Source organism: Gossypium hirsutum, chromosome A11 (assembly GCF_007990345.1).
Source record: "Gossypium hirsutum isolate 1008001.06 chromosome A11, Gossypium_hirsutum_v2.1, whole genome shotgun sequence".
Classification (NCBI taxonomy): domain Eukaryota; kingdom Viridiplantae; phylum Streptophyta; class Magnoliopsida; order Malvales; family Malvaceae; genus Gossypium; species Gossypium hirsutum.
The window spans coordinates 89,060,772-89,132,860 of record NC_053434.1 but is presented as its reverse complement, the minus strand read 5'-3'; the positions used below and the strand labels follow the sequence as shown (position 1 = coordinate 89,132,860).

Here is a 72,089-nt window from a genome sequence, read left to right as displayed (position 1 = left end):
GTTACACTGCTCACACAAGCTGTCAGTCAAGACGTAGGTACACGGTGCTACTCACACAAGCTGTCAAGTAACCGCAACATATGCCGGTATACTCAGCCATCGATAGGACGTATAGGACCAGCACCCGGAATCACACAACATAAAACCCTAGTGGCATGTCACTAATAACCTAATCTATTCCTAAGGTTCGATTGGGATTTCTCGCTTGTCAAAACGTCGTCAAATGTGTCCGTAAGGTTATAACACCCCAAACCCAGCCCAAACGTTATGGCCAAATCTAGCGAGGTCACATTGAAGTGTTTTTCGTAAAATATAATATCGTTGAAAAAAAAACGTTCTATATTTAACCTCTTTATGATCTTAACGAAGATTTTAGAATGTCTCGTCCTTTGTTAAAATTCAAGTCGTTTAAAAAAATGTTAATCATATTAAATTGTTATTAATTTTTTAAATATTGTTTGTTGCGAAAGCTTTTAAAATATGTTGCGTAAACGTGGTGTTTTGAAAAACATTTATCTTTTTGAAAACCCGCCTCCTACTGTTAGCACATATAAATCAAAATAAATAAAATCCCAAATTAAAGATTAAAAATTTAAAGAGGTCTTATTAAATCAAAATACCCAAATTAAATTACTTATTAATTAAAGGTCGAATACGGAGGCATGTGCGGTTGTGTGGCCATCTCCGAGTCTTTCGCAGCACCGATCAGTCTAAGATTAGGGATTACCTGCGCAGACAAATAGAAGGGTGAGTTTACGAGAACTCAATGTGTAATCCTTTAATAATCAAACAGTCAGTCATGCAGTAAGCAAATACATCTGAGCCTAAGACCGTATCAGTAACAGTTCAGTTTTAGTTAGGGCCTTAGCCCATTACAGTATCAGTATCAGTGTGGGCCTTAGCCCATTTCAGTGTCGATAACAGTACAAATATGCAATTAGAAATCCTGCCCAACCAGCCTCTACACTTCGCTCTGTCCAACCCTACGCTCCATGTGGGGATAAAATCAACCCACCCATCCCTACACTCCAAAATAGCATCGGTTGCGGCACTAAACAGTATTTGCAGCAGAGCTGCTAGTACAATACACTTCCTCTAATCATAATAAACCCATCCCCATGCAACATATCATAGTATCATATATGTATGCAATATGTATAAAATGGCATGCTCAATCAGCCATATATCTCATAAGAGCATAATATTCATTTTAGCACATAAGGGCATAACTATCATTTTATCAATTTTGGGGGTCTAGGAATACTTACCGACCCAATTGTAGGTCCACAGTCGTATCGAACGACCCGTAAAACCTTAATAGTCAAACAGTGAAAATGGACCCAAAGCCCAAAATACAGGCCAATGTGGGCCCACACGCCCGTGTGGCCCACATAGCCCAGAAATTGCCTTGGCCGTTACACAACCTGGCCCGACGTTCTCCACACGTCCGTATGGTTTACCCGTGTGGGGCCCACATGCCCATAGGGCTCACACAGCCCATTTAGGCTCACCATGGCCCAATTCGGCCTCAGGCCATGAGTTCGCTCATGGCCGGCCTTAACTATCTTACACCCACGTTTAGGCATTCGGATTACAACATGAGCAAGCGCATGCTTGTGTAGCGTCAACAGGCACCTATTTTGACTTTTGTCAATTTACGATTATGGCAGTTTTGTTACACACCTGATTGCAAAAGTGCGCAACTAGCCTACGAGCACTCCAACCTATCCTTCGCCTAGATCTATCGATTAAGGCTTGCACAAGAGATTGGTTGCAACCCCTTAAAGATTACTGAAGGCGTAGAACTAAGAATGAGAGATAGAAGTATTCGGCCAACACCCAAAAGCACACCGTTAAACAGAGGCACGAGATGGAACAATTGTACCTCTATCAATAATAGGCAAAGAAAAGAAGTTGTTATATGATGGACAATTACAACAGAGAGAGGGAGATAGAGAAAAAAACTGTACAGATTGATCAAAGAACACTTACCTAGTCAAAACAACAATAGAGAGATATGAAGAATTTGGCCAAAGTAATCAAATGAGAAGAGAAGGAATCCATTAGCACAAGAGAATTGAAAGAGGGGAGAAGATGTACTCGGTTAAGAGGAAATCAATTGAGGAAGGAAGAATAAAGATAGAGTCGACCAAAACCCAAGGCTAAAAACTCAAAGAGTTTGAGATAGAAGAAAGAAATAGGTATTCAACCAAAGAGAGAATTGTTTGAGAGGAAGAAGAGTAGAAGAGGAAAAAATGACAATTGAGGGACCTGAAGAGGAGTGAAAATTCGAAATTAGAAAAGGCAAAAAGGTACTACCAAATTTTCCTAGCTCTATTCGGCCTCTAGAGAACAAAACAAAAGAAAAGAAAAGAACCAGAATGTTCATCAAACCTGAAATAGAGTACTCAACTCACCAAAGCTGAAATTTCTGAGTGCCTACTGTTCAAAATCAGCACATTACTCCCTCTCACCACAACTTTCCTTGATTTTCTCCTGAAATCCCTCCTCAAATCCCTTAAACCGATCACACCTCCCTCAACTACTCAATTTGAATTCCCTTCAACCACTTTAGTGTTTTAGTCAACCAAGGACACTTCTACAGCACTTGCAACAAAAAAAAACTCCACTGCCCCCACCAGGATTCGAACCTCAGTTCTCTGGCATAGGTAACACGCCACTTATTCCCTAGACCAGTAGGCTCTTTATGGTCATAAAATACCGATATTTATTTAAGTAGCCTACTGCCTAGAGACAATGTTAATTCAAATAAGAAACAAAATTTTTGCACGAGTCAAGGCTTGAACCCAAGACTTCTCAGACACTTTCAAGAACACTTAACCACTGAAGCAGATACACAGTTGTGTCACAACCATACAAAAATAATTATTTAAGATTTGGGGCGTTACAACTCTACCCCCTAAAAGAAAATTTCGGCCTTGAAATTTACCTGATCAAAACAGATGAGGGTATTGTTGTTGCATTGCCTCTTCGGGTTCCCACGTGGCCTCCTCTGAGCTGTGATTACGCCAAAGTACCATAACCAGTGGGATAGATTTTTTCTCAAAACTTTCACATCACGGTCTAAAATCTGAACAGACTCCTCCTCGAAAGTCAAATCCAGCCTAACCTCAACCTCCTCAATCGAAATAACATGCGTAGGATCAGAGCAGTAGCGCCTCAACATAGAGATGTGGAACACATCATGAATCCGGTCTAATTCTGGAGGTAACTCAAATTGGTAGGTAACTGGTCCCACACGTTTAAATATGCGGTAAGGCCCAATAAACCTAGGGCTTAACTTGCCTTCCAATCCAAATCTCAACACTTTCTTCCATGACGAGACCTTGAGGAAACGAAGTCCCCCATAGAATATTCAATCTCTTTACGTTTCAGTTCTGCATACGACTTCTGTCTGTCTAATGCCGCCTTCAGTCGATCCCAAATTAGTCTAACTTTATCCTCGGTATCAGAAACCAATTCAGGGCCCAGGACACGTTGCTCGCCCAACTTAGTCCAACATGATGGAGTACGACACCTACGACCATACAATTCCTCATAAGGTGCCATCTGTATGCTAGATTGGTAGCTATTGTTATACACAAACTCTGCTAGTGGCAAGTAATCCTCCCAACTACCTCGGAAGTCTATCACATAACTCCTCAACGTGTCCTCCAGTATCTAAATCACCCTCTCTGACTAACCATCTGTCTGAGGATGGAATGCAGTACTGAAGTCTAACCTTGTACCCAGAGCCTCGTGTAACTTCTTCCAGAACAGAGATGTGAATCGAGGATCTCTATCAAATATTATGAAAATCGGTACCCTATGCAATCTCACAATCTCAGACACATACAGCTTAGCCAGCTTCTGCAACGACTAATTAATACGAACTGGTATGAAATGAGCAGATTTGTTTAATTGATTCACGACAACCCATACTGAATCCTTTTCAGAAGGCGTTAGGGGTAGCCCACTAACAAAGTCCATGGTCACCTTTTCTCACTTCCAAAGTGGAATCTTAACTGGCTGAAGCAAACCTAAAGGTAACTAATGTTCAGCTTTAATCTACTGGCAGGTTAGATATTTAGTCACAAAGTTGATAACCTCATGCTTAAGTCCCAACCACCAATATAACTCACGAAGGTCTCAGTACATCTTATTTCCACCAAGATGCATAGCATCCGAGCTACTATGCACCTCTCGTAGTATAGACTGCCTCAAATTAGTATCCTTCTGTACATAGATTCTCCCATGAAAACAGAGTACCCTTTCGCTATTCAGTCTAAAATTTGATGTGATACCACTTTCAATCTGTCGGAATCTAGAAGCCAGTGACTCATCCTCCAACTGTTTACCCCTAATCTGTTCAATCCACGTTAGTTTAACTTGAAGCTCAGCCAACAAGCTACCATCATCAAATATACTGAGGCGAGCAAACATCACTCTTAGATCAGTTATAGCCCTACGGCTCAGTGCGTCAGCCACCACTTTGGTCTTACTAAGATGGTATTTGATCATACAGTCATAGTCGTTTACCAGCTCAATCCATCTACGCTACCTAAGATTTAGCTCCTTCTGAGTGAAGAGATACTCTCTTGTGATTCGTGTAAATGATACACTTCTCACCATATATGTAATGCCTCCAAATTTTCAGTGTGAATACCACTGCAGCCAACTCTAAATCATGCATCAGATAATTCACCTCATGAGCCTTAAGTTGACAAGACGCATATGCAACCACCTTACCCTCTTACATCAATACACATCCTAACCCAACATGTGACACATTGTTGTAAACAGTGAACTCTTTCCCAGACTCTGGCTATATCAAGATAGGGGCCTCAGTCAGAACTTTCTTGAACTTTTCAAAGCTCTCTTGCTACATATCAGTCTAGTTAAATGGCACACCCTTATGCAACCACTTAGTTAGAGGTGTAACAATCAATGAAAAGCCCTCAACAAATCATCTATAATACCCTACCAGTCCCAGAAAACTACAAATCTTAGATACCGTCTTATGTGGCTTCCAGTCCAAAACAAATTCGATTTTTTGAGGATCAACCTAATCCCTACGGCAAATACCATATGACCCAGAAATGTTACCTCTCGCAACTAAAATTCACACTTACTGAACTTGGCGTACAGTTTTTTCTCCCTCAGAATCTACAGAACCACTCAAAGATGTGCATCATGTTCATCTTCAGTTCTCGAATACACCAGAATGTCATCAATAAAAACTACTATGAACCGATCCAGATAAGGCTAGAACACTCGATTCATCAGATCTATAAAAGTCACTAGTGTATTCTTCAATCCAAACGGCATCACTAGGAACTCGTAATGACCATAACCAGTCCTAAACACTATCTTATACACATCAGTCTCTTAAACTCTCAATTGATGGTACCCTGATCAGAGATCAATCTTAGAGAAAAATGAAGCTCCACGAAACTGATCGAATAGATCACCATTTCTCAGTAGGGGGTTCTTATTCTTAATAGTCAATTTATTCAATTGCCAGTAATCGATGCATATACGCATGGATCCATCATTCTTTTTCACCAACAAAATTGGTGCTCCCCACGAGACACATTAGGTCGGATGAACCCTCGATCTAATAATTCTTGAATCTGAGCCTTAAGCTCCAAAAGCTCCTCTGGTGCCATTCTATAACAGGCGATGGACACCGGAGCTATACCAAGCAGGAGTTCAATCCCAAACTCAACTTCACAGTTTGGAGGTAACCCCGATAGCTCATTAAGAAAAACGTCTAAAAAGTCTTTAACTATTCTAATATCCCCAACAGAAGAAATCTCAGAATCTGAAACATCGATATAGGCAAGATACACCTCACAACCCTTACGAGCCAATTTCTCGGCCCTTAATACAGATATCATAGTTGAAAAATAGTTTCGATGCTCCCCAATTACAATTACCTCCTCATCTTTCGTAGTTCTCAATTCCATCTATTTAGTAGTACAGTCTAAGTTTCCTCGATGTTTCACTAGCCAATCCATTCCCAGAATTAAGTCGAATTCTCCAAAAGGAAGTTCTATTAAATCTGCCAAGAAGATCACTCCTTGAACCTCCAAAGGTATATCTCTAAACAATTTATTTACCCTAACTAACTGCCCTAGTAGACTCAACATAGTAACCTTACTCGTGGTGCTTTCAACCATTATACCCAATGTCTCAGACACAGTGCATGCTATATAGGAATGAGTAGATCCAACATCAATCAGTGTAGTATAAGATACATTACGGATAAAAAATATACCCGTGATAACATCTGGGGCATCTCCATCCTCTCGGTGAGGTACAGCATAAACCAAAGCTACCTGCCTCGCCTTAGTATGACCAGGACCTCTACCCGGTGCCCTCTGACCATGGCCCAATCCATTGCCACCTCTAGCCTGACCACGACCTCTCAGCGGTTGCTAACCACTCCTCGGCGGTTGTACATTACCCAAACCTGTAGCTTGCATCTTCTCTAGCCTCCGTGGACAATCCCTAATACGGTGGTCCAATAATTCACATCTCAAACATGCCTTAATCCTTTTCCAACACTCGCCTTGATGACGTTTCCCACAATCTGCACAGGGTTGTGATCCCGTAGCAGCAACATGGCCTCCAACTCTGACTAGCCCATCAACTCTGGCCTTTTTCTTAGGCCTCAGAAATGAACCTGAGGGCTCTAAATCCCTCTTGTTCCTACCTCTGTCCTTCTCATGGTTTTTTCGTTCTACGCTTCACTTCTTCGGCGATTTTTGCCTTATGTACTAAAGCAGAAAAATCTCACTCCCTCTTTGGAGCTATCAAAACCCGTAGACTATCTCTGAGGCTGTCCTCGAAATAAACACAGTGCTTATATTTAGTTGCCATCATCCCATGCGCATAGCGGCTTAATCGTAAAAATTCAGCCTCATATTCAGCTACTGATCTATCCCCCTAAGTCAAATTCAGAAACTCTCTCTTCCAGGCGTCCACATAACTAGCGCCTATATATTTTCCTTGGAAAATAGTCTTGAAAAATTCCCAGGTCAACCGATCGGGCTAAGTTCCCTCCTTAACTTTAAGCCACCACTGATAGGCTTTATCTCGCAGCAATGACACTGCACCTTTTAGTTTATGCTCGGGGGTGCAGTCGAGGTCGCCCATGATCCTCCTTGTGGCCTCAACCCAATATTCTACCACATTAGGGGCAACTCTAGTGAAACCCTTAAAAATCTCAGCCCCATTAGACCGGAGTTATTCTATAATCGACCCACGGCCCACAATACCAATATTGGGCCCAGCGACCTCTCTAAAATTCTTAACATGGCTTGGGAAAATGCGTCATCCCCAGCCGCACTATCATGAGACCCAGTCTTAGTCACAGGGGAAGCCGGTGCCTCCCTAGCTTCAACATTAGGCATGTGACCAGATGACGAAGACCCAGGCCGAGCACCTCCACGGCCTCCACCACGACCTCTTATACCCCTTCCACGAGTACCTTTAGTGCTTATTATCAATTTTTGTTTTATCTATATTAAGAATTTTATGCATCAGTTTAAAGTTCTAGTGTTTATTAACGAATATTTTATGAAAAGCAGTATCAGTATTTAAGAGTTCGTTTTCGTAGATCGCAGTCTTACTACAGTTTACCCTGTATAGAGTATTTCAGTACAGTCTACTACCTACAGTAGTCTCAGTATTTCAATTTTAAACAAGCAATAGTTTTTAGAAGACTTATAGAATCGGCGTTGGAGACTCGGTGTACCACACATTCAGTAAAAACATTTCAAAATACTTTCAAATCATTTAAAACAATTCTTCTTGAAATTTCAAGTTTTAAAAGAACCCCAAATTCACAGCCGAGTTTGGCAACTTGGCTCTGATACTACTAAATGTAACACCCCAAACCTGGCCGAAACATTATAGTCGAATCTGGCAATGTCACATTGAAGTGTTTTTCGTAAAATATAATATCGTTGAAAAAAACCGTTCTATATATAACCTCTTTATGATCTTAACGAAGATTTTAGAATGTCTCGTCCTCTATTAAAATTCAAGTCGTTTAACAAAATGTTAATCATATTAAATTGTTATTAATTTTTAAAACATTGTTTGTTGCGGAAGCTTTTAAAATATATTGTGTAAACGTGGTGTTTTGAAAAACATTTATCTTTTTGAAAACCTGCCTCCTACTATTAGAAGATATAAATCAAAATAAATAAAATCCCAAATTAAAAATTAAAAATTTAAAGAGGCCTTCTTACATCAAAATACCCAAATTAAATTACTTATAAATTAAAGGTCGAATACAGAGGCATGTGCGGTTGTGTGGCCTCCTCCAAGTCCCTCACAGCACCGATCCGTTTAAGATTAGGGATTACCTGCGTAGACAAACAGAAGGGTGAGTTTATGAAAAAATCAATGTGTAATCCCTTAATAAACAAACAGTCAGTCATACAGTAAGCAAATACAGTCTGGGTCTAAGCCCGTATCAGTAATAGTTCAGTTTCAGTTAGGGCCTTAGCCTATTACAATATCAGTATCAGTGTGGACCTTAGCCCGCTTCAATGTCGGTAACAGTAAAGAGATGCAATCAAAAATCCTACCCAACCAACCTCTACACTCCACTCCGTCTAGCCCTCCACTCTATGTGCAGATAAAATCAACCCACCAATCCCTACACTCCAAAATAGTACCGGTTGTGGGATTAAAAAGTATTTGCAGCAGAGTTGCTAGTATAATACACTTCCTCCAATCATAATAAACCCATCCCCGTGCAATATTTATCATAATATCATATATGTATGCAATATATATAAAATGTCATGTTCAATCAATCATACATCTCATAAGGACATAATAGTCATTTTAGCACATAAGGGCATAATTTCATTTTATCAATTTTGGGGGTCTAGGTATACTTACCGACCCAACAGTATGTCCACAGTTGTCTTGGGCAACCCGTGCAACCTTAACAGTCAAACAGTGAAAATGGGCCCAAAGCCCATAATACGGGCCCTTGTGGCCACATAGCTTAGAAATGGCCTTGGCCGTGTGGATTACACAACCTGGCCCAACGTTCTCCACGTGTTATGTAGTTTACCATTGTAGGGCCTACACGGCCCATTTCGGCCCACCATGGCCCAATTCAGCCTCAGACCATGAGATCGCTTATGGCCGGCCTTAATGACTTTATGCCTACGTTTAGGCATTCAGATTACCACACAAGCGAGCACACGCTCGTGTTTCGACTTTTACCGATTTACGATTATGGCAGTGTTGTTACACAACTGATTGCGAAAGTTCATGTACGCCCTAAATTTGGGCCTAGAAGGAATGGGCCTTGAGTCTGGGGATGCATAAAAGTTTAGGTGTGCGAAAAATATCACAAATTATGTGTAGCTTTAGTGGCTATGTATTTGGGCATATTTGGGGGTGCTTGAGAAGCCTAGATTCAAGTCTGGGTGTTTGCAAAATTTTAATTTTTGGGATCTTAAGTGAACCTGAATGTTAGCTTATAGGACTTATAATAATTATTGTTTGTTTTTGGGATCTAGTGGCAAGGTGGCGCTACATGTGTGGCAAGGAGTTTGAGATTTGACGCATAGCGTGTGCAATTGTATATTTATATTGCTACTTTAGCTGGCGAGGTGTTGGAACTAGACTGGAACTCTGTTGTTGAATTGGTAATAAGAATTTGAATTGAATTTGAATGGGGAGTTGGAGTAAATCAAGGAAAAAATTCGGTGGAGGGATTGAAGGATTTTGAAATGGGAGTAGTTAAAGCCGATTAGGGGAGTTTGTTTAGGCAAATTCAGCTATAGGTCCATTATGGTGCATTTTTCAAAAATTTGGGGGTGTTGGACCCTAAAATAACCCGTATAGTAACACTTATAATGCAAGTTGGAGGAACCATCCCAATTTCTCGTGGGGCAGTCAAGGAAATCAAAGGCCACAACTTCCTCTGGGTTTTCAACAATCACCTTACCAGTAGGAAAAGAAGTCGAACCTTGAGGAGATGTTAACAAAATTCATCTCAATGTCAGAAACTCATTTCCAGAATACCGAGACAGCCCTTAAGAATCAACAAGCGTCAATCCAAGGGCTCAAAACTCAGATAGGCCAACTCGCCAAACTGATTTCTGAACGACCACAAGGTAGTTTGCTGAGTAACACGGAATCTAACCCAAGGGAACAACTCAATGCGATTACCACTCATGACAAGGAAGGGTTAGTTGAGCCTGCACCAGAACCGAGGCAAGGCATTGTGGTAAGTCAAGATAAAGGTGAGGTAGTCCACAATAACCAGAAACTGGTAAGTAAAGAATACAAACCACGGGTGCCATACCCCAATACGACAAGGAAAGATCGTACAGATGAACAATTCGGTAAATTCCTTAAATTATTAAAAAAGTTACATATTAATTTACCGTTTATTGAAGCTCTTTCGCAGATGCCAAACGCAGTTAAATTCTTAAATGAGCTTTTAACAAATAAATGAAAGTTGGATGAGGCAACGCATGTGGAGTTGAATGCAGTTTTCTCAGCCATTCTACAGAATAAGCTACCCAACAAATTGAAAGATCCAAAGAGTTTTACGTTTCCTTGTTTAATTGGTAGTTTAGATGTTTATAATGCATTGGCTGACTTAGGGGCAAGCATTAATGTTATGCCTTATAAAATGTTTAAACAGCAAGGTCTTGGGAAACCCAAACAAACTAGGATGAGCATTCAATTGGCTGATAAAACCATTAGATTTCCTAGGGGTATCATTGAAGATGTTCTTATTAAGATTGATAAATTTATATACCCAGTAGACTTTGTTGTTCTAGACATGGAAGAGGATAGTAATGCACCTTTGATTTTAGGACGACCCTTTTTAGCGACTGCTAGAACCATTATTGATGTTGGTACAAGTGAACTCACACTTCATGTGGGAGACGAAACAATCACCCCTCAAGCTCGTGATATGAGTAACACATGAAAAATCAAGGGCGATTGCATAAATCATACTACTGGTACTGATCATGTGGTGAAACCCTCTGTGCAGAAAACAGTTTTGAAGAACGCATATAAGTCGTGTTCAAACAACAACAATGGACCTATCTATGAAGAACGAAGGCTACAAATCGAGGAACTAGATGAATGGTAGACACATATACTGAGGACACATGATAAACCAAAACCACACCATAACGAGCTCACTGAAGCACCAAATCAACTTAAGGTTGGAGACAAAGTACTACTAGATGGAGCAGACCCTCGCATTGCCACTTCTGCACCTAACGGAGTAGTCCATCTTACGGTACTCAATATTTTCCCATATGGTATAGTCGAGGTAATTCATCCCAAATTTGACACTTTTAAGGTAAATAGTACTCGTCTTAAACCTTATTTTGATAAAATTGATAGTAGGGATGAGGAGTGTAAACTCCTTACACCACCATAACCATGCACCAGAAAGGTAAGTCGAACTTAGACTATAAATAACCGCTTCTCGGGAGGCAACCCGAGCACTAACAGTAATGATTTATTTAGATTCTAGTTTTTCACATCTAACCTACTAACTAAGTCTTGAAACACAGGGTTTTCCCATCCACACGGCTAGGCACACAGGCGTGCCTTAGGCCGTGCTCACACCACAGGAGGAGACAAGGCCGTACGATACGGCTGTGCGACATGGCCGTGGGCGAAACTGCCAAAGCAACATGGGCATAGGACACGTTCGTGTCTTGAAACCGTAGTTGAACACGGACGTGCGACACACCTGTGCCATTCACCCGTCGTTGACACTATCCAACTAACACGGGAGTGGAAGAAGCGAACAAAGCAAGACACAGCAGTGCGACACGACCGTGTGCACCCACACGCCTAAGTAACATGGGTGTGGGGCAAATGTCAGATGCGCTTAAATTTAAAAATCGTGAAACACACGGGCAAAAATCAGGGCACACGGGCGTGCCCCACATCGTGTTCCCTAAAATCTATATAAACCCCTCACTATTCATCATCCCCTCCCCAAAAATCCCTAACCCTAGCCGTTGTAACTCCACACGCCCTACCTGCCACGCCCGTGCGCCGCCTATAACACTATTTTTGACGACCCAAGCTTCTCCTTTTTGCATTTTTTTACTCTTTTCTCTCTATTTTCTTTAAATATTTTGCCTATTTCATGTTTTCTCTAGTCCATTTGACTATTTTAAGTGAATATTCATAGTAGAATAAAACTAATACTCATGCTTGTCATTAAAGAATATTGCCATTTTTCATTCACATTTATCCATTTTTCTCGTTTCCATGGATTTTATGCTTACCCACATGCACTCATGCATTAGATATTTCTCGTAGCATTATTCTCGTAGTCCTATTTTAATAATTTGATGTATTTGCTTTAGTTGTTCTAGTTTTGTTTACTTCATCTAGTACGTGAGTCACATGAATTATTCCTATTTAGTTTTGTTTTTCCATGCTATTTTTGGGGCGTATTGGTTGAACTTCGACTTCTCAATGCAGGTATACATGTCATTCTCATGTGGTAAGAAGACCGCTATCCCCGCCTCGAAGAAGAGGAAAGGACCAGCGTCATCCTCGGGTCCTACCGCTGAGATCCGTCACCCTTTCCTCGAGTTCTCCTTGGGACCCCAAGAGGAATTATATCAGATATTACGGGCCCGACCCCTAGGTGTGGGCTGCTGCATTCCCTAAAAAGTTCCTGATTCTATCACAATTATAAAGAGCTCCAAAGCTCATCATCGCATAAGAACCAAAAACTCCACTGGCAAAGGTTCTCCACGACTACCATGTCCTGCTCGACCACGACCATAGCTACCACCAGATATAATATTCTTTTGGTGCAGGACTTATGGACTAATGAACCTCTACCACCACCGGAGTATCCTCCTCCACTCTTATCATTGCATTGGCCGATTATTCTCCATACCTCCAATTCAAGGAATTCATTCATCATTCAGGAAGTTTCACTCCTCTCCATATCTTATGATCATTTATATATCTTTCAATATATCTATCTTTGTACATTGAGGGCAATGTACATCTTAAGTGTGGGGGATCTTTTATATCATCATTAGAAATCCCTGAATTTTACCTTAGTCTCATGTGAATTACTCATATCACTATTAGAATGAATTTTAATTAATTTATGATTTTTATTGATATGTCTTGAATTAAAACATAGGAAATTATGCATTGATTGTTTAAACTTTAAGACATTAGGGAATCAAGCATGATAAGTTGATTTTTGAAGAATTAAAAACTTTTCGGTTGTTTCCCTAAGTTTAGGTATTATCTTGAGCTGAAATTCCCAAGTTTAAAATCAAAAAGCCATAATTTTTGTGAGATCTTGAGCCTTTAGAGCATATTTCATTTCTTTCATGCTCACTTTCATTATGAGTGTGTCAGTATTGATTTGTTATTCTAGAACTTGCTTGATTATGCATGTCAAGACCACGCCATTTGTGTTGATATGTCAAGATGATAAAGGCATTTAGGTTTAACCCACTCACTCCACAAAAGCTACCTTCATAATTAACCCTTAGTGAACCCATTTGAGCCTAACAAGCCATTAATTGATTTGCCCTCAATATTAACCCATAACTCATTATTGCTGAAATCCCCTAATTTGATCCCTATTTTTATTGAGATTTCATTTGGACTAATTGCTTAGCTATGTGTTATTCTTCGTTGCAACAATTAAGTTCCATGTATTTGACTTGTTCTTAAAAAAAAATACTTACATACATATTAGTAGTAATTCGCCATTTTTTGAGCTTAAGTGTTAATTCCATATTCTAAAAAGAAGCTCACTTGTATTCAACTGATGACTAGTTATTTTTCTAGCTAGGTAATTTTTCAATTCAATCTCGATTCTAACCTTTTCCTTCAGCTTGTGACCACACCCCCTAACCAAAGCCACGTTACAACCCTCTAAAAGACCTTTTTGATTGATGTATCAGCTCAATATGTAGTGGTGGAGATTTGATTTTCAAGCAAGCCTATGGTAATAACATTTCATATTGACTAATGAGTGCTTTAATTGATGTCCTTAAACGCCTTGAGTGATTTGAGTGAATCTTTAGTGAGGATGTTAAACTTTGCGATATTTTGATCAAAGGTAATCACTTAGATGAGGGGAGACACATATGTTTTCGTGATAAAATGCTCAACTTGGAATGTTTGAAACTTTGATGTACTTTTAGTTGAATTTTCAATGTATGAATACTTATGGATTATTTTCAGATATTATTGATAGGGATTATAAATTTAGAAGAATTTATTTTGATTATGAGTTGAGGATTTTGCTTGAGGACAAGCAAACGCTTAAGTGTGGGGGTATTTGATAAACTGTGATTTATACATATTTTTATCCCATGCTTAGCACATTTACGAATGATTTCTCCTTAGATTTGGTGAATTTGATGCTCCTAATCCTTTAATTTCATGTTTTATACTTAGGTGAGCATAGGAGAGTAAAAAGAGCGAGAAATGGGCCGAAAACGGAGAAAATGGACCCACATGGGAAATCAACACAGCCTGGACGTCCTCACACGGGCATGTCACATGGCTATTCCCATTTGGAAATATCGAAGCACGACTTACACAGGTAGACTACACGGCCGTGCCTATTTAACAACCTTGACCACGGGCTGGTGTAATCGCACACGGGCATGTCCCTTCTGAGCCCAAGTTTAGTCCTATTCAGAAAAGGCCAATTTTTAGGGCTCTTAGGCATTCAAAATATTATTTAAACACCTGAGGAGGCACTTAGAAGGGGGATGCAGAGTAGGAAGCAAGGAATTACTCAAGGAAAGCCGATTCATCATCAAGACTGAAGAACTCCTTTCATGTTCCTTCAGGAGCTTTGGGTTTTCTTATGTTTTGTTATCTTTATGCTTTTGGGATGTTTTCTTTCATAAGTATGAACTAAACCCCCTAAATGCCTAAGGGAAATGAAACCTAAGATAGATCTTGTTATTATTATCTGAATTGTATGATAAATATTTGACTTGTTCTTAATTATGTGTTCTTAATTCTTCTTTTAATATTCTAGGATATTGATTCAAGTTAATGCTCTTATTCAGAGGAGGAATAGACCCTGTCTAAGAGTAAAATTATCGTAATTAAGCGGATTTGATTGAGCGCCTAGAGATAGGGTGACAAGATTTTGTCAGATTAGGGTGAAACCTAATAAGGGAATCAATAGATCGAGTTAATGCAATTCTAGGGTGTTAATTAGAAAGAGATTTCAATTATTCAACCTAGGGTTAGACGTTATTAGTCTCGAGAGAGATAATAGGGATTTCTACGGATCAAGTCAAATGAATAAATTGTCAAATGCAGAGTCAAATAACAAGTGAAGTCTCGGTGGATTTTTCCTTAGGTATTGTCTTAATCAATCAAATTTTCCCAAAAGTATTTTCCCAAATTTTCTTTCTGTGCATTCTTAGTTTAGTAATTAGTTTAGATAACCAAACCTCTTAATTTTTAGGCTAGATAATAAAAAGGAAGTAAATACTAGTACTCGTGGTTCCTTTGGGTTCTACAATTCGGTCTTGCTAAACTAACTACTGTTCGATAGGTACACTTGCCTTAATCGTGATAATAAGTTAGTCTCAAGAACGATTCATTCATAAATCTTTAAAACCTATCGCAAATATCATGTACAACTTAGTATTTCAATTAATCAAACAATAGTTTCTGAAGACTTACAGAATTGGCGCTGGAGACTCGGTGTACCACACATTCAGTAAAACTTTTCAAAATACTTCAAACCATTTTGAAATAATTCTTTTTGAAATTTAAGTTTTATAAGAAACCCAAATCTACAATCGAATTTTGCAACCTGGCTCTGATACCATAAAATGTAACACCCAAAACTCGGCCTGGAAGTTATGCCCGAATTTGGCGATGTCACATTAAAGTATTTTTTGAAAAATGTGCTTTCATTGAAAAACCCATTCTTTATTTAACCTCTTTGTGTGACTTAAGATTTATTTAAATACGTTTGTTCAAAAAGTTAATCATATTAAGTTGTTATTAAACTTAAAATATTATTTCTTACGAAAGCTTTTAAAACATGTTGTGTAAACGCGGTGTTTTGAAAAACATTTATCTTTCTGAAATCATGTGTCCTACTGCTAGCAGATATAAATCAAAATAAATAGAACCCCAAATTAGAGATTAAAAAGTTAAAAAGGCCTTTCTTACATTAAAAATGCCCAAAATAAAACTAATTATTTTAAATCCAACAAGAAAGTCCATGAGGTTGTGTGGCCACCCTTGAGTCCCTCGCAGCACCGATCCTCCTAAGCCTAGGGATTATCTGTACATATAAACAGATGGGTGAGTTATGAAAACTCAGTGTGTAATCCCATATTAAATAACCAAACAATGCATATACAGCCTGGGCCTAAGCCCATTTCAGTGACAGTACAGTACAGATATGCAAACAACAGATCCTACCCAACCAGCCTCTACACTCCATCTTCGTCTAACCCTATACTCTATGTGGGCATAAAATCAACCCACCCATCCCTAAACTCCAAGTAGTACCGGTTGTGGCACTTAAAAGTATTTGCAGTAGAGCTGCCAGTAAAGTACAATTCCTCCAATCATAACAAACCCATCCCCATGCATCATGTCATAATATCATACGTGTGATCAATATATATATATAAGATGGGATACTCAAACCTAGTCATACGTCTCATAAGGGCATATCAGTCATTTTACCATGTAGGGGCATTTCGCTCATTTCATTAATTAGGGGGTCTAGATGCAATTACAGACCCAACAATAGGTCCACAATCATCTCGGGTGACCCGTGCAACCTCAACAGTCAAATAGTTAAATTGGGCCCACGGCCTAGATTACGGGCCTATGTGGGCCCACGTGCCTGTGTGGCCCACATAGCCTAGAAATGGCCTTGGCTATGTTGATTACATAGCCTGGTCCACTATTCTCCATACCTCTATGTGACAAACCCGTGTGGAAACCACACGCCCGTAGGGCCCACACGGTCAATTTCGGCCTAACACGGCCCAAAATAGCCTAAGCCCATGAAATCACTCATGGTGGCCTCTACTATCAAATGCCCATGTTTATACGTTTAGATTACCACACGAGCGAGCGCACACCCGTGTAGCATCGACGGTCACTTTTGCGGCTTTTAGTAATTTACGATTAGGGCAATGTTTTTAAACACCTTGATACAAAAGTGTACAAATAGACCACTAGCGCTCCAACCCTAGATCCAAACACAATACACCATTAGTCCCTTTAAAAACAGGATTAAACAATCATTTTCCGTAAAACTTATTAAAATAGCTTCTTATCACTTGCCTTGGTCGATAGACTGAGGATCACTCCCTTAATCCGCTGCAAAAGACGGTTCAAACCCTTTTAGAAGCATCCTACAATCCAACCAAGACTTAACAATCTAAACCATATATTGATCATACCAAAAGATTGTACTAACTGCATAACACTTACCGAAAGTGCCACACTAAGAAAAAGAAAGGAAGCAATCGGCCTATACCCCCAATGCATGCTGAAACACACGTCACTATAGAAGCAAAGAATAGCACCAACACGTCCCTAGCCATAAATGGTTGCAAAGGAAAATGTTAGAAGAGTATTACCACACAGAGAAAAAGGGAGAACGGAGTAGAACCCTGCACCCATGAATTAGTTAAAGTGCAATTGCAAAAATTGAAAACAAAATAAAGAGAGGGAGAGATGAGGTATTCGGTCAAAATGGCAAGATTACAAGAGAGGAAATCTGTGAACCCAAAAAGAATCGAATGAGAGGGAGGAAGGTGTGTTCGGAGTAACAAGAAGGTGAAGGAAAAGGAAAGAATTGAGAGAGGAATGAATAAGGAGTATTCGACCAAGATTTAAGAGAGGAAAAGAATGAAGCAATCGGTTTTAAGGAAGAACAAACCCGAAATAGACCAAATTGAGAACAACCCTAAATGATCTCTAGTAACAATCCGTCCCAAAAGAGAAATACGAAAGATGGAGAAGTACTAAAAACCAAAAGAAAAAATTTGGCTTCAGGGAGTTAAAGTGCGCTACTGATCGATTTTGACAAAATAGGAGTCCCACATTCGGCACAACACTCCTAGTCTTTCCCAAAATCTTTTAATTCCCTCCTCAAATCATTCAAACTGATCACACCTCCCAAAATTCGGCTAGACAATCCCCACACCCCACAACTACTCCAATTGCCCACCAAAATCAGAGTTCCACTGACATTCAACCACTTACACGGCACAGCAGCAAAATAAAACACTCCACTGCCCCCACTAGGATTCGAACCTCAGTCCTCTAGCATAGATAACACGCCTCTTACCCCCAAGACCAGCAGACCCTTTCTGTCATAAAATACCCACATTTATTTAAAAGCCTACTGACTAAAGACAAGAGTTTAACCAATTATAACAAAATTTTTGTATAAGCCAAGGCTAGAACCCAAGACTTCTCAGACACTCCAAAAACACTTAACCACTGAAGTAGACAAATTTTTTTCACAACAAACAAAAAAAAGTACTTAGATTTTAGGGCATTACAAATGGACTGATAAATATCAGTAAAGTTTTGACTAGTTGAATACCCTGTTGACTGAAGTATTAGTTCTGGATCAACCTAAATTGGGTAAGGAACTTATGATTTACAATGATGCATCATTGAATGGGTTAGACTGTGTTTTGATGTAGTGAGGCAAAGTAATAGCTTAGTTTCCAGACAGTTAAAACCACACGAAAAGAATTACTCGATACATGAATTAGAATTTGTAACTATTGTATTTGCACTGAAAACTAGCTACATATCTGCTTGGTGAAAAACACCATATATTTATTGATCATAAAAGTTTAAATTATCTGATGTCGAAAAATGAATTGCTGAAAGATTATGATTTAGCAATTGACTTTTATCTAGGAAAAGCAAAGGTCGTTGTGGATACTTTAAACAGAAAGTCTCTGTTTGCCTTATGAGTATAAATATATGATTATCATTGTCTGGTAATGGTTCAATTTTAGCTGAGCTTAAGGCTAAATCAATGTTTCTACAATAGATTTGTGAAGCTTACAAAAGTGATATTGAGTTGCATGTTAGACGAATACAAAGTAAGTCAACTTCTAATTTAGAATTTCAGAATGGATCTGGTAATTGTCTGTTATTCAGAGGCAGAGCTGTATGTTAAACGATTCAGAGCTTCTACAGAAAATTTTATACGAGTGCTCATAGTGGTATTATGTCTGTTCATTCGAGAAATAATAAAATACATAATGATTTTTAAAAAAAAAAAGAAAGAAAGAAAGATGAATTAGTAGCTAGAATGAAATGTGGTATTTCTAAATTTGTATTTAAATGTTTGATATATCAGCAAGTTAAAGATGATACTTTCAGGATGGTTACAACTAGTGACGATACCGAAATGGAAATGGGATAAAGTTACTATAAATTTTATATCAGGATTACCTCTACCTATGAAAAAGAAAGATACTACTTGAATAATTGTCGATTGTTTGATGAAGCTTGTATATTTTATCCTGGTATGAATGGATTTCTATTACGTGATGTACCAGTTTCTATTATTTCTGACAGAGATCTACAGTTCATATTTTGACTCTAAAATAAGTTGCAAGAAGCTCTATATGGTCGTAGATGTAAAACCCCCATTGTATTAGATTGAGCTCAGTGAGAAAAGATACATGGAGTTGATCTGATTCATAAAATTGAAGAAAGGTTAAAGTGATCTGAGACAGTTTAAAAGCAGTATCTGGTCGTCAGAAATCTTATGTAGATGTAAAATGAAAAGAAATAGAGTTTGAAATTGATGATAAAATATTCTTGAAAGTTTCACTATGGAAGAAAGTTCTTCAGTTTGGCCATAAAAGCAAATTAAGTCAATAGTTTATTGAGCCATATGATATCATTGAAAAGAATCAGATTTGTTATTCATGTATATATGCTAAAACAGTATTAATCAGATCTGTCACATGATATTTCTCTGATAGATATTGAAATTTAGTTTGGCAGGGCTTACAGTGAGAGACTGATTGAAATTTTGGCATGTGAATTGAAATAAATGAAAAAAATATAAAGGTAGCTCTAGTAAAATTTTCTGGTAATAACATGATATAGAAGACGCTACTTGGGAACCGAAGGAAACTATGAGAAAGTAATATTTGAATCTCTTTACTGGTAAAATTTTCGAGGACAAAAATTCTTTAAGGGGGAGAGTTGTAACAGCCTATTTTCGATAAACTCAGAACAATGGCTTTGGGACCACAGATCTGAGTCTGAAAAAAAATATTTTAACACTATTTTTTTATCTATAGTATATAATAATTGTAACAGCCCGTTTTTAGTCAAATCGAAACAGCGGTTTTAGGATCACAAACCTGAAGTCAAAATATTTATTTTATTAATATTTTAATGTTTACAGCATGATTGAATGATTGTGTAAAAGTTTCGTTAAGAAATTTTATCGTTTGGTTAGCCAATTTGATAAAAAGGACTAAATCGCGTAAATTACAAAAGTGTTGTTCCAATAGCTAAAAGTGACTATTAGCTATGGTTTATTAAATTTAAGGTCCTTATATTGTAATTAGAATAATATTAGTATGATTGGACTTATATGGACACATTATTAAGTGTTTAAATGGTTTATTAGTAAGATTTTGAATAATGCCATTGACGAATACATGAGTATTTTGATGTTTGATGATAGATTATAATATTTGATGTTAGATAAACAAGTTTTGTTTAGTGATTTTTGGTGAAACTGAAAATTAGGGGCTAAATTGAGAAATGTTGAAAATGTGTGGTTGAAATGTGAAATAAATGAAAATTATGAGTTGCTAAGGGCATTATGGTAATTCGGCTAGCATGGGTTTATTGTGAATTTATGTAATAAAGACTAAATTTTAAAAATGTGAAAGTTTAGGGGCAGATGTGTAAAATAGCCCTAATATGTATTTTGGATTGAATTGAATAAAAAGAAGAATAAATAAGTTGATTTTGATTACTTATAGATCAAGAAAAGAGGAATTCAGACATAGATCGGGGAAAAAGCAAAGTAATTAAATAGTCAGTCCGTTCTATTATTTCAGTACACGAGGTAAGTTTGTATAATTGAACTTAAATGTGTATCTATTTATTTGATGGATGAAATTGAGATAGTATTTATTATAATAGATAAATGTGGAGATATTAAATTTAATGTACGGCTAAATTAAACGAGATGTTGAATAAGACCGTAGCTGGGCTATGACAAATCGAATAATAAGACCATAACTGGGTTATGGCATGTGAATGTAAGACCACAGCAGGGCCTTGGCAATGTATGTGTAAAACCATAGTTGCACTATGGCATCGGAAAATTGAAGTATTTGTATCGTAAGCATTTATAAGCTCAAAGTGATTTTGCAAGAGAGAGTTGGTGATAAATAGATAAGTATCGGTACAGGTATGTACTAAAAACTATACATGTAACGAGATAGAAGAAGTTGAGGATTCATGAGTTACAATATGGTTAAACTTTATGTTAGCTCATTGATTGATGTTTTAAATATTAATTATGTTATCCATTTTGAAATGTTAGTGAATGTTAGTGAATGTTGTGATTATTTCATATTTACATACGAACTTTCTAAGTTTTATAGCTTACTTGTTTCATTTTTGATGTTTTATAGTTTTACGAAGCTAGCTCAGATCCGTGGATCATCAGAAACTTCATCGCACTGTCAGACATCTATTTTGGTACTTTCGAAGTGTGTAGATATGGTATATGGCATGTATAGGCCTGTGTCATTTTGGTATGCCTGATGGATATGTATTTTGGCCATTTGAGTTGGCATAAGATGATGAACTTGATGATGTTTATATATGTGCAAATGGTTCTAATTTGAGTTTGGTAGTTGACCTATAATGAGTACTAGAAGTTGAATAACTAATGCATGTTTAGAATGGTTTAGTTAATTGAATGGTATATGTGAATTAGGTATGAAATTATATGGCAAATTTTGGTATATTTGTGATTTGTATTAATGGTAAAGAATTGGTATGATTTAAACTTTTGTTGATGACTTTTGGCTGCTTATTTGTGTATTGAAATGGAACTATTTGAATTTGGTTAGGTATGTGCAAAATGGGTGGCAAGATGGCTTGGTAAATAGCCTATCTTTGTCCACACGGATGTGTGTCTCAGTCGTGTGTGACAAACGGTCATGTTACACAACCGTGTGCCCCCTGGTATTGAATTTGAAAACAAGTCAGTATGCTCCACACGGCCTCACACACGGGCGTGTGACTTGGCCGTGTGGCATAAGTCAGTATACCCTACAGAATTGGAATGGCCTAGTAAATTTTAGGGCACACGGGCTAGCCACATGGACGTGTGTGTTGGCCGTGTGACCCAAGTCAGAGAGTTACACGGGGTCAGACACGGACTGGGACACAGCCATGTGCTTCCATTTCGAACGTCCACACGGCCTGTGACACAGGCGTGTCTGGTGGCTGTGTGAGACACACGGCCTGGCCACACTGGCGTGTGTCCCTTATTTTATGAATTTTTTTCAAAGTTTCGTGAAAATTTCATAAGTTATTGGTTTAGACCCGAACCACTCCCAAAGTATGGTTAGGGCCTCACATGCTCGTATAATAGATAAATAGACTGAATTTAAATGATGATTGTATGAAATGATGGAATGTATGAGCAAAGAATGTTTATATGTTTTGTAAGTCCTGTAATGCTCCGTAACCCTATTCCAGTTTCAATATGGGTGAGGGGTGTTACAATAATATTGTGTGAAAATTTTGTAAAAAAATTTTATCGATTACATGTTTAATTTGATAAAGGACCAAATTGCACAAACTAAAAAACTTGAGTTATAATAGCTAAAGGGATAAAATAGCTATAGAAATTTAAAATGGAGGTCCTTATATGGTAATTAGACCATTAAAATTGCTAAGTTGTTAAGGATAATGATTCATTCATGGAAAATAAAATAAAGAAAATGATGAAATTGGAAAGATGAAAAATAAAAGGTGATAAATTAATTAAATAACAAAATATCATCATTTTATGTCATCTTCTTTCCCAAAATACATGGAAAACCTAGGAAAGAGAAAGTAAGCTTTATTCGCTTAATTAGGTAAGTAATCTTGTCTCGTTTTTAGTAATTTTTATATTTTCCAGATCGGGATAACTAAATCTATCTATTTTGGGGGTTAATTTGTAAAATTATCAAAGTATAGAAATTTTTCCATGGATGAATATGATGAAATTTTGAAATTAATGGTAGAATATGAAAGGTTGTTGATAGATAAACAACTTTTACAAAGTGAATTTTGATAATAACATGATTTAGGGACTAAATTGAAAAGTTACAAAATTCATGGAAAAATTCTAAATTTTATATGCTTGAATTAAATATGGTGTATGTGTATTGTATAAATAATATATGTATATATGACATTGGAAACATATATATACATTGGAAACATATCCGACAAAGCCTAGTAAACGATAATGCCTGCAATAAATGATATTGCCAGATAAATGATAAATGATAAAAATGTTACTTTTATGCTTGAAATGAATGTGGAATGTGTTTATTTGAATTATATGAATATTATAAATGTAAGAAATAATAACATGTCTGATAATGCTTGAAAAATGTAAAATCCCATTTGAATAATTGAAAGTCGATGGATATGTGATTTCCCGTAATGAGTATAGTCCTGCATATGTTATGACGAGATTTAGCTCGAATGAGCAATCCTGAAAAAATCCCTCTCAAGCATTCTGTTATATAGTTCCTGGGAGCATCCTGATCAGTAATGATTCTACATGTGTTACACACTACCGCAACTCTATGTGAGCGTCCTGTTATACGATCGGTTATGATCTGGCATATGTTGCAGACACAAACGCAGCTCTTTGTGAGTGTCCTGACATGGCTCACTTGAACTAACTGAGATATGGCTATCCAATGCTCCTGTTACATGACTCTTCGTGAGTAATCCTGTAGGCTCCTCGTGAGTTTCCTGATTAAAAGTTCTTTGTGAACTCCCTGATTGTGGCTCTTATGAGCACTTCTGATTTAACCTAGATAAGCTTCCTGTTACATGGCTCATCTGAGCATCCTAATATGTGGCTCGAGAGTGTGCTCTCTGGTTATATGCCCTAACGGCTACCCCTGAATATGAGTTGATGAATCCTGATTTGTACACCTCAAGTGTACTACCTAAGTATCCATCGATATTTTAGATAAATTCAGCGGCAAAAAAATTCTGATATGAGAAGCTATGTATAACAAATGAGTTATCACACGTATCTGCCTGAAATACATGAAAATAATGACACATGATATATGGAAATATGAGATTATAATATATGTACATGGAATTTATTTGATGAATACGTTCATCTATGATTATTTATTTGTAAACTTTGAGTGTACTAAGCATGTAACATTTGTATTTCGAATGATTTAATGGGTAAAGTTCCGACATGAAATAATTTGAGCTCGAGATAAATCATTACGAATATGTACTTATAATACAAATATATGATTTATACATGTTATATGAATACATGATATGGAAAGTATATGTACTTTGATTGTACTTGTAATACACTGAGTGTACTACGTGTGTGACATTTGTATTTCGGGTGTGTGGCAGGCTGTGTGGCACAACTAAAGAGTTACATGGGGTTGGACACGGCCTATAGCATGAGCGTGTCCTATGGTCACAAGGGCATGTGTGCCCTGCATCTAGGAAAAAATTTGAAATTTCACGAAAAATCTCTAAACACCCGGTTTAATCCCGACCTGACCCTAATGCATGATTTAGGCCTCTAGGGCTCATATATGGGACTATATGATTAAATTTGATTGAAATCGGATTTGAATATTAAATGCTTCTAGAATGTTTGTTATTTGACTCGTAAACTCTGGTAGCACTCTTTAACCCTGCTCCGGCGATGGATTCGGGTTAGGGGTGTTACATGCTGCTCGCGCAAGGATTCGCACATTGCCGCTACCTCCATCGCGCTAAGCCATGCCTAGTGCACTGCTGCTCCTTAGCATGCCACTGCCACCTTGCTACTCACTCTTGCCTATCGCACCACACCATCAAGACACCCTACAACCATCCCTAAACCAACCTCTTTTGCTTTATATTTATTTTCTTTGAGTTCTTAACTTCTATCAAAAAAGTCGTAAGACAAATTTTTCTCCTAAATTTTAGTTTTATTTAATTTTTTAATTTTTCAAATTATTGAATTTTTAATATTTTATACTAATTAATTTTTTTTTTTAAATATTTGTTCTATCTTATGATCAGTTTAATCATGCCCCGCTAAAGAACTCGTGCCTTTACTCAAATTGACGAATCACAAAACAAATTCCACTGTGAATAAGCCAAAGTGAGATACGAAAGCATTTTTAAGAATCAACAGATGCACCCCAAAAAAAGGCTTTACGCTGAAAGAAAGCAACTATATTGATTTCATGGTACGCATTCTACCAAGGGAGTTAATTTGTGAGAAAATAGCTAGTGCAGATGAGGAGTTAGTTCGTGAATTTTAAGCAAATTTGACCTTAAGCAAATTGACGAAAGTTTCTGTTCACGGAATCAAGGTACCAATAACCTTAAACGCTATTAATGAATTCTTTGAATTACCTGATTCCGAAAACAACGAATACTCTTCCTTGATGAGCAATATTGAGTCTGAAAGTCTACAAGAAATTCTCAAGGAACTTATAGTTCCAGGTTCTAAGTGGACTGTGCCAAAGTAAGGAATTCACAGTTGTCGGAAAGAATATTTAACACCACTAGTGAATGTATGGTTCTATTTCATTCGATTCAGCCTTATGCCTATTTCACATGGGACTACAATTTCATTAGAGCAAAGGTCTTATTATACTTGATTTTAACTAGAAAGACCATTGATGTGGGAAAAATCATCCTAAGAGAAATGCGAAATTATGCCGCTAAACGTTCTGGCCCAGTTTACTTTCCTTTTGTGATAATAATTTTGTGCTTGAAAGCTAAAATTCTTGCAAGCGTAAAGAAGACAGGTTATAGCCAAGGCACAATTACAGATTGGGACCTTTTCTGAATAACCGGAGACTTTATTTTGTAGCAATGAGTTGAAGAAAGTGAAGATCCCGAAAAAGAAGAAGAAGAAGACGAAGATCCCATAGAGATCGAACCAATGCGGCCAGCTAAAATCCCTAATAAGGCAGAACCAATGGAACCAGTAACTGAACCTGATGTCACAACATCAATGTTCAGGACTCAATCACCTCGCCTAGATCTTCAAGATGAACTGTCAAAGTTGACGGACATAATGCAACATATGCGGTGGCAGCAACAAGCTTACTAGAGATATTCAAAAATACGGGATGACTCAATGAGAAGCGCTCTTACGAAAATATACAATGACCCATTTATTTTTGTACCTGAGTTTCCAAATTTCATATTTGAACCATGGAGTCCACTATAAAAAAGAGAGCGAAACGATTCATGCAAAAACAAAGACGATAGAGCAAAAGATGAGTCAAACTCTGTAACGCCCCAAAATTCTTATTTCTGCTTTTGTGAAAATGTGACACATCTGTGTATCAGCTTCAGTGGTTAAGTGTTCTGGAAGTGTTTGAGAGGTCCCAAGTTCAAGCCTTGCCTTTGGAAAATTTTGATATTTTTCTGATTTAAGCCTTACGTTTGGAGAGTGGGCTTATATTAAATTATTTGTAAAACCATATTAAAATGAGCGTACTGGTTCGAGTGGTAAGGGAATTTATGTGTGGTGTGGAGGTCCTGTGTTCGAATCCCTGTGTAAGTGTGGGCATTATTTTTGCTTGGTATTGTGTTAAGAGTTTCGGTGGTTTTTAAATTCTGAGGAAGTTGAGATCATGTAGTTAGTAGAGAGTTAGTTGTTATCCTTATTAATTATTTTACTTTATTTTTAGTATTTTCTTTCCCTAAAAATTTGAGAGTTCTCATGTTCTTCTTCTTCTAGAATAGAAATTTCTCTTTCAATATTTGATTCCTTTTTCTTCTTTTGCCTTTGGCGTAATAGTAGTAAAACCTTTTCTTCTTCGTTTTTTGATTCTGTCGTTCACCTTACTTATGGACGTTCGTATCATTGATTCTTGTGGTGTCAGTACGTGAGATTACTTATATTCGTTTGGTCTCTACTTGCTGGAGGTTGAGATTTTGTGTAATTGTTGCGTAGGAGACAGCAGAGAAGCAGTAGCTCCACTTCAACGTTCTGATTTGTACTAGTGACGGGGGTGGTTGCGGTAAGTGAGTGGGTTTAGCTCGATTTAGTTTTGAGGAATTCACAATTTGATTGCTAAAATCAATTATAGGTACTCTATTTTTAGGTTTTAAATAGCTCGGGGCCGTTCTAGCATCAAAAACAAACCAGATGTGTACCCGAAACGAAAAAAATAGGATTCAGCTAAAGCCAAAAAACCTCTCTGTCCCATATGTGACGACACGACCGTGTGAACGACGAAGGCCAGGTCATGTGCAAGACACAATCGTGTGATGGCTAGATTGTGGCCGTATGAGCCACATGGGCTAGGCCAGATTGGGCGTGTGGCCCAACACGGGCATGTGTAACTGGGCCAAGCCATGTGATCCACACGGGCAAACCAATCTGGGCGTATGGGCCCACACGGGTATATGGGCCCATGTATCTATATTTTTTGCACAAGTCATCTCAAACGACTGTGGGCCTACTGTAGGGTCGGTAAGGGCTAACGAAACACCTAATATGTATGATCTGTTTGACTGATATTCTATATTGAGCATGATAGTATATGCATGTCATATCTGTATGTAAGCATGTGACCATGGTTAATCTGTATGTATGAAACTGAATATTTTGTATTTGATATTGGGGTTGGGATGATATAGATAGATGGAGGAAGTGTTCTGAAAGGCGTTTATCATCTATATTCTGGCATCTTTGCTGCACTTAATCTGTTATGTACTGCGTCAGTACAATATGGTGTGTAGGGCTGGGTGGTTGTTTTTAAACCCCACAAGGTGTGAAGGGATGGTTGGAGATGGTGTGTAGATGACGGGGGTAGGACATTTGATTCTGATTCTGATCTGTATATCTGTGTCTGTATCTGAGATAGGTTTACGCCTGAATCTATATCTGCCTGATTCTAATTTTCTGTTATGTGCATGCTTAATTCTGTGGGCTTACGCACTCAGTTTACTTAAACTCACTCTTTTCTGTTTAATCTGTATAGGTAATCCACAAAGTTAGGCAGATCGGTGCAGTGGAGGACTCGATAGTGACTACACATTAACTGGTTTATTTTGTATTTTGGTTTCCTTTAAGTTGTATTTTCTAGGACTGTATGGACTTTTTAACTGCTTGGTTTTTGTTTAGGGTTTTCACTTTAACATACTTTTTACTTCGTCGGTTTTACCTAAAGACATGTTTTCTAAAACCTTGAACGGTTTTCTAAACACAACGATATTACCAGCTTCCACTAAAAATACGTTTTATCCCTAAATGATTTAATGGAAGAAAGCTTTGAAATTAATAATAACGATAAATGATAATGAATTAAAAAGGGTTTTATCTTAACGACAACGATTTTTCAACCCATTTCATGTGACACTTCTGGATACGGCCATAATGTCTAGGTCGGGTTTGGGGTGTTACGAATTCGGAAGGATCTACAAATAAATAAAAAATGGGGATCTTGACTTTATTTTATTTCCGTTCTTAGTTATCTAATAGGATTAGGTTTTATTAGGAATTTTTACTTTCGCATAATAAAACAAGAGGTGGAAATCATAAATAAAAATGAACAAGTTGCAAAGTACAAAATGTGGCAATAGATATATACATGTCTAGGATTGGATCTAGAGAGAGCTTGGTACTTAAGCAGTGAAAATTGACTCACCTCCTCTTTTCTAGAATCCTACCTGGTGTATAGTACCTATTCATTTTTAACAATGAGGACATTGTTCATCTTAAGTAGCGGGACCAAAAAATTAAAATTATTTCCACTCAGAATAAATTTTTCAGTTATGATCAGGTTATATTTTGTTCAAAAATTTGAAATTTTGTTAAGTATGCTAAACTTCAGTATGAAAAATGTTTGTTTATTTCAATAATTGTTATGTTAACTGAAATATGACAAAAATGTATTTTTAATAAAGCATGCAAATCATACCATAAAATTTTTAGTTCCTTCAGAAAGTTAGGCATGTATGAAAGTTTAAGTCTCTAGAGTTGACTTAGTAGTTTCTTAAGGCAAAATCCTAAGAAGCATGGAATATTGAAAATGATTTAGGCAACTATTATTTGGATCATTTGAGCCTTTCAAGCCAATCTTGATGAAATTTTATCCCTTGAAACCCAACTTTGAGACTATATGGCCAAATTTTATTTGAACCCTTGCAATATTTAGCCATCACTTTTCTCTCAATTATCTTTAAACTGTCTCAAACACTGGACACAGTACTATTCAGAATGTTATTTGAAAATAAGTTTAGGGGAGTTGAAAAGGAGTATCAAATGCTTAAAAAAATTATAGTACATACAACAAAATGCTCGTGAGAAAAAAACAAAAAAAGAGAAGAGCATATGAAAGCAAAAGAAGTTGGTGTATTGAAGGTAATTATTCTGAAGGTCCAATTCAAGCTGAGCCTAGGGTTTTTAGCCTAAATTTATCTATCTTTTACCTACCCCTAGCCTATTCACGTTACAACCTTTTTAAAGACATATTGATTCAAGCTTCTCTACTACGTACATTAGTGGAGAGAAATTGCTAGTTCAACATATGAAGGCATAAGTTAATCTTAATGATTGCAGCTTAATCTTGAATAAGGGAATAAATTAAATTCGTAGAGATTTAACATGTCTTTATTTGGAAGCATTTAGTCTATTTTTTCTATCATAAGCATAATTGAGTTTAATTTGAATGATACGTATACTAAAGTAGCATAAATCTCAAAATTCTTGTTCTTAAGCATAAGTATACTAAAATCATAATTTTGGGAAGAATGTTGTTCTGGAGGAACTTTTCAAAGGTTTTTTGGAGAAATTCTTTTCAAATTTGTGCATTACTCAGGATGAGCAATGAATTAAGTTTGCGGGTGTGGAAAACACAAAAATATACACATTTTTTCATGCCATTTTTAACTCAAATTCATGCAGTTTCGGTAAAATTCTTGTCAAAAACTATATAATAATTATAAAATAATTAAATTTCACTAAAATTATGAACATTTTGAATTTTAATTAATTTTATATCAAATTTTTATTAATTTTTATTATTTTCAACAAATTTGCACAAATGGCGAAAAATGGCTCTGCAGACACTACTAGAAACGAAAACTGAGACGCAATTTTGAAGCATCAAGGTGAATTAATATTTCAGCCTAAGAAGGTCAAAATTATGTGTATTAATTCATAATATAATTAATTATAATCTTTAATCCTATTTAATTTAAGTTAAATAAATTATTATTAATTATTTATTAAAAGGGGCCCAGTGGAGTTGAACTGAGAAAACCCAATCCAACCAAGCACTGGGAATCCCAAAACCGTCCCACATGCTGACCCGATCAGCTTGTTTGGCTGATTATTTGACTTGCAAAATGGCACTTTAAGACTCCTTCAATTTGCATTCAAACCCCTCCACTCTTCATGTCTTTCAAGATTTGTCCTTACCTAAAAATAGCATGTTTGAAATCTTCAAACATGCCACATGTGTGGCCAGCCATGGGGGAAGTCATTGGCTTCTGATTTTGGCTATTTTTAGCAGCCTTCTCAACCTATAAATACCCCCCTTGGCTTCTCACTTCAAACACATCTCAAACCCATTCATTTCTTCACTTCTCTCTCACTTTTCTCTCTTCATTCCCTTCCATTATTTTTTATTTTCTTCCCCTATTCCTTTTTCGATTTAACCTCTTCAAAAAGATTCATTCAACCACCATTTGAAGCAGAATTCAAGTGTTCATGGAAGCCTCAGTTCAACAAGAACAAGTGAAGAAGGAGGAGCAGAGCAAACTAGTCAAACCTTGGAGAAACACTGGATTTGATTCTTGTTCCCTATCATTTTAATTTTGTTGTTATGATGAACATGTCTATGAATATTTGTGATGTTGAAATGTTCGTCTACTTGAGTTATTAAAATTGTGTTTGTGTTGTTATAGGTCTTGGTAAGATGTTTGATTAAGTAAAACCATGACTAAGTTATTCTTGCATTACAATTGTAAGGTAACTAATTGTAATTAATTGACACAATACTTAATCAGTGCATTTTTAATCATCTAAGGTAGCTAAGGGTTAAATTAGCAACGGTATCAAGTGATACATTAGCCTTGCATAACTTACAAGATTATTGTGATTAAACTATTTCAAAGTAGAAATACATTGTTACCTCACGTAATCTTTTATGTGCTTATGAGATTGAATTAATTGTTTGAATTGACATAGAGATATGTACAAGAGATTATTTTAATTTCATAGGTATGTATATGCATTAGCACATTTTCTTATTAAAATTTGTTTAATTGATTGAATTGACATAGAGATATAGTCAAGAGATAAATGGATTTTGGTAGGTAAGTATGTTCATAATTTAGAAAATTACCGAGTTGCCGGGAATTTATTCGTAACAACATAAACATGAGTTTAATAATTCTAAGTTAAGAAATGTAATTAATCTAGCACAATTATGTCATCTTGATTGAAATCATCTTTTGAAATCGTGCATTGGAACTTTTATTTTATTTTTATTTATTTTACTTAGTTAAAATCTTTAGTTTTTAATCACCTCCTCAAATTAAAATATTTTTCTTCACCAAAGTGTTTTTAAAATTGCATTCATACATAATTCTTTTCACAATCCCTATGGGTATGATAACTCAACATTTATTTGCCACTTTATTACTTGTTTTGATTGTGTACACTTGCACATTTTCATCATTCCAATACTTAGTATTCATTTTATTGTTGATAGTGTTGTTTTAGAAAAATTGTTTGCTTGTCGCTCTTCTTTAAAAAAACAACTCTATGTCAAACTAATGTAGTGGAAAAACCATTTTTCAAGTCATTTTGGAAACATAGTTGCCTTATCGATTTATTTTTCAAAAATGGTTCCTTTGCGATGCAGCGGAAACTAGGGAACAATATCAAATTTTATTTAAGCCCGATATCATGCATTATCCGATTATATGCTTGAGTAATTCATGCATGCAAAAAATCCCAAAAGAAAAGTTACCAAGCCACAGACCAAAAGTCATTATAAACCAACAGAGACTGATTAATACTTATTAAAAATAGTCTGAGGTCCAAGGTGATTCTTAAAATGCCGAGTCCGATCATAATTTTGAGGTTTACCTGAAAAGTTAAACATTATTTGGAGATGAGCTTATTAAAATTTTTGTGTGAGTTGAATAATTATTTAAACAAACATAAATATCAAATACAGTGAAATAGATTAGCTTTAACAGAAGAAAATACAACCATCATCAGAATTTCATATCGTTACATACCCATTATCAAATTGAAGTCAAATGGTGTATGAGAATGGGAAATCATTCATACGAGTAACAATCATTAATTTTGATACCATTCAATATAACACATATCATAAATCAATAACATTTGAATATTTCGTGAGCATGATACAATGCAAAAAGGCTCCTACCCACACCATCCGCTACACACCACAAGTTCCCCATAACCAGTCATCCGAACTCCAAAATATTATGGGCTTAAGCTTGTTGTGGTCAAAACCACCAATAAAAATATACAAAAAATTCTTCCAATAAAAATGCAGACAAGCTATCGGTAAAAATGTGATAAAATCCCATCCCAATGCACATAGGCACAAGCACCTCCACCCACGGTGACCAAAATTGGAGCTGAATTTTAAAATGGTTTGAGATCTCATTAAAATATGGAGAAATACCTTTGAAATCATTTAAAATCCCCAAATTCTAGATCTAGAAATTTTTGTTTTTAATTGACAAGATTAATAAAGAAATTGAAGAGAAAAGAGATCTTACCTAAGCTAGTTGAGAGAAATGGCAATGACACTTTCTTGGCAATGTTCGTGATCGATCTTGGGGTTTAAGATTTCAGATTTGGGGCTGGTTTAGATGAGGATAAATGGAATCAATATAATAAAGAAGATGGTGCCCAATCTTGATGCAAAAAGAAAAGGAAAGAGATTGTAAAATGGGAGGTGTAGGGGACAGCATTAATGGAGGAAAGAAAAAAAATAAAATCAAAGAGAGGAGGAGGAGGAGATGAACGGCTAGGGAAATGAGGAGGAGGATTAAAGGCTAATTATTTGTGAAAAAACTAACATTTATACATAGGGTTACAAGGCTTAGATAGCACACACATTAAAAACAAAGGATTTTTGCCAACAATTAAATTCTTTTGCAAGGAAAAGATTCAAACTTAGGACCTCATTTAATTTCCATGGTTTCTTATATTTCTTTTAACCATTAGGCTTTTTCCTCATTCTTGAAATAAGTTTGCAATATTTATTTTAAAAATAAGGGATTTGAACTTGGGTTTAAAGGAATGTTTCACTAACACTTATGCAACAAACCAATACCTCATTTATTTCATAAAAATGCATAGTTAATCTTAAAAATTAAGGCATGATCACTCTCTCTCGACTCACAAACCCGATTATACTAACCCCCAATCTTTGAGATGTTACATGTACTCACAAATCGAGGATGATCGATGAACATCTACAGATTGTTCTTCAGATTTTGCAAGAGAAGCAGTTGTTTGCCAAGTGGAGAAAGCATGGGTTGAGAGAGGTGATGTTCTTAGGGCATGTTGTATCTTCTAAAGGGATCTATGTTGACCCAAAAAAGATTGAAGCTATTCTGGAGTGGAAACAGTCGAAGAGCGTCACTGAGGTACTGAGTTTCTTAGGGTTGGCTGGGTATTATTGTAGATTCGTTGAGGGGTTCTCCATCAATACGAGACTTGGTTGTGTACTGATGAAAAAGGGCAAGGTAGTAGCTTATGCTTTGAGGCAGTTGAAGTTGCATGAGTGTAATTACTCAACTCATGATTTGAAGTTAGTTGTAGTAGTCTTTGCATTCAAGATTTGGTGGCATTATCTGTATAGTTATAGGTGTGGCATCTACATTGATCAGAGGAGTCTTAAGTATCTCTTCATCTAGAAGGAGTTGAACTTGACACAGAGGCGTTGGATTGATCTGCTGAAAAGTTATGATTGTGTGATCAAGTATCATCCTAGCTAAGTGAATGTCGTTGATGCTTTGAGTTGAAAATCGATGGTGGAGTTGCGAACAATGTTTGCACATTTTAGTATGGTCGGTGACAGTGTTTTGTTGGTTGAACTCCAAGTGAAGCTGTCTCTGTCATAGCAGATAAAGGAGAGGCAGTTTCTTGATGACAGTCTAGTGTGGAAGATTCGACAGGTTGAACAAGGTAATGTTGGAGAATACAAGTTGAATCCTGATGGTATTTTGAGTTTTCGAGGGAAACTTTGTGTGTCTATTGATACGGATCTTAGGCATGTGATTCTTACTAATGCACATAGTAGGCCATATGCTATGCACCCCAGTAGTAATAAGATGTATAGGGATATTCGGGAGTTGTGTATTGGTGGCTTTAAAGCGTGATGTGATAGACTTTGTGCTATATGTTTGGTTTTTCAAAGGGTTAAGGTGACGCACCAGCATCTTTCCTATTTGCTTCAATCGATTAAGATATTGGACTAGAAATAGGAGAGTCACGATGGATTCTTCTCGAGTTTTCCTCTAACCCCGAAAAAAAAGACTCTGTATGGGTGATTGTCGACCAATTTTTGAAGAGTGTTAATTTCCTTTTTATGCGTACAAACTATTCATTGCATTAGTTAGTCGAGTTGTACATAGTTGAGATTATTTGACTTCATGGTGTGTTTATTTCCATCATTTCTGATAGAGATCCACACTTTACTTCAAGGTTTTAGAGGAGTCTACAGGAAGCTTTAGGGTTGAAGCTTAGTTTCAGTATGGCTTATCATCCTCAAACCGATAGTCATTCAAAGAGGGTAATTCAGATACTCGAAGACATGTTGTGTAGCTACGTCATCTAGTTCAGTGATAGTTGAGAGTTCTATCTTCCTTTATCCAAGTTCACCTATAACAACAGCTATTAGATGAGTATTCAAATGCAACTGTTTGAGGTGTTGTATGGTTGGAAGTGTTGAACTCTGCTATGTTGGTCTGAGTAGGATAAGAGATGGGTTTTCGGTCCGGATCTAATCCAGGAGACCGAAGAGAGGGTGAAACTAATCTGTGAGTGACTGACGGCTACTTATGGTAAGCAGAAATCTTATGTAAATCTGAAACATCGTGATATCAAGTTTTAGGTTAGAGACTGAATGTTTTTGAAGGTTTTGCCTCAGAAAAAGGTGTTGAGGTTCGGTCGAAAGGTAATTTAAGTCTAAGATTTATTGGGTCTTATGAGGTTATCGAGAGGGCTGGACCAGTAGCGTATCGACTCATGTTTCCTACTAAACTTGAGCGTATACATGATGTGTTTCATGTGTCCATGTTGTAAAAATATCGATCTGATCCATCACATGTAGTTCTAATTGAAGAGATTGAGGTTCGACCTAATTTGACATATGAGGAAAATTAAATTGAGATTCTGGCATGTGATTCGAAGGTATTGCAAAATAAGAACGTACCTCTGGTTAAGGTTTTATGGCATAATAAAAAAACCGAAAAGGCTACTTGGGAAACCGAAGATGCAATGAGATGTCAATAACCCTATCTATTCTGACAAGGTAATTTCGAGGATGAAATTCTTTTAAAAGCAATAGAGTTGTCCCATCCCAAAAATCAGGTTAGTAAATTGGGGGTTAGTGAACTGAAAACCGTAATTAAGTTAGATAATTAAATTAAATAGGAATAAATAAAATAAAATATTAAAATAATTAGAATTAAAATTTTAGGTTAAGAAATTGAAATTAAGTGTTCGATTAAAAATAAATTAGAAAGTGGGTTTAATTGAAAAGCAATGACCTATTTGGAAATGGGAGGAAACTGTAGGTGGTCAAAGATAAAAATGCCCAATTTTTGAATTTTGGTTGGTTATTTAAACAACCCACCATGTAACAACTCGTTTTTAATGAAATCAGAACAGTGGTTTCAGGACCACAAATCTGATGTGGAAATATTTATTTTATTATTATTTTATTGTTTACAACACATTAGTAGTGTTGTATAAAAAATTCGTTAAGAAATTTTTCTGTTTGCATGCTTAATTTGATAAAAAGGACTAAATAAAAAAATGTGCAAAAAGTAGAGTTCTAATAGCTAAAGGTATTAAATAGCTATAGAATTAAAAAGTAATATGACTTAAATGGTAAGTAGACCATTATTAAAGATAGTGGACTTTTATGGACATTTTATATGTGTTTTAAATGATTAATTAGTAAGGTTAAACTTGTAATTTAATAAATAACTTAAAATAAAATATAGGAAAAGATGGTACAATCTTCTAGTTTTGTTCTCCCACTAAATTATTGAAGGAAAAACATCATTTTTGGTGCTTGTAAGGTTCAACTAGGTTACCTTGTGCATGTAAGTTTGTTTTCATCCTGTTTTTAATAATTTCTAGTTTTTGAAGTTGTTGTAGCTTAATCTAGCTAGCCTAAGGACTAATTTGAAAAATTCTTAAAAGATTTAAGTTTTCCCATGAAGGAATTCATGTTGTTTATGAAGTTTGAAGGTAGATAATGAATCCTTGTTGTTGGATAAACAACTTTTGTTAAGTTATTTTTGATGAATTTGTCAATTAGGGATTGAATTATAAAATGTGAAATACTCATGGTGTAATTTGTGAAATAATGAAATGTGTGGGTTGCTAGGAGCTTGTATGAAATTCAGCTAGGTTGAGGCAGGGATGAAATTGCATGAATTTCATTTTACGAGCTTAATGACTAAATTGTAAAGAAATTAAAATATTTAGGGCAAAAATGTAATTTTTCAAAAATATGAATATGAATTTGGATTGAATTGAATTTAATATTTACTAAATTGGTTGAATTTATTTAATTAGATCAAGATAAACCTCAACCAGATTTAAATAGAGAGAAGGCGAAAGTTGTGGATTAGTCGATCGTACTCCTTCGCGATAATGTCGATGTAAGTTCATAGTAATTAAATTATATCATTTGATTTACTTATGTATTTGTATTTTATAATCAAGTAGTTAATTATTATATAATTATACCCCTGATCGAACTTACGTGACCTAATTGTACTTTGGTACCCTTCATCGCACTTACGAGCCCCTGTTGTACTTCGATACCCCTGATCGGACTTCTGTGCCATGGTTACATTTCAATAAAATTAATTAAATAAAATAAAATTTCATGCATTTAATGTTAAGTTAATTAAATTGCTATGTACTTACTAACCTTTGTAAGTTTATACGTGTTTGTATGTCATTTTATAGATTACTTTTACTGACTGGGGATGGATCAAAACTTCAGTTCACACTATCCATCATCGTTAGTAGCTTTTGAACTCTTTTTGGGATTGTGGCATGTATATGTGGCTATAAATATATATATGTATGTGTAATGCCCCTAACCATATCCATCGTTAGAATAGGGTTACGAAGCATTACCAGGCTTGTTTCTTTAACAATCATACATTTCAAATTCATTTCTCAAATCCAAACAAAAGTCATTGAAATTCAGTCATATAATCCCTAACACGAGCCCTTGGGGTTTAAGACAAGCATTAGAAGTGATTCGAGACTAAATCGAATGCTTAATAAATTTTTAGAAAAACATAGAAAATTTTCAAAGTGCAAGGGACACATGCCCGTGTGGCCAGGCCCTATGTCTCACAGGGCTAAGAGACACGTCTGTGTCACAGGCCGTGTGGAAATTCAAAATGGGATCACATGGCCATGTCCCAGCCCATGTCCAACCCTGTGTAACTCACTGCCTTGGGTCACATGACCAACCACACGCCCATGTGATTAGCTCGTGTACCCTTCGAAATGGCCCCACACGCCCGTATGCCAGGCCGTGCGCTAGGCCATGTAAAGCTACTAACTTGGTTTCTAAATAAATATCAGGGAACACACGGTCGTGTCGCTTGACCGTGTGTCACACACAGCTAAGACACATGCCCGTGTGGACAAAAATAGGCCATTTTTCAAGCTTTATTTCTCACCCAAAGTGGCACTAACCTACACATACCAAATAGCATATGACCATATCATTAATAGGCATTCAAACCAATCTTAACCAATTCAAAATCATGCAATACCAATACCAACAACCATAATGTTCGTAAACATCACAATTTGCCATTTAAAAACGCACCAATATCACTTTCAATAATTCACCTAAATGATCATTTTCATATATGCATTATGTTGCCTAATACTTAGCATGCTAATACATTCTCAATTTCAACCATTTGCTACCTTAAATACCAACTTACAACAAGACATTCACATAGCAATTATAAACCACATATCAAAGTGCCATTTACACATATTTGCATATCAAGCATATACCATGGTCAAACCACATCAATGGCTAAACCATAACAAAACATATATGCTGTCATTAACCAACTAACCTATACATACCATATAACCAAAATACATTAAGTCCAAAAGTACCAAAACAACTACTGGATAGTGTGATAAGATCTCTGACGAGCAAGCTTCGAGATCACTATAAAACACAGAAAAGTAAACAGAGTAAGCTATTAAGCTTAGTAATCTCGTATGGCTAATAATTACAACTTACCATTCATTCATAATTTAAAAAAGCATAAGTAAACATAGGTAAGTTTCAATCAAATTCAAAGGTTAGCACATAATCATAACCATGTTAGTCATGCTTGAATACATCAACTATGAATTACTTGTCGTACTTCTCACAAATACTTGAACTGGTTCGTATCATCCCTTATATCCTCGTAACATCATCTTTACTCATTGAACCATTTGGAATACTATTAGATACTCAGGACTCTCGCACACTAAGTGCCCAAAATGGTCAAAACCATCTCAATCTCATATCTCATATAAATGTTCACTCTTGAGCTATCACTGGTTTGCTTATACAAGCTGACGGTCAGCACTTGCTACACAATGCTGCTCACACAAGTGACGAGTAACCGCAACACATGCAAGAAAACTCAGCCACCGGTAGAACATACGGACCAGCACCCAAAACAAGGTAACCCCTAATGACATGTCATTTGTATCCTATCTATTCCTAAGCTTTAACCGAGATTTCATACATCGCCAAATCTTTGCCAACTATTTTCGTGAAGTTGTATTCATCAAGAATGCAATAATAAAGTACTTAAAACACAATTACTTTAATGCTTATTAACATATGAACTTACCTCAATCACAAAAACGATGTAATATGATCGACTAATCCAATATTTTATCTTTCCCTCGATCTAGATCCATACGAGGCTTAACTTGATATGCACTAGGAGATGTTGGCCGAATGCTTGGAGCTCTTTAATGGCTATTCTTAACCCAATTTTCGGTTGGAGAAGATGAATGAATGATGATTTTAATTTGTTTTATTTAACTTTTTACTTTTAATTACTAATTTACTAAATTAACCTTATTATAAAACCTTTAAAGTCCATTAATACGTGTCCATATTTGTCCACTAATAATACTAGTAGTCTAATTACCACATAAGGACCTCCACTTTAAGATTCCATAGCTATCAGACACCTTTAGCTATTAGAAAACAACTTTTTCACTTTACGCAATTTAATCCTTTTTATCAAATTGAGCATGCAAACGATTAAATTTCTTAACGAAATCTATTAACATGCTTTAAACACTAAAATGATAATAAAATAAATATTTTGACCTCATATTTGTAGTCCCAAAACTACTGTTTTGATTTCACTAAGAACGGGCTGTTATAGTATATGTGTCTACTTCTTTTTGGTATAAAAGTGAATTACTAAGTTGTATGTTTGAACACTTTGTTTTCTGTTACATTTCGATAAAATTAATTAAATAAAATAAAATTTCATGCATATAATTTTAAGTTAGTTAAATTGATATGTACTTACTAAGCTTTGTAAGCTTATACGTGTTTGTATGTCGTTTTGTCGATTACTTTTGCTGTCTAGGGATGGATCGAAACTTCGGCTTACACTATCCGTCATCGTTAGTAGCTTTTGAACTTTTTTGGGATTGTGACATGTATATGTGGCTATAAGTATATATGTATATTTGTCTTGTTCATTTTGGTATAAAAGTGAATTACTAAGTTGTATATATATATATATATCTTTTGACTTGATAAATTGGTATGAATGCAATCACTTATGAATGGTTTAATGCTGATGAATTTAAATTTTTATGCTAGCATTTGCATTTGGTTAGGCGTTTGAATAAATAAAGATGAAAGACTAGTTTGAAAATGCATGTTATTTATGTGATATGTTTTAAATGTGGATTTGGTATCTTTGTTATCAATGGCATATAAGTCTATTGGTGGTAGTAGTGGAATGATACAAATGGTACCTTTTTGGTGTTTGGTTCTTAGGTAGTTTAAATGGCATATGTTGAAGTAAATTTAGTTTAAAAGATAGCGAATATTATTTGGCCAAAATGAGTACATGGTTACATATTTATATGTTGACATTTGATGTGCCTATGGGTATATTGGTTGTATGTTAATATACCATATGTATATAGACTGATTTTTCATGATTTTGGTGCCTTGTTATAGCTTGTATATATGTGAAATTTTGGGTGTAGGTACATGCCAAAATGGGTAATAAAAATGGCTTGTAAAGTAGCCTATTTTCATCCACACGAGCAGAGACACAGACATGTATCTCAGCCGTGTGTGACAGATGGCCAGGTGACACGGCCGTGTGTCCCCTATAGTTTTCAAAGGGTCCAAGTTAGGCTATTACATGGCCTGGCACACTAGTGTGTGAGGCTACTTCGAAGGGTACACGACCTGGCTCACGGGCATATGGCTTGGCCGTGTGACCCAAGTCATTGAGTTGCATGGGCATGGACACGAGCTAGGACACGATCGTGTGTCCCTATTTCGAATGCCTACATTGCCTGAGACATGGGCATGTCTCTTCGCCATGTGACCCCTTCAATGTAGATAATTTTCGCTATTTTCTGAATAATTTCTGAGTTTTTGATTTAGTCCAGACTTGTTTCTAAAGTGTTTTTAGGGCCTCGAGGGCTCGTATAAAGGACAATATGTATAAATTGGATTGGTTTTAACATGATTATTGATATGATTTGTATTAGTTTGAAATTATGTCCATTTGATTTGAAAACTCTAGTAATGCTCCGTAACCCTGTTCTGGTGACGGATACGAGTTAAGGGTGTTACACACCATCTCCTTCCCTCCCACTCAACTCCTCTTTTAAAAAATTTCAAACACCAAAGGAAAGTTTCTCTCCCGAAATTAGTTCATCCTTTTTTTATTTTTAGGCTCTCCAAACACAAGTCTTTTTCAATTCCAAAGAATATTCATGTTTTCATCATAAAATCCTCAAACAATCTCCACACGTTTTAGCTCGAATTAGCTCCATAGCTCACCGATTTTGTCAAATCAAGATGAGATTCTGACTTTTTATGATTACACTAAGTGAGTTGTTATTTCAATTCGAGTTTTAAATGATTTAACCAAGATTTCAATAGATCACTTGATTTTAAGTTGATTTTAAGATTGAAAATAGTGGATCTCGTATTACTAAGCTAAGCTTCTATTTTAAAATCATTTCTAACTCATTTTGATATAAATAAGAGGTTTTTTATGTTAAATGAACAAATCCTTAAGTAATTCAAACAAACAAAATGTTTTAGCCTTTCTAATAATTACATAAGTTTGAGTTTTTCAAAAAAAAATTAGATTTGTGTAATTGGAAAAAAATTAAAGGTTTAGATATATAATTAGATTATATTTATGATGAATGAAATCAAAATTAAGGCTAAGAAATGAGATTTGAGGAGTTAAACACCTATTTCAGCAAAACTAGCTTAGTTTTTGGTATGGAGGATAAGAAGTTTTAATCTATGATTTTAGAATGATTTTTTTTTTGTTATCTGTAATGCCTTTGTATTGTGTTTGATGTGTATGTAAAGTGTCAACTCATTTGGGATCCTCTACAAGCAAAGACAAAGGCAAACAAAAACTTACTCGAGTTTTGCCATTGAAGCAAGTTGCTAAGGTGAGTGATCTAGTGTGTTATAATTAATGCACAAAACAACGAGTTAAAGGGGGCTTAGCTGATCAAATAATCTAATTAATTCCTAAAAGTAAGTGTTCTTACTTGATCTTTGATTAATTCATAAACACGCTTACATGTGTTATGATGTGCTTAAGTGTGTGATGTGATTATACATGTGTTGATTATATGTCTAAATATGATTTGAAGACAGATGGTTTTATGCACATACCTCTTATATGAAGTGTATTTGGCTCAATAAGTAAAGTTTTAGCACTTGTAGTGCATTATGTGGACATGTGATAAGTGTTTGTTCATGATAATAAAGATATGAATGCATAAACCAAAAAATAAACGTGTGAAATAGATACATTATGAACCTTCGAAAACATTAAGTACAGATGGCATGCCATAGGACTTGAGTACTCATTTATATGTTTTGATGTTGAGATATGTTTGGAGGGATAAGGGACTGTAGAGCATTGCTATATTCATTGGGATATGTTGGTGTGTTGGAGAGTGTTAGCTTTATGCTACACTTATTTACGACACGTAGGCTCTTTTGAGTCAAGGTGTGATGGAGATCTAAGTATCCAATGAGAATCATTGATATGCATTTTCATCTTCACAAGTTACCAATGTATCAATATGATATGATAATTTATGATGCTATATGATAAAGGTGTTCAGTATGCTTGTTTTTAACTCTTGTGTTGTGATTTGTTGTAGTATCTTGAACACTCACTGAGCTTCGTTAAGCTCACACTCTTTTGTGTCTATTTTTCAAAGAAATAGCTTGTGTGGGATGGTGAAGTTGGAAAGCCTTTGATCCTAAGGCAAAAGCATCTTGATTATGCATGTAAGATGGCTTTTATTTAATAAAAGATGGCAATGTGGGTTTAAATTGAAGGATTAGACTTCACTTTTGTTTTGGGTTTGTAAATGGACTTTCCATTGATTGTTTAAAGACTTTTATAATTATTTTGTGGATGTTTATATTACTTGGATGATTGCATAAAGTATGTTAGATGAATGCTTAGACTTTTTGTTGAATAGCATGCATGTGTATTAATGATTTGTAGTTAAAATGGCTTAAATGATGTGTTGAAGGCTTGGACAAATACAAAATGACCAAGTGGCAAGGTATGTACCTATAATGCACTCTAAATTTCCTTTTATGCAAATTTGTTATGTTGAGTAATTGGGTTGAATCATTATGAAAGTATGCTAGTATAAGTGATTGATTTGGAAGCCAAAGCATGTTAATGTACGCTCTTGTGTATTTGAGCATGAATTATATGTTTGAATAGAAAAAATGACATGAAATCTCAAATCGGCATGAGTAACTGAGTGTCAAAGTGTCTTATGCAAACGTTGCAATTTTTTTGCAATACTGCACCTTGTCGTCGTGACGAGCCCCTAATGACATTGCGATGAGCCTCCAACATCGGGATGTCATATATCATGTAGTTCGGATGAGGGCACATCTGCAGGAAACGTCGTGACATGGTTTTTCGCGTTGTCTCGACATGGCTGATGAGTGAACTGGGCATATTTTGAAACCTTTACAAATAAGTCCTGATTTTTATACAATAAAATTAGAGGCCTTAAACACCACGAAATGGTTTTATATGTTTAATTTTATTATGCTAACTTCAATTTCTTAAAAAAAGTTCTTTTTGGAAATTTTGCGCTTTAGTCCTTAAACTTTGTTTTGAAATTACATGAGTTTTAAATGTCATTTTGAGTTGAATTTTTCACAAATGGTTTAAGATAAAATTCCCATGACACTTGTTAGATTAATTTTATGAATTACAAGTTTTTCGCTTGTAGTGTGCTAACTGACAATTTTACCCCTATTCATGTTGTATGGTAACGTGTGAAACATGTTTTAGGCTTTGTAATTTAAAATTACTTGTTAAAACATGTTTTTGATTGGTGTGATGGTTGGTTTGTGGTGTGATTGGTGATTGGTAAGGAGAGTCACGTCAGTGGCTACTATGACATTCCAAATTCAGGTCGGTCCATCCTAGTCGGGTTTTGAGGCGATGCAAGTCTGTTCCTCCATAGTGGCATTAAGGGTCTCTTTCAGTGCACCTCAATTGGAACTAATAGTATCCATCACAAAGTCCCTGAGCTACTCTCTCATCTAGTTTAACTTATCTGTGTGTCCCTCAATTACCTCGAGTGTTTCCTTCATACCACCTATGGATTCTTTGATCTTGGTCACCCGACCTTCCAAAGCCGACACAATATCCCTCGATTTGCTCTTTTTTCTTGAACCTCCCATTGGTCTCCATCAGGACATTTTGTTCGTTTCCTCCTTTCGTCATCTCAATCGACACCTTCGAACAGAGGCTCTTATACTAACTATTATAGGACTAGAACTTTCGTCTGGCAAATTACGTGGCCTTATTCGATTGTCTAGGTTCAAATATGCCTAAGTTAGCCTTACTCTTGAAAATTAAGAATTCTTGCAGAAATTCTTTAAGGCACTGAAGCAAAGTGAAAGCAAACTCTGCAAAAGGAAAAAGCTACAAATTGACAAAGAAAACCACAAAAAGAGAGTGCACACCAAGTGTTTAAGTAAATGCTCTAAAAAATATTCTGTTACTTTGAAGGTTTACAGCTGAGTGAATACAATTAAAAGGAAAGACCTCTATTTATATTTAACTCCTCTAAAACCAACAGTACAGATTGAGTTATATTGACTGTTGAGATTTGTGCCTATCTATCAAATGAGAGTCCTAAGGGATTTAAACTCTATGCATTTTTATCCCTTAACATTTACAATAATTACCTTGGTAACTCTAATTTTACTAGAGTGCTTCACTGGATCACCAAGGCTTCAAGTAGATAGACTTCTCCATGAGTTCCACAAATCAAGACAATTCATATGGGTCAAATTAAGGGTGTTCAAATGGTTAACCGAACTGAATTAGTATTAATTGAATTAATCGAACTTTTAATTCTTTAATCGTTAATCGAACCAAAATATTTTGGTTAAGTAGGTCGATTAACCCAATTAACTGAAATTTTTATATATATTTTATTAAAACAAGTATAAAACATATAAATAAATAAATTGATAATTCATTTGACTGAATTAACCAATTTAATCGAATTAGTAATAGCCTATTGCATATAATATATAATTTTATTTATTAAGTTCAATTAATTTGATTATTTACTCGATTTCGAACTAAATTAACCGTTCACCTAAATTCTAAAAAATTTTTAATTGACCTTCGACCAAACTAGATCAGTTAACTGATCGATTAACCAAATTAGATCAGTTAGGTAAATTAGTTCAATTTTAATCAAAATTTAAACACCCGTAAATCAAATGAGAACCATTTCATAAGTTAACTTCTATAAGATGTTTTGTATGCAATGATCACAAACTTTAATCCGCAACCCGTTACATATTCAAACCAAATAGGTGAACATTTGTTCAAAGAGTAACTTTTGCCACTACAATTTCAATTTGGTTTGGATGCCATTTGTCCCTCTCAATGGATGCATTACATTACGCGACACACCATCAAAATTTGCAGCATTGGCTAGATACAATTGATATTAAAAGCGACCAAGGGCATGGATTCTTCTCTTCGGTTGCTGCCCGAGGAAAACAACCCACACCACTTTCATTTTCCTTTACCTTCTCTTAACTGATTAGTTTTCCTTCATCTTTTCTTTATGGGTTAAATAGAAGTAATATTTTATAATTTCATTTCTCTTAACTTTTTCTTTTCTATCAAGAACCCCTAAAATTTATTTTCTTTTCATTTTCAACCACCTTCGCACCCTATCAACCATAATAATTTGTACTGAAACACAAGCAGCATATACACCCATGTTAGCCATGCTTTGCTCAAAACAACAGCAAAAACAGCAAACACAATGCAAGACATTGAAAGGCTTAAGATTTCAAGGACAAATTACATTACTTAAATTCTTTCCAGAGTCCAATACACAAAACGAAAAAGAAATTAATGTAAGGCAAAATATATAAGGATCCAGAGAAAAATAGTTCAACATTATACACATCTCCCCAAATTTGCAACAATGTAAAACAATAAAAAATATATATATATACAAACAAGAATCGCTTAGAAAGCCTATGGACCAGCACAAGTTTAATACAATCAAATCATATCTACCCCCAAGAAACTTATAAACCTATTTCCCCTGTCATTCCCCTTGCTGCACCACTGCCTCTAACATAACTCATAATGTATAAACAAGAGTAGATATAACACTAAAAGGAATTTTTCGGTCCAAGGCAACGTATTCTTATTTGCAAAGAAAAAACAGACTGACTTCTCAGTAGATTTAATTCTAATCCACCGAGACATTGGCTTATATTTTTGGCACCAAGAAACTATCACCAACTGCAAAAGAACTAAAAAATGCAACCTTTGCCTGTAGAATACAATGCAAAAGGATTTCCTCCGATGGAAGAAAAGGGCCCTTGGGTTGAGACATTCCTGCCAAAGTAGGAATCCCCTTTTAACTTCCATAAGCATAATATAATCAAACATGTTTACTTGAGAAAATTGTAATTGGCATAAATGTCATGCAACATATTTCTTCTCTAGCAGGCTAACTTAAGATTAAAAAATTCCAGGCAGATTCTTGATTACCTCTTTTCAATAAATATGAGGCTGCTGATATGGACTTTTTTCGACACAAAGTAAAACATCATTCCACAAGCAAAGATTAAGAACTTCAAACTTTAAAACAACAAGCCAAAACATCATAATTCTTGGAAAATGCAGAATATATAATATATAATGAAGTACATTGGGGAAACACAATAATGAATTATAAATTGATTATAACATAATAAAATAACTTACGATAATTGAGAACTTGGTGCTTGACCAGACATGAATACTGCTAAGCCACCTGTAGAAATGAACAAAAAAAATAAAACATCAAGAATCTACTTTAGGAAAACCTCATGGTCTGTTTCCAGGAAGCTTTTCCAAAGATCAGTTGCTCTGTTTTTCCTTGTTCTTTTTCCTTAGCGCATATCCAATAAGATCAGTTAGCCAACGTGAACTTAATAACTACTGCTAACTAATGGAAAAAACAACGACTACCTTCTGTTCCTGGGATATATGGGGTCGCTGGATTCTGAGGAAACCATGGTTGCGACACACCACCGAGAAAGGTAGATGACAACTGACCATTAGGAAGTGTAGTTTGCAATGAACTCATATCCAAAAACTGGAATATGCCATAAAACAGGAAGAACTTTGTTAGAATAATTTAAATATTGTCTGCCCTTCCCACAAGTAATATTCTCCAAATTAATGGAAAGCATGGACTAGAAAGGTAAAACATTATTGATCTCCTCCATCACAAGAAGGTGATTGCAAGCAGCTAAAGATTGGCATTTCCATCTACTAAAAACATTATTCATGTCCACTAGAATCCAGAAACTTACAGAATAGGTAGGTGAAATAACTAAAACAACAGCCAGTTTGTTTAGAAAATGCTCCAGATGCTCAGAAATGATTAAATTGAAGGAACAGCCTAACGAGATAATTGATATGAAATTTTCAATTGTCACCCTTTAGTTACAACATGGAAACTTAAATCACATTTGGGTTTAAACCTCACACATATTTAGATAATATTAATATTTAGGCAAACCATGAGAAGCAACATTAAAGCAAATTCATCAAAACAACTATGTTGATGTACATCTTCTCTTTTAACCATGAGAGAACACACAATGAATGTGTCCATTCTCCTCTCTGTCTCTAATAATCCTTAAAAGGGAGGCACATAGATAGTGTAACCTCCCATTCTCTACAAAACTTAAACCTTAGGCCTCAAAAAAGGGCAAGTTCTCAGCAAGACCAACCAAAATACAAAGTGAACATAAGCATGCTAATAATACAGAACAAATAACAGGAAATATTCCCTTTAAAAGAAATTGTAAGCAAACTGTACAATCCCAGTCAATAGAAAAGGGCATTAGCAAGGATAAAACAGAGAAACATTTTAACCTCATGTGAACATCAATCGATTCTATTGAAACAAATACATATAAAGATATTCAAGGATCAACATGCATGATATACCATATCACTTCGTTCCAGTTCAGAATCATAAGGAAGATCAAATGGGTTGGTTGATTTGCGACCAGCAGCATGCAACTGGTTCTCTCCCTGAAAAATTGAGGATGTTAAAAACCTAAAGAGATTAAAGAAGCACTCAGTTTTAATCCACAAAAGAATGATAAGAACTATTAAGTCAAAAGAACAAACCAAAGGTGGATTCACCATTGGCACATATGGTGGTGCCATGCCATCCCCATATAGTAGATTAGCTGTTTGGAAGCCATCATTATGAAGGCTCTGCAGGAGCATATATTTTAAACATAAATTGAAGAAAAGAAAAAATTTGGCATCATTATAAATAGAAGTAGCAAACCTCTGAAACTCCTACACCCAAATGTAGATCAGTGGTGGCCGAATGATTGTATGCTACTAGTGGTTCCAGAGAAAGTGATTCAGAAGAAACATTAAAAGCATTCCATGACTGCTAAAGATCATGGATCACTTATCCATACATTTGACTGGAGAAATATAGGACAAGTTGTGTCGGACAGCATAATTTGTTTCTTGTTCTTCACAAGACTGCAATAGGCTTACCTGAGTGCAGTTTGCAGCAGTGGAGGATCGACCATCATGCAACCCCTCTTGCCATTGACTAGACTTTACTGAAGAAGAAAGAGCACTAGAATTTTCAAATTGCGGACACTGCATGGTTGTGTTTAGTGATTGCAATTGGTCAAACTTCATGGACAAATCTCCATGACTGGGCATTACAGCAGGTGAAAGATTTTTGGTTACTGGACCAGACGCTGCATGCTGAGGAATATAAAACATTTGCCATTCTTCATTTTTAGGTACAGGTGACTCTGGCGATTTTCCGCCAAAATTTGCAGCTGGGGGCTGCTCAGAAATCTATGCAAATAGGTCTACAGATTGAATAGATGGTGAAGGTTGATATGAATTCCCATGTTGCATCAAAGAAGCCGCATGTTGAAATACATTCTCGGATGAAACTGGTGAGGTTGGAGGTAACTGAAACGAATATATAGGTGGAGAGGCAGAAGGGTTGCATGCATTAAAGAGATCCAGGCCACCATAATTCACAGGAACAGATGATTGGGAAAAACTAGATGCTTTATTATGATGGGAACCAACATTTTGTTCTGGCTCAGAGAAAACATCCAGTCCAATGTCTGAGTTACAGTACTTGACAGACATGGAATTTTTATCAATTGACCCAAAACTTCCCAAGGATTTAGTTCTCTACGTAAAGCAAAAATTCTGGTGTCAGTTACAAATGAGATGATAAACAGAACACACAATTAAGGTTCTAAAGCATACAAAGAGAAAGGTGCATTTGCTTGACTAATTTGCATCTCACACATTTAGTATCACTATGATCATTCCAACTTGTATTAACATACGTTCAATAAAGGAACACATTAAACACCTTAGCTAGATTCCATTCCAACCGTCATAAAGTTAGCAGAGCAACATTAGCACTCATTAGAAAGCCAATAGGATCTCCCAAATGTGCATATATTTATAGGTCTTTGCAAATTCACTGAGTATGCACATGAAGCAACTGATACAAAAACCATAATATACATGCCTGAAACTTTGAATAAATAGATCAAAAGAACAGTAAGTTCTGCTGGAATATTTTTGAAAATGGTATAGGCTACAGGATTTATCATGTAGATTTGATCTTTCTTCTTGATGTTAATAAGAATGCAAAGTAGCCCACACGGTGTTTATGGTAACAAAGCTCCTAAAGAACTGTATATTTCCAGACGTGGAAAATGACTTGAAAAGAATCAAAAGTCTGAGATACCTGACCTGTGGATGCGAAATCCCTGCAGCATCTTTCTTAGAATTTGGGTCCACAAATAAATTACTTGTTTGATGTCGTGCATCTTCACTTAAGATATCTGTTTGAGGTTGATAATTTGGGCTGCCAAATACAACTTCCTTCTGAAAGTTCGGTGACCCTGTACCAGATTTGAAAGTATCACCTCCACTGGATACAGAGTAGTCTGACACTCTAGGAGCAGAACCCTCATTTGCAAACCTGTCCTCAAAACTGTGATCACTTGAGTGGCCAGGACTATATATAAAACTAGAAGCTTTCCTCACGTAGAAGCCTCTATCTGAACCAGGCTTCCTAGAAAGCATGGCAGCAACTTGTTTTCCATAACGCCGATCTTCATATTGATAGTCATAAGGTGGACTTTCAGAATAAGAATGATAAGAACTTGGGCGCCTTCTATTATCTTCCTGATTTCCAAGGCTCTGCCAAATTCATTTAAGACGACTATATTTTAAACTACTGTTCTGGGATTTTGTGAATTGAACTCAAATAAAACTGTGAAATAAACATAGAACACCCATATCTAAAAATTGGCCAGTCTGTTTGTTTAGTAAGCACCAATATGAGCAGTGGCTCTTAAACAAAAATAGTATTCCAATTTTCTCTAAGAAAAACAGATAAAGCAAAAGTTCAACTTCGGACCACACCATCCACAACTAAAACCAGATTCTCTTCATTTTTTTAATTATGAAACAGGGTTTTAGGAAACATAGCCGAGCAGCAAAAACTTTTAATTTGAAAACTCACAACCACTGGATGATATACTAGCTAGGAAGAAACACCTGCATATCTCTTCGAGGCTTGTCAGATGTTTTTCCTCCAGCATATTTTCTGTCCACATAGACATTCTTTATGAACTCTCTGATTTTATTAGGATTGCTGCAGTAGGAAAAAAGTTATTAGAAAACCCAAAGTCCTTAAGATCATGCTAGGATGAAAGTGATATACAATATGTTCTGACCTGCTGTCTGGTAACCTGTGCTTCTGCATATCCCAATCTTTGAGATTTATATCTCTTGCATGCTGAAAATTGTAAAATGAAGACCATCTTATAACCATCACAGTAAGCATCCCACTTTTCCATGGATAACAACAAATGAAACACTAGTTCAAACCTGATTACCACCATTCTGAAGAGCTTCAACTTCTTGTGAAATGAACTTTGACATTGATACAGACTTTACACGATGAGTAAACTCACGACTGCAATACAATTTAACATAAACACAAATTACCACAAAGATGGGGCAAAAAAGGATAAAGATTCGAAAGACTTTACTTAGCATGATTCTGTTGGAGTTAAGGATAAAGACAAAGATGCAACCATCAACCAAATTTGAACAAATGATGAGATAAATCTTTAAGTTAAGGAGCTTAACATCATAAAAATGAGAAACGACAAAAGTTACAAAAACGTTTAAATTGCAAAAATCATAATTTATTGATGTATACAACTGATAAAGTTACATACTACCAAATACGTAAAGCTTCACAAAAGTGACTATTATTTATATGGGAAAATTGTGGATGCTTGAGAAACTAAAAGAAAATACTCACTGGATCCCACTGCAAGCCATGCAAACGAAAGTCCAAAAGTTTGTGCAAACATACTGAGGACCCTGAAATGATAGAACCAAAAATTAATATCAGATAAATGGAGGACATTAAAATGGAAAAAAAATAAAAAAGTTCAACACTGGATGCTCGAATAAAGTTAATTTAATCCATTCAAGTAATCCTGAAGAACCGGGTTAGCCTGATTTGAGCAGGAAAAAAAGGGTAAAAACTTGGAAGTTGAAATCTGTTAGTCTAAGTTAATTATAAAATGAAACGAAAAAGCAAATTTCAACACCCTTTTTAAAACATCTTATTTACCATCTTGACATTCATTACTAATAGTTGCGTTGTATTCATGAAATTCGAGAAACTCATTTTAAGAAACATTTTCTATAACCTCAAATCCACCTTCGTTTTTTTTCTTTTTTTCCTTTTTTTTTTTTTTACTTTCCCAGACTCCAAACAGAACTTGACTCACAACAATCAGCTAAAGTCATTTCTTACAAAATTAACCCCCCCCCAAAAAAAAAACACATTTCTAAAACCATTTACATAACCAGAAATCTCTATCCATTCTGCTTAACTCATCAACTAAAAACTAACTCTTCCAAGAGACTTTAAGTAACAAAAAAGAACAAATTTCAGAACCCATCTCTTTTTTTCATTTTTCCCACGCTTTGCCAGCATCCCTAGCACACCTTAACTATGAAACCTCCCCCCGACCCCACCTCACCACCTCATAAAATAAAATTTAAAAGAAAAGCTTGAAAAAAATTACCACGCTGTTACAGTTAATGCAACGACGATTAGGAGGCAGCTTCATGAGACCTCTTATTATCTTTTCGTTTCTTTCTTCTTCTTTTCTACTTCCCATTTCTCAATATAAGAAAATAATGATCTTCCAAAATTTAAAAAAAACCTCAAACAAACCCTAAAAAGCTTCAAAAAAACAATAATAAAAACCCAGCATGAATATTTTTTTGGTCGAAACCAAGGTAACCATCACCGATATCACCGGTAACAGTGACTATTCCCCTTGCTCTTCTAAGAGATATACGGCTGAACATAAAATATGCAGCATCCCCGATACTTTATTTTGCAGCATGCATCGGGGGAAACTGGAAATTTTAGAGGTTTGATTTTTGGGGGAATTTTTATTGTTTTTCCAAAAGAAAAAGGAAATGTTGATTGTTTTATACTCAGTTGTCTGTGATTGGGACAAGAACGCTCCGTGCCTTTCATTTTTTTTTTAATCAAAAATATTATTAAAAATATGAAAATTTAAAATTTAAATAATTTTATAACGCATATTGGATGGAATGGATATATTGCTCCTTCCACCAGATACAGGTGGAAGAAGAAATTTTATATTGGAAATATATTTCAAAAAATTTAGTCAGAGGATGTGGTGAAGATTTATTTATGTATTTAAATATAATTTTGAATAACTTTTTTAATATAGTTATTATCAATCAATTAAGCAACGGTCGCTAGGATCGGCTTAACAAACAATCATCCAACGGCCGAAATAAAACCTCAGCTTTTCTCTTTTATCTGTCTGTCTGTCACCCACCCTATTCTGCCTCTTCCTACATCTCCCTCTCTCTTTGTACCTCTTCGCATTCTCAAGATAGTTTCTTCTCCCATGGCTACTCTCATTAAGACGCTGCCGTTTAAGTCCCCTCCTCCTCTAACTCCACCTGCTACAACCTTTTCTTTAAACTCTTCGAAGCCCTTCCATGTCTGCTTCAAACAAAGACTTCCTCCTTCAAGCCGTCCCCTCCGCTTCAGCTTCACTCCCTCTCTTCGCTTCCTCAACTTGGTTCCTTTTGCTTCCACTGGAGGTGAAACTGACACTATTCATACCCAACAACAAGTTCAAGAACCCCAAATTGAGGTAACTTACAATGGCTCCCATTTTTTTCTGGGTGTGAATTTCTTGGCCTAGTTTATACGTTTATGTTATATTTCTTGAAAAATTGGTAATATCATGTATGGATATTTGAACTTAACGTTGAAGCTTGCTAGAAATGAGCAAAAAGATGGTAACTTGCTAATGTATATAATTTAGCTGTATCGAGGAATTTTCTTATCGAAAATCTTCAGTTCTTTGTAGCTTTATCGATTGGATATGCTTCACCAACTATAGACAGCCACTTTTCCTACATTTAGTAGTTATCATGAGCATTGTTAAGTTGTCCTACGTTTATTGTCCCACACCATGTTCAAATAGATATAAGACATAGTTTATCGAATGTTGGGGCAATCAACATTTTTTTTTTCTTTTTGTGGCTACTCGACACGGTATTGGCTAATGTCGTTCACTTTAGCATTTTCCGATTACCATTTACTAAATAGTTTAATGCACGGAAGCTTTTTGATATTTCTTGGCTATCATAGCTTTTCTATGATTAGGATTTAGGAGTGTTTAGAGGGATTTTTAATGGAATCCAATCAAATTATTTTAAAATTCACATGAAGGAGCAAATGAGCAATTTGTGTGGATTGAAAGGAATCAGTGAAACCTAGCAATGAACTAGGAGATTGTTCTCTTTTAGGCCATGGGGGTGAGGTCAAGCTGAAACTGATGAAGATTTGGTTGAAGGGAATCAGGACTTGAGTTTTAAGTGCATTGGTCTTTGTAACAATTATTGTGTAGTTTCTAGGCTTCTAGGCATGTTATATCCTGAATTTACAGTGGCCAACTTTATACTTGGTTCAATGCTATTCATCTTGAAAGTGAAACGTGGTGTGATAGAAATTTATAGCCAAATTTGGTGGTTGGCTCCTTTCTGGAGATGAATGTAACCTATCTTCAGTTGTTTGTGCCATAATGTCACAACTGAACTTTGATATATTAATTTCCTATTCCTATGTTGCCTATGCATACCTTTAGAAAACACTTATTACTTTGAACGCTTTGATGATAAGCTGTTTATTCTGTCCCCCTTGTAACCATATTACTTTGCTGTTACAATATCTTTATGTCTTGCAACTATAGGTTTCTATGTTAGGAAGTGTTAATTGATCTTCTATCCTTCGGGTTTTCTTTCTTTTCCTGGACTTTGTATTTACTTGTCTGGTAGAGAGTCTAAATACTTTGTCTCATAAAGCTTTAGTCTTTAACTTCTTTTCTTCCACACAAACAGAATATAATTGAGGTGTAGTCAGTTGGAATACTTTTCATTAAATGAGAACCAACGCCACCCCTTTGTAACTTATTGCTGTTGTAGGTGATCCATTGGAAGATACAGAAAAAGTGGGATGTAAATGCTAAAACCTTATTAACAGAATATAATTTTCCATTTCTTGTTTATCAATTACAACACGTCCTTTTATCATTATGTAAGTTTGCAAATTGCAATTCTGCTGAATAAAATTGTTGGCTTTAACCTCTTTTCTTTTATAACTGTAACTGTATATTAAGCCAGTAAACAACTTTAAGATCGTATTATTTGTATCACCTGGTATGTTTTAGGCTGCCAAAATGTTCAATATGCCAGATAAATAGATGTCCGATCACAAGCTTCTGTAGAATCCTCGAATGATGGAAGAGTGTTACTCAAATAGGCGACTACTATAACCTGTCATAGGAGTTTTTGCTGCTACTCCTTTCTAGATATTTCTATTCCATGATCTCTTTTTAGCCTAACTCATTTTACTATATTGATCCTTGAATCGAGTGGCTTGCACCTTCTTTTCTACTCAACGATACATATATATTTCTGGTTTTTAAAAAGTTGAGTCCTTAACACTTTTATTATTCTTCTTTTCTTATTGTTGATGAAATTTTATTTCAGTGTTAAAATATACAGCACATCCTAACTTGCTAGAAGGTTGATATCCCAACTTTTTCACAAATGCACCTTATTCTGACACGAAAGGAAAGTAATATCAGGTCGAGTATTTGACTTTAATATTTCCCGATCATTGTCATATAACATGATTCTCTAAGGTTGATTGATCGGGTTCTTTTAAGGTCGTGGGGTGCCTGGCACAAGGTTCAAAGATTGAGAGATTTTTCCATCTTTTTCTGTTCTTTTGCAATATTTTTCTTTACATAGATCTATTTTATTGTATTGTCACAGACATATGTGGCTGCATTTTTCATCCTGATGGATATATATGTAACAGGACTCTTCAGATGTTGATGTTGCTGCTGTAGACGATACTGCTGCAGATGAGAGCAGTGATGTTGAAGAAACATCTTCTTCAGCCATTTCATCATTGCTCCAATCATACAAAGAAGCTTTGGCAAGTAATGATGAGTCAAAAGTTGCTGATATAGAAGCATTGTTAAAGTCCATTGAAGATGAGAAAGTTGATCTTGAAAAGAAAATGGCTTCTTTGTCAGAAGAATTGTCAACAGAGAAGGATCGAGTTCTTAGGATTGGTGCGGACTTTGACAACTTTCGCAAGAGGACAGAGAGAGAACGCCTTTCTTTGGTAGCAAATGCCCAAGGAGAGGTTTTGGAAAATTTGTTGCCTGTTTTGGATAATTTTGAGCGAGCTAAAGCCCAAATTAAGGTCAAGACAGAGGGAGAAGAGAAGATCAATAACAGCTATCAAAGCATATACAAGCAGTTTATGGAGATTTTGGGTTCTCTGGGCGTTGAACCTGTGGACACAGTGGGAAATCCTTTTGATCCAATGGTGAGTTAGTACTTATTACTCTTTGCTGTCCCACCTTTCATGGATTTGATAAATAAGCCTCATTCAAATTTTCTCTTACCTTGCTCTTGTTCTCGTTATCAATGAGTTGTGGAGGCAGTTCATGAACAAATTGCGCTTCAAAGGCTGAATATGAAATAATCATTGAAGAGAATACAATTAACATTTTCTAGTTAATTTTCGAATGATGGACAGTACATTTGAATATTAGATGACTGGTTTCATTTTGGTTTGTTATTTGGCATAATGATTATTGGCTTAATGCAGGTGAAGTACCGAGTTGGCTCGTTATTCAGTCAAGTACTTGATGAGCTTTCTCGAATATTTAGATGAGTTTGTTCAGGTTTTGTGAAGACCTGGATACGCTTTTAGTGCAAACCAAGTCTTGATTGATTCGAGCTGACTCGGTGAGTTTATGAGTAATGATATTTTGTTATGAATATTAGATTTTAATTCAGGCATGAAAGCTTACATGTAACCTCCTTATGTCATTTAATAATTTTCTTACAAGTTTTTTGTCTCTCTTGTAAAGCTGCATGAAGCGATCATGCAGGAGGATTCCACTGAATTTGAAGAAGGTATCATTCTACAAGAATTTCAGAAGGGATTCAAGCTGGGAGACAGGCTGTTACGTCCGGCAATGGTAAAAGTATCGGCTGGTCCAGGGCCTTCAAAGCCTGAACAAGGAGAGTCATCAGAAAGTGCAGATGTAGGTGAAAGCAAGGAGACCAGTGAAACTGCTGAAAGCAGTGAAACTACCAAAACCCACCGGGAAGCAGAGTCGTCTTGAAGACTAGATAGAGATCCTGGATTCAGTTTTGTATAAGCAACACACGTTTACCTGTATTATTAGGGCTCAAATTTTGTTTGTGATTGTTGTGTGATATATTATTGTTACTTTTTCTTCATTTCTGGAGAAATTTATATTGAGATGAGGAAATAGCATGCCTTTGGGACAATTTGTGTGTATCTTTTTTTATACTTGCTTGCAAACTTGCCAATGGAGGAATTCCAAGTTCAAGGCAGTGAATCCATATGCACTGAGCCCACTTTTAGCAAATTTATTTATTTGTCAAAACTTGCTTGGTCAACAATTTGGAGAGTTTGCTTTAAGGGAAGAAGGGAGTGAAAACAGGAAGCGGTTGATAGAGAAGATAGTCAAATTAGTAGATTTCTTTGGGAAAGAAGCCCGTTTATGTTTATGAAGTAAGAAAATTTGAGATATTAGATGATATTTGAATTTTTTTAAAATTTTAAATTTTTAAGCGGTTGATAGAGAAGATAGTCAAATTAGTAGATTTCTTTGGGAAAGAAGCCCGTTTATGTTTATGAAGTAAGAAAATTTGAGATATTAGATGATATTTGAATTTTTTTTAAATTTTAAATTTTAAAAATTGAAAATTGTAATATATAAATAATGTTAATTTGTGAGATTTAGATTGTGTTTTTAATCAAACTAGTTTTATGATCTAAATAATCAACACAGCAATAAAGAATTTAAAATATATACATAATTAATATTGTCAATACTTAATAAAATAACACAATTTATATAATTTAGAAATTTCTGAATCATTCTATAGTAAAATAATTATATATAACACCACCAACCTAACCCAATCACCAAATCTGAATACATGATCTCACGTTACCTTGCTAAAACAACTTAGTCTAACTTTGTTTATTTTCTTAATAATTAAATCAAATAATGTGACATGTAATTTAAAATCAATATATACCAATGAATGCACATTCAAAAGATTAAATGGACCCTCTCAAAATGACTCGAGGTTGTACTAGGTCTAATATGGAGTCAGGATACGAATCCTAACTCAAATAATCAAAATTGAATAGTGCGTCTTGAGACATTAAAGTCATCTCTCAAGATAGACCCTATTTTCAACCTCTAACTTCGAAGTTGGTTGTCTTGAGACATTAGGGTTCTTGCCTCTAGACAAGTCTCAAGACTTAGCTCTCTCATTTCAAACATTTAGCTTTGATATTTCCTGTCTTGAGAAAATGAACCTCATGTCTCGAGACAATGAACCTCATGTCTCGAGACCAAACAATCTATGTCTTGTCTCGAGACCAAACAATCTATGTCTTGAGACATTCTCAGCATATCTAAAAAAAAAGTCTAAGATACATGTATAAAAAAAAAGTCTAAGATGCAAAGTTTAACTTATACGAAAGGACACCAATTCATACCTATGTTCATTATAATATTAAGTCATTGAGCTTTAATGTTCTAACTACCATATCTACTTAAGAGAAAACATATAATTCATACAACCATGCATTTTGATCGAAATTAAACTTCTCATTTCAACATTAGGACCTTTATAGGTCTATGACAAGTAAAACATACCAAATGACCCAAAATGACATTACAACTCATCACTACATCTAGATAAGATTTGTTCAAAATATTTAATAATTTGATTTACATGTCACCTATTATTCATTATCAAAGAAGTACGAACATTGATTGAGTTAAATTATAAAATTTTGGATACTTCCAAGTTACACGAACAAATCCTAAATTTAGTCAACACCTGCAAATGGAACAAATACTTTCACACACTAAGTATAGAAAGTTTAGTGATGCTAGTATAATTTGATTTCATTACATAATAATATTAAGTAAAGAATATACAAAATAAACATTAGAACATATCATCAATTTAGTACCACACTATCCAAAATAAACATATATTAACAAATCATTATGTCACATCACCTTCGGGATATTCTGGCTTACAAATTTTTTTACAATGTTTCCACATCATGTACATAGTATCTCATTTTTATTATCATTTCATTATACATTTCTCAAATTATTAATGCATCCTCATGTAGGGGTTAGACTTGTCCAGGGGTCGGGTGTAACATCTCGATTTAGGGTCTAATCAGAATAGCGTTTCGAGACCACAAATTCGACATAAGAAAATTTATTTTTATTATATTTTTATGGTCTACATTTTCACAAAATGATTTTTGAAATTTTAATTTTGAAAATTCTGACGTTTGGGCACTCAATTTAGTCAAAAGGACTAAATCGTAAAAAGTGCAAAAGTTGAGTTCTAAATGCTAGAGGTGTCCAATTGTTATGAAATTTTAAATTGGAGGTCCTTATATGGTAATTAGACCATTGGTTAAGTTGGTGGACAAAAATGGTGTAACGCCCCGTACCCGAGACGTCGCCGGAGTCGAACACGAGGTGTTAACAGACTTAATTCATTACTTAAACAGCTCAAAACAATTTATTTTTAAAATTTTCAGTCAAGCAAGCAATCTGCGTCACAGTCGCTTAAAAATTCATATCTCGAGTTCCAAAACTTGAAATCCAATTCTGTAAATTTTCCCTGAAACTAGACTCATATATCTATTTACTAATTTTTTCTAGAATTTTTGGTTGAGCAAATTAGTACAATTTATTAGTTAAAGTCTCCCCTGTTTCAGGGTTCAACTGCTCTAACCTCTATGTATTACGAATCAGATATCTCCCTGTACAGAGTTTCAATGACTATGCCGTTTGTTTCTAATAAAACTAGACTCAATAAGGAATCTTTACATATAAATCATGACTTCTAATTATCTTTGAACAATTTATGGTGAATTTCCAAAGTTAGAATAGGGGATCCAAAAATTGCTCTGGCCCTGTTTCATAAAAATTTAAACATCTCATAAAATATAACTCATATACCTATTTTGTTCCATCCATATGAAAATAGACTCATAATTCTTCAATTCCATATTTTATTCATCATCTAATTGTATCTCTACTATTTTTAATGAATTTTCAAACTCATGTCACAGCTGCTGTCTGAATCTATTTTATGGTAAATTTTACCTATTTCGTGGTTTCCATGAATTAGCTAGAAATTTAGCATACATAACACCAAATATGATCATGATTAGCCATTCCAATGGCTAATCATTACCAAGCATTTCCATACCACTCAATAACCATATCATAAGACCATATATACAAAATGATTATAATGCTATACATGCCATACTCAAAATATGCAAGCCATTATGCCAAGACGGTATACGGATAGTGTGAGCATGCCTCCGACTGTTCCTGATTTCCGAGCTGGCTTGTCAACACTACAAGGAATGAAAAGGAGGAAGTAAGCATAAATGCTTAGTAAGCTCACATGCAAATAGCAAGTAACACAACTATATAAGCAAACATAAAACATCATTTGCATAATCATCACCGAGACATTCATATCACATTTTCATTTATCATCTTACCATATTGTTGTTATATCGAGTTTTCAACCCGAGGGTTAAGTACATACCTGTTCAAAGTATTCATTTCACAACACTTACCAATACGTTCCTTTCATCTCGAGTATTCCTCCATTTGAGTAGAATTATACCCGTTGAACACATCGGAATATAATTCGGATACATGGAAAGTTTGCACATAAGTGCCACATATGTAGCAAAGCTACCATGTAACCCGCCCATAAGTGAACTCGGACTCAACTCAACGAGCTCGGGTGTTTGCATCCATAAGTGAACTCGGACTCAACTCAACGAGCTCGGATGCCTAGTTACATCTCTCGAACTCGGACTCAACTCAACGAGTTCGGACATTCGCATCCATAAGTGAACTCGGACTCAACTCAACGAGTTCAGATGCCCAAATATTCTAGTGACATGTCACTTGTATCCTAATATATTCCTAAGGTTCAAATGGGATTTTCCTCGAACACATCTGTGACAGCCCAAAATTGACCCTAGCCGGGAAGTGGTTTCGGGACCGCTAAACCGAGTCACCGAAAGGTTTGAATGTGATGTTTATTATCTAGAATATGTAATAATGAATGTGTGAAAATTTCAAGCTTCGATTTGGTCGATTGCATGTGAATTTAGTCAATAGGACTTATATGAGAAAATTTTAAAATGTGATAGGTCAATGCATGAGGACCTATTAGTGCATGTGGAAGAAAAAGGGGACTTGCATGTCAAATTCCCCCTCCCTAATATGTAGTGGCCGGCCATGCTATGGGTGGAAACATGTTGGGAACATGTTGGCCTAGTGAGGTATGTAGGATAAAATATAATAAGAAGTATGGGGAAATAAAGAAATGGAAAAAGGAAAGGATGGGTGATAATTGTTTCTTTCCTCCCCTTTTGCCGTGAAAGTAAGAAGGAAAAACAAAAAAAAAGTGTCCATCTTTCTTCATTTCCCCTTGGCCGAATGTTCTAAAGAAGAAAGAAAAAAATTTGTTCATCTTTTATCATCCTTGGCCGAAAATGCTAAAAGGAAGGGGGAAGAGCTTGAGAAAATCGGCTATGGTGGTTTGCTAGACTAAGGTATGTTTGATGTTGTCTTTGAGATGCATGCATGTTTTAAATAGCCCATGTTCAAACCTTGAATCTTGTTGATAACATGAGCAATCGGTCATGAGAAAGTGTTCAAGGAATGGTTGTTGTTCATGTTATTTGGATGAGAAATGGTGAGTTTTGTGGTTTCATGTTAAAGTTAGGTGAATGATGATAGAGGAATGTTTGAACTATAAAAAGAATCGGCTACCTTGTTATGAGCTAGGGCCGAATGTGAGTTTGGTTGTGATTGAATGTTACATGCTTGGTAGAATGGTGGATGAAGGTGCCGAATGTATATTGGATTGATAGAGTCTCCAAATTAATTTTATGTGTGTATGCATGACCGAATATACGTGGTCACATGAGTAAGGAAGTGAGTTATTTGATATGTGGTAAAAGTTAAGTACTAAATCGAAGGTTGCTAAAATTGCCATTTCTTAGCCGAATATGTGCTTGATCAATGAAGGAATTGTTGAAGAATATAGGTGAACTTGGTGAGAGCAATCGGCCTAGTGTATAAATGATATGAAGATTTTAGGAAATTGTTTTGGTTAGGTGTATGTATGATTAAGTATATTCGGCAATATACTTAAAGTGGGTACATGATATTACATTATAACTATTGAGCTTAAGTATATGGATATGTGTATATGTGGTCATACAATGACATCTTGGTTTGAAAATTTAATGATGTGTGATTGCCGAATGTGATAAATAAATTCATGTTATTGAGTTAAATATTGAATACTCTTATTTGTATTATTTAAGCTCAAGAACCTAAAGGAGAGGCGTCCAACAAGGGGAAATCGAAGGTCATCGAGTAGCCCACTCGGAATTATTTTACCCAACATAAAGTAAGTCATTAAGCATGTAGTGGGTATTATTTCAAATGGTCATAATGTGTATGTATTGATGCTGATTGGAATGAATAAATATACATATATATATGCATGTACGTATGTGATGATGAAATTGTTGAATGAATGAAAAGAGGTAAGATGTACTGAGTTGTTGATCTCGGCACTAAACGTGCGGGATAACCATTTATGACCATGAGATTGGCGCTAAGTGCGCGGGATTAAATTGTACAGCACTAAGTGTGCGATTCGACTATGTTGCACTAAGTGTGCGAAATGAATATGATGCACTAAGTGTGCGAATTGACCATGCGGCACTAAGTGTGCGAGTCTAACTATGTAGCACTAAGTGTGCGATTTGATTACGTGGCACTAAGTGTGCGAGTTGATTGTATAGCACTGAGTGTGCGAGCTCAATATACATTCGTGAATCATTATGGACACTATGTGTGCGACACTATTGAGTCGATCGCGGACAGCGGGTCGGGTAAGTGTCTTGAGCACGTGGCTAATAGGTGCTATGCTTATACTTGGTGTTGAGCTCGGTAAGTTCGAACCTATGTGACAAATATACTTGAAGTCACGTACATAAGTTTTGTCGTAGGATGGGTGAAAGGTCGTATAGTCGTTTGATTGTAACGAAAATAAATCGATTTATGAAATTGCTTCAATGTCCTATTGATGAGTATATAGAATGTGAATGCATGAATTGATATGAAATTGAATTGATAAGTTGGAGGAACTATGGTATGGTTCGGTATGGATGGAGTAAATTGTCTCGTTCCATTTTGTTTCCTCTTGTGATAATGTTGTTGATAGATGGTAGTGCATTGCTTATGACTTACTGAGTTATAAACTCACTCGATGTTTCCTTGTCACCCACTATAGGTTGCTTGGACTCATCTATTTTTGCGGGGTCGGGCCGTCATTGAAGTCATCACACCGGATAGCAAGTTTTGGTACTTTCTTCTTAGTGTGTTTAGAAGATCATTTTGGCATGTATAAGCTAGTACGTTGTGTTTGAATTATGGCATGTAAACTTTAAGCCATGCGAAAATGGCACGAATGTTCGATTGAATTGGATCAAGGGTAGGCATGAAATGGACCTAGTTACTTTCGTAACAGATGCTGGCAGCAGCAGTGTCATGAGATTGAAAAATCACTAAAAATAGTGGGAGTGGAATTAATCGATGAATAAATTATGTAATCGAAGCTCGATGAGTCTGCTTTCATGAGGAAGTAACGAAAAGATCATATGGGCAGTATATTAAGAGATAATCAGATTTTAGTGGGACAGGGCCAGAACGGTTTCTGGATTCCCTGCTCCGACTTTGGAAATTCATTATAAATTAACCAGAGATAATTAGGGGTCGTACCATATATGTGCAGATTCCTCTCTGAGTCTAGTTTTCATAGAAACAAACGGCAACAGTATTGAATCCCCGTGTAGGGAGATATCCCAGTCGTAATGGACAAAGGTCAGTGTAGTCGACCCCTGCAACTTGGGGGACTTTGACTAATAAACTGTACTAATTGGCCCAACCAAAAATTCTAGAAAAAAAATACATAGATGGGCACATGAGTCTAGTTTCTGGGAAAAATTACGAAACTGATTTTCGAGTTACGAAACTCAAGATATGATTTTTAAAGCGGCTAGTACACAGATTGGGCAGTGTCTGGAAAATAAATTTTGTAAAGGGGTTAAAGCCAGTTAACACCTCGTGTTCGACTCCGGTGTCGGTTTCGGGTTCGGGGTGTTACATTTTATTGGTATCAGAGCTATGGTTTAGTCGGTTCTAGGACTACCATAGCACGTATGAGGCTAGCTATACATGCCATAATGTTAATGTTTAAAAGGGTGATGACTTCTGACGGTTGAAATGTTTTTGTCTTGATTAGTAAATGGATCCCGATGAAGAAAGAACCCTAGCGGATGACGTTGAGAGCGTAGCGGCTGCTCCTGCACAAGGGACGCCGCCTGTTGAACCTCAGTCATCTGCGAATAATCAAGGTGAGGGGGCTAAACAAGCCTTCTTTACCATGATGAATGAGTGGGTCGCGCAATATGCCCGAGCCAACCCGGCTGTCCAACAATTCCCAAATTTGAATAACCCACCCCAAGAGCCTGTAAGGCCGTCAGTCGCTGATCCTGTGAGGCTGAGTAAGCCACTTGTAGACTTGATTAGGAAGCGTGGGGCCGAGGAGTTCAAGGCCATAGTAACTGATGATGCCGAAAGGGCCGAGTTCTGGCTTGATAACACCATTCGGGTGTTCGATGAATTGTCATGCACACCCGATGAATGTCTAAAATGTGCTGTATCTTTGTTGCGAGACTCCGCCTACTATTGGTGGAGGACCTTGATTTCCATAGTCCCGAACGAGCAAGTAACTTGGGACTTCTTTCAAACGGAATTCCGGAAGAAATTTATTAGCCAACGGTTCATTGACCAGAAGCGTAAGGAGTTCTTGGAACTCAAGCAAGGCCGTATGACTGTATCTGAATACGAACATGAATTCGTAAGACTTAGTAGGTATGCCCGGGAGTGTGTAGCTGATGAGGTTGCTATGTGCAAAAGATTCGAGGAAGGATTGAATGAAGATTTAAAGCTACTAATGGGTATTTTGGAAATAAAGGAATTCGTAACACTAGTCGAACGAGCCTGCAAGGCGGAGGAACTTGGAAAGGAGAAGAGGAAGGCTGAATTTGAAGCTAGAGATTATCGTAAAAGATCGACGAGTAAAGCTCCGTTCTCAGCTGTGAAGAAGTTCAGGGAGGACATTAATAAGTCGAGGGCGACTGCGGGAATTTCCATCAGGGCAAGACCATCGATGGGCTCCCGAGCTACTTCGGTAGCTAGTGTGGGCAATAATCGTCACGAGAAACCTGAATGTCCCCAATGTGGAAGACGACACCTAGGTGAATGTTGGGGCAAGTCTACTAACAGGGCCTGTTACGGATGCGGTTCGAAGGACCACTTCATTAGAGATTGCACGGAGCTGGATGAAAAGAATAAGATTCAAGGTGCAAGACCTAGTGGAGTGACATCTAGAGGTAGACCACCGAGAATTTTAGGAGGCAGGGGTGGTAGTCAGAGGGGGGCCTCTGATATGGCCGATCGCGCCGAGAACCGTACTCTTGCTAGAGCGTATGCCATTCGCGCACGAGAGGAGGCATCCTCCCCCGACGTCATCACTGGTACCTTCACTCTCTTTGATACTAATGTGATTGCATTGATTGACCCTGGCTCTACTCATTCATATGTGTGCGAAACCTTAGCATCCAGTAAGACTCTACCTGTTGAGTCTACTGAGCTAGTAATTCGAGTGTCAAACCCTTTGGGTCAATGCGTACTTGTTGATAAAGTGTGTAAGAGATGCCCTCTAATAATCCGAGTTGAGTCTGCGGACTTAAGGGGGTTGCCAGCTGTAATATCAGCAATGTTGGCCCAGAAATATGTAAGGAAAGGGTGCGAAGCATACCTCGCGTATGTACTTGATGACAAGGAGTTAGAAAAGAAACCCGAGTCGGTGCCGGTGGTTTGTGAATACCCGGATGTTTTTCCTGAAGAGTTACCGGGTTTGCCACCTGTTCGGGAAGTAGAGTTTGGAATTGAGCTTGTACCTGGAACTACGCCAATTTCGACCGCTCCGTATCGTATGGCACTAACCGAGTTAAAAGAGTTGAAAGCTCAGTTGCAAGAATTGACGGATAGAGGCTTCGCTCGACCGAGTTTCTCACCTTGGGGTGCACCAGTATTGTTCGTGAAAAAGAAGGACGGAACCATGAGGTTGTGCATTGACTATCGTCAACTGAATAAAGTGACGATAAAGAATAAGTATCCGTTACCGCGTATTGATGATCTGTTCGATCAATTAAAGGGAGCATCGGTGTTTTCAAAGATAGATTTGAGATCGGGTTATTATCAGTTGCGGATTCGAGATTCGGACGTACCCAAAACTGCTTTCAGAACGAGGTACGGTCACTACGAGTTCTTAGTGATGCCGTTTGGGCTCACTAATGCCCCTGCGGTGTTTATGGATCTGATGAATCGGATCTTCAGGTCGTATTTGGATCGGTTTGTAGTTGTGTTTATTGATGACATCTTGGTCTATTCAAGAGATGAGACCGAACATGCTGAGCATCTGAGGCAAGTGTTGCAAATTTTGCGGGATAAGCAGTTATATGCTAAGTTCAGTAAGTGTGAGTTCTGGTTAAGAGAGGTTAGCTTCTTGGGTCATGTGGTATCCGCATCGGGTATTCGAGTTGACCCGAGCAAAATTTTAGCCATACTTAACTGGAAGCCTCCGAGAAATGTTACCGAAGTCCGGAGCTTTCTAGGGCTCGCCGGTTATTACCGACGATTTGTCAAAGGTTTCTCGATGATAGCCACACCAATGACGAAGCTACTTCAGAAGGATGTTAAGTTCGAATGGACGGAGAAATGCCAGAAAAGCTTCGATCAACTGAAAACTCATCTGACTGAAGCTCCAATTTTGGTGCAACCCGAATCGGGTAAAGAGTTTGTTGTTTATAGTGACGCATCCCTACTTGGGTTGGGTTGCGTATTGATGCAAGAAGGTCGAGTTGTGGCCTATGCGTCAAGACAATTGAAGCCACACGAGAGGAATTATCCGACCCATGATCTCGAACTAGCCGCCATTGTGTTTGCATTGAAAATATGGCGACATTATTTGTTTGGTGAGAAGTGCCATGTGTTTTCGGATCACAAAAGTCTCAAATATTTGATGACTCAACGAGACTTGAATCTGCGACAAAGACGTTGGCTTGAGTTGTTGAAAGATTACGAGCTTGTCATTGATTACCACCCGGGAAAGGCTAATGTGGTTGCAGACGCCTTAAGCCGGAAATCACTGTTTGCTTTGCGAGCGATGAATGTACACTTGTCTGTTCTACCTGACAATGTGTTAGTAGCTGAATTAAAAGCCAAACCATTATTGACTCATCAAATTCGTGAAGCTCAGAAAGTCGATGATGAATTGGTTGCAAAACGAGCTGAGTGTGTTCCGAATAAGGAATCGGAGTTTCAGATTGATGATGATGGTTGTTTGAGGTTTAGAAGTCGTTTGTGCGCTCCAAGGAATTCGGAACTCATTCCGATGATCCTGAACGAAGCCCATTGTAGCCGAATGTCAATTCACCCGTGGAGCACGAAAATGTACAACGACTTGAAACGTCGGTTTTGGTGGCATGGTATGAAGCGAGACATCTCCGACTTTGTTTCGAGATGTTTAATATGTCAACAAGTGAAAGCGGAACATCAAGTGCCTTCAGGGTTACTTCAGCCGATCATGATACCCGAGTGGAAATGGGACCGAGTCACAATGGACTTTGTGTCCGGACTGCCATTGTCCGCAAGTAAGAAGGATGCGATTTGGGTTGTTGTTGATAGGCTGACTAAGTCGGCTCACTTTATCCCCGTGCGTACGGATTTTTCATTGGATAAACTAGCCGAATTGTATGTTACTCAGATTGTGAGATTACATGGAGTACCTATTTCTATCGTGTCGGATAGAGATCCGAGATTCACCTCGCGATTTTGGAAGAAATTGCAAGAAGCTCTGGGTACCAAGCTGCATTTTAGCACCGCTTTTCATCCCCAAATCGATGGTCAATCCGAGCGAATAATTCAGATACTCGAGGACATGCTGAGATGCTGCATCCTTGAGTTTAGTGGTTCATGGGAACGGTATGTACCTTTGATTGAATTCGCTTACAACAATAGTTTTCAATCAAGTATTAAGATGGCACCTTACGAGGCTTTGTACGGTCGTAAATGCCGTACACCATTGTTTTGGACCGAGCTCGGTGAAAGTAAAATTTTCGGAGTTGATTTGATTAAAGATGCCGAACAGAAAGTAAAAGTAATCCGTGAAAGTTTGAAGGCAGCCACAGATCGTCAGAAATCGTATGCGGATCTGAAACGGAAGGACATTGAATATCAGGTGGGAGATAAAGTGTTCCTTAAAGTTTCGCCTTGGAAAAAGGTACTTAGGTTTGGCCGTAAGGGCAAGTTGAGCCCGAGATTCATTGGGCCGTACGAAATCTCCGAACGAGTGGGGCCAGTTGCGTATAGATTGATTTTGCCCCTTGAGCTTGAAAAGATTCACGATGTCTTTCATGTTTCGATGCTTCGACGCTATCGATCTGATCCGTCGCATATAATTAGCCCATCAGAGGTTGAAATTCAAGCCGATATGAGTTATGAAGAAGAACCGATACGTATCCTAGCTCGTGAGGTGAAAAGAGTTGCGAAACAAAAGGGTTCCGTTGGTTAAGGTGTTGTGGCTCAAACACGGGATCGAGGAAGCAACTTGGGAACCCGAGAGCTCGATGAAAGAACGATATCCAAACCTATTTACTGGTAAGATTTTCGAGGACGAAAATTTCTTAAGTGGGGGAGAGTTGTGACAGCCCAAAATTGACCCTAGCCGGGAAGTGGTTTCGGGACCGCTAAACCGAGTCACCGAAAGGTTTGAATGTGATGTTTATTATCTAGAATATGTAATAATGAATGTGTGAAAATTTCAAGCTTCGATTTGGTCGATTGCATGTGAATTTAGTCAATAGGACTTATATGAGAAAATTTTAAAATGTGATAGGTCAATGCATGAGGACCTATTAGTGCATGTGGAAGAAAAAGGGGACTTGCATGTCAAATTCCCCCTCCCTAATATGTAGTGGCCGGCCATGCTATGGGTGGAAACATGTTGGGAACATGTTGGCCTAGTGAGGTATGTAGGATAAAATATAATAAGAAGTATGGGGAAATAAAGAAATGGAAAAAGGAAAGGATGGGTGGTAATTGTTTCTTTCCTCCCCTTTTGCCGTGAAAGTAAGAAGGAAAAACAAAAAAAAAGTGTCCATCTTTCTTCATTTCCCCTTGGCCGAATGTTCTAAAGAAGAAAGAAAAAAATTTGTTCATCTTTTATCATCCTTGGCCGAAAATGCTAAAAGGAAGGGGGAAAAGCTTGAGAAAATCGGCTATGGTGGTTTGCTAGACTAAGGTATGTTTGATGTTGTCTTTGAGATGCATGCATGTTTTAAATAGCCCATGTTCAAACCTTGAATCTTGTTGATAACATGAGCAATCGGTCATGAGAAAGTGTTCAAGGAATGGTTGTTGTTCATGTTATTTGGATGAGAAATGGTGAGTTTTGTGGTTTCATGTTAAAGTTAGGTGAATGATGATAGAGGAATGTTTGAACTATAAAAAGAATCGGCTACCTTGTTATGAGCTAGGGCCGAATGTGAGTTTGGTTGTGATTGAATGTTACATGCTTGGTAGAATGGTGGATGAAGGTGCCGAATGTATATTGGATTGATAGAGTCTCCAAATTAATTTTATGTGTGTATGCATGACCGAATATACGTGGTCACATGAGTAAGGAAGTGAGTTATTTGATATGTGGTAAAAGTTAAGTACTAAATCGAAGGTTGCTAAAATTGCCATTTCTTAGCCGAATATGTGCTTGATCAATGAAGGAATTGTTGAAGAATATAGGTGAACTTGGTGAGAGCAATCGGCCTAGTGTATAAATGATATGAAGATTTTAGGAAATTGTTTTGGTTAGGTGTATGTATGATTAAGTATATTCGGCAATATACTTAAAGTGGGTACATGATATTACATTATAACTATTGAGCTTAAGTATATGGATATGTGTATATGTGGTCATACAATGACATCTTGGTTTGAAAATTTAATGATGTGTGATTGCCGAATGTGATAAATAAATTCATGTTATTGAGTTAAATATTGAATACTCTTATTTGTATTATTTAAGCTCAAGAACCTAAAGGAGAGGCGTCCAACAAGGGGAAATCGAAGGTCATCGAGTAGCCCACTCGGAATTATTTTACCCAACATAAAGTAAGTCATTAAGCATGTAGTGGGTATTATTTCAAATGGTCATAATGTGTATGTATTGATGCTGATTGGAATGAATAAATATACATATATATATGCATGTACGTATGTGATGATGAAATTGTTGAATGAATGAAAAGAGGTAAGATGTACTGAGTTGTTGATCTCGGCACTAAACGTGCGGGATAACCATTTATGACCATGAGATTGGCGCTAAGTGCGCGGGATTAAATTGTACAGCACTAAGTGTGCGATTCGACTATGTTGCACTAAGTGTGCGAAATGAATATGATGCACTAAGTGTGCGAATTGACCATGCGGCACTAAGTGTGCGAGTCTAACTATGTAGCACTAAGTGTGCGATTTGATTACGTGGCACTAAGTGTGCGAGTTGATTGTATAGCACTGAGTGTGCGGGCTCAATATACATTCGTGAATCATTATGGACACTATGTGTGCGACACTATTGAGTCGATCGCGGACAGCGGGTCGGGTAAGTGTCTTGAGCACGTGGCTAATAGGTGCTATGCTTATACTTGGTGTTGAGCTCGGTAAGTTCGAACCTATGTGACAAATATACTTGAAGTCACGTACATAAGTTTTGTCGTAGGATGGGTGAAAGGTCGTATAGTCGTTTGATTGTAACGAAAATAAATCGATTTATGAAATTGCTTCAATGTCCTATTGATGAGTATATAGAATGTGATAATGTTGTCTCGTTCGGTATGGATGGAGTAAATTGTCTCGTTCCATTTTGTTTCCTCTTGTGATAATGTTGTTGATAGATGGTAGTGCATTGCTTATGACTTACTGAGTTATAAACTCACTCGATGTTTCCTTGTCACCCACTATAGGTTGCTTGGACTCATCTATTTTTGCGGGGTCAGGCCGTCATTGAAGTCATCACACCGGATAGCAAGTTTTGGTACTTTCTTCTTAGTGTGTTTAGAAGATCATTTTGGCATGTATAAGCTAGTACGTTGTGTTTGAATTATGGCATGTAAACTTTAAGCCATGCGAAAATGGCACGAATGTTCGATTGAATTGGATCAAGGGTAGGCATGAAATGGACCTAGTTACTTTCGTAACAGATGCTGGCAGCAGCAGTGTCATGAGATTGAAAAATCACTAAAAATAGTGGGAGTGGAATTAATCGATGAATAAATTATGTAATCGAAGCTCGATGAGTCTGCTTTCATGAGGAAGTAACGAAAAGATCATATGGGCAGTATATTAAGAGATAATCAGATTTTAGTGGGACAGGGCCAGAACGGTTTCTGGATTCCCTGCTCCGACTTTGGAAATTCATTATAAATTAACCAGAGATAATTAGGGGTCGTACCATATATGTGCAGATTCCTCTCTGAGTCTAGTTTTCATAGAAACAAACGGCAACAGTATTGAAGCCCCGTGCAGGGAGATATCCCAGTCGTAATGGACAAAGGTCAGTGTAGTCGACCCCTGCAACTTGGGGAACTTTGACTAATAAACTGTACTAATTGGCCCAACCAAAAATTCTAGAAAAAAAATACA

The 72,089-nt window shown here is 36.5% G+C and overlaps 1 protein-coding gene and 1 pseudogene across 2 annotated transcripts; one reads left to right on the top strand and one right to left on the bottom strand.

Annotated features, from left to right (window-relative positions):
- Positions 1-46,220: 46,220 nt before the first annotated feature.
- Positions 46,221-53,001, bottom strand: LOC107890325 (probable ADP-ribosylation factor GTPase-activating protein AGD14; annotated as a pseudogene).
- Positions 53,002-53,114: 113 nt separating this feature from the next.
- On the top strand, positions 53,115-57,423 carry LOC107890314 (protein GrpE). 2 transcript variants are annotated; one of them, XM_016814784.2, is made up of 3 exons: positions 53,115-53,690; positions 55,928-56,446; positions 56,997-57,423. In XM_016814784.2, the coding sequence occupies exons 1-3, from the start codon at positions 53,439-53,441 to the stop codon at positions 57,252-57,254; spliced, it is 1,029 nt and encodes a 342-aa protein (XP_016670273.1). In that variant the 5' UTR covers positions 53,115-53,438; the 3' UTR covers positions 57,255-57,423. The 2 variants fall into 2 exon arrangements, with proteins under 2 accessions (XP_016670273.1, XP_040938239.1); XM_041082305.1 differs by lacking the exon at positions 56,997-57,423 and adding an exon at positions 56,732-56,870 and having other exon boundaries at positions 53,151-53,690.
- Positions 57,424-72,089: the final 14,666 nt, after the last annotated feature.

Coding starts and splice junctions, on each gene's coding strand:
- LOC107890314 (XM_016814784.2), top strand. CDS start 53,439: ATGGCTACTCTCATTAAGACGCTGCCGTTTAAGTCCCCTCCTCCTCTA. Junction 53,691..55,927: donor TTCAAGAACCCCAAATTGAG/GTAACTTACAAT, acceptor TATATGTAACAG/GACTCTTCAGATGTTGATGT. Junction 56,447..56,996: donor GAAATCCTTTTGATCCAATG/GTGAGTTAGTAC, acceptor TCTCTTGTAAAG/CTGCATGAAGCGATCATGCA.